General features: G+C 39.5%; 1 protein-coding gene across 5 annotated transcripts; it reads right to left on the bottom strand.

Annotated features, from left to right (window-relative positions):
* Positions 1 to 42,526: 42,526 nt before the first annotated feature.
* EDN3 (endothelin 3) lies at positions 42,527 to 58,222 on the bottom strand. Of its 5 annotated transcripts, none has more exons than XM_065691314.1 (5): positions 58,208 to 58,222; positions 57,774 to 58,015; positions 57,147 to 57,387; positions 45,713 to 45,877; positions 42,527 to 44,239 (listed from the first exon to the last, which is right to left on the bottom strand). In XM_065691314.1, exons 2-5 carry the CDS (start codon positions 57,823 to 57,825, stop codon positions 44,077 to 44,079), a joined length of 621 nt encoding a protein of 206 aa, XP_065547386.1. In that variant the 5' UTR covers positions 57,826 to 58,015; positions 58,208 to 58,222; the 3' UTR covers positions 42,527 to 44,076. The 5 variants fall into 5 exon arrangements, with proteins under 5 accessions (XP_065547386.1, XP_065547385.1, XP_065547387.1 ...); XM_065691313.1 differs by lacking the exon at positions 58,208 to 58,222 and adding an exon at positions 58,102 to 58,141; XM_065691317.1 differs by lacking the exon at positions 58,208 to 58,222 and adding an exon at positions 45,109 to 45,210 and having other exon boundaries at positions 44,152 to 44,239; positions 57,774 to 58,074.
* Between the last annotated feature and the right edge of the window lie 13,867 nt (positions 58,223 to 72,089).

The following is a 72,089-nucleotide window of genomic DNA, read 5'->3' as shown; positions in this document are numbered from 1 at the left end:
TAGTGGGGGTTTATTTGAAAGATACTTAGTGAAGCAAAAATGTATCTATTTTAACACACTTCCACTAATGATCTGTCATGTATCTGTCAGAAGCTTGCCTGCTTGACTTGCAGGGTGCTAAAAATCATAGATTTTCAGTATTTGTAGATTCTTCACCAGAATACTGTAAGTCTTCCATAATCCTGTTTCAAGAACTGGAATGGAAGTGCAAATATCCCCATCTTAAATGAAGGCTCGTGGCACCTGCTGGTTCCCTGCCGTGCATTTTAAGGACTGAAAAGGTTGATAGGCCTGACACCTTTGGGTTGAAGTGGGGATGTTTGGGATTTTATGTTCCCTGATAGCACTTGCCCTAACTTCAAGAGGTCTTTGTAGAATGTCCTTATCTTTCCTGGAGCAGCTGAGGCTTCTCTTAGAATGAGACCAGTATATACCTGCTTGGGCTGCCTAGTTTTATTTTGACAAAAAACTATTTAAAATATTTGGATTTTTGGAAGCTGTATTTGTCATACTGGAATTTTTTTTTTTTACTTGAAAATATGAGTGTACAGCCAATTCTTTTACAGAGAAAAATTGTTCTGCTGATTCTGTTTTCCTTTGTAATGGAAGTTACAAATGTAACCAGCATTCCTGGCTGCTTAAATGGTACTGCTTAAATGGTACTTAGAGGCTACATTTAAAGCTAGTAGGATTTCTGCAAGACGCCGAGCAACAAATGCTGCCTTCTAGTGCTACTTATTCTCAAGACAAGATAAAGAGACAAAACATTGATATTCTGTAGTAATGCAAGGACAATGCAAACATATTGCTAAATATATCCCAGCAGAACTTGGGGGGCTGTTATTGTAGTAACTTAACATGCTATTTGTTGTGATTACTAATGCTTCACAAGACCAGTGTGTGCTCTTACCTATTTTTAAGTGTGGGTTTTTTCCAGCTGCCGCTTTTGACTTGTTTAAAATACCTGTTCTGTCACCTGAATGCTGCTTCTTTCTGTAAATTCACAAAACACTATGAGCTATTCTTTTGATTAAATTTAGTCATGTTGTATGCAATAGCTGACAGGCTAATATCTTATGATACTTAAATAAACAACTTTTCCTCCCATTAGTTTCTCATAAATCCTGTACTTATTATGTGTATCCACAAGAGTCCTTTCGAACTTTCCAGTTGTTATCTTAAAATGTAAGTGCATGTTTTATTAGGGACAATGGTATCTAGGTAAATAATGTTGGGTTAATTGGTTTCATGAAACAGATCTAAATACGCAGACAAGTTTGCTGGTTCCAGGTCCCATAGAACTGAAATACAGGAGGGCAAACTTTTAGATCACAAAATTGAGTGACTGTTTTTCATTCATGGTGGTGTATACAAGTGAAACATAGGTTGATGATTCAATGACCTCTAGAAAAATCACAGTACAAAAGGCTTGTGAATTGCTATGCAAATATAATTATGTAGGTGTAAGGTGTTGTGGGGTGTTTTTTCCCCTAGTTCTTTAAATGAACATTAGTATGTGTTATATTTTAGGCATAGTCCATGCTTCTTTTCTGGTGGTTGTTAAGGATAAAATATAAATGTATAATAAACTGCTTGTACTTTGATACAGAAATGCTGCTAGGGAAAAAAAAAATAAATGCAAACCTCTACTGACCCCTTCAATCTCTTGTCTTCTAAGACTAAGACAGGAGGAAATCAAAAAGCCAAACTGTTCTCATGCCAGTTGCAGTATAAGTTGACAAAATATTTAGACAGCTTTTTCCTAAGCAAAGACATATGCTAGAAAATGAGATGGACATTCTGATGGCTCTGATAATGAATACAAATTATGACCACAAATTGCTGAAAGTGGCCAAATAACTGAAGCACAATTGGAGACGGTGGCTTGAAATTGCCTGGCATCTCCCCACACACTTTTGAGCAAGTTGGGCTGGCTGAGGCCGCTTGTCCATTCCCTGTAAATCCAAGTTTTCTGTGTGTATTTCCTGCTGTTATCACTCATGGCCTTACCTTTTAGAGCTTTTACAGTTTTCTTAGAAGCTGTAAGTAAAGGATGGCAAATGCACTCATTGTCTAATACTACCTAGTCTGAAAGCAAGCTGCTCTGTGGAGCATCTCCAGACCTGATTTGTACAGTTTGTGTTTTGGTTTTGCAATGCACTTAAGTGCATTGATGGCAGAGCTACTTCTAATTTGTCTCAGTCCAGTGAATCCAGAGAAACTATTCTATGGCTGCTTTGCTGCAGCAGAATTGCACAGTCCCTTCTGGAATGCCAATGGTATGCAGGGCTATGGATGCAAAGGGAAGCAGCCTTCTGGCTTTGGCTCATTGTATTTTTTTTCAATGCAACCACTGTTTTATTACCCTGTCAGTAAAGTTTTAAATTATATGACTCTTTCATGAAAACATTTCTTGTTTTAGTTCAAAACCTGTAATGCTTCAGTAATAAAAACTTGGGAAACTAGAAATTGCTAATGTTTAGTAACTTCTGCGTTAATAGGCACAACATAATATATAATAGGCACAATACAGCTTGTGACTTTTGCTGCGAAAATCTTCTTGTCTGTTCTCTTGTCTGATGTAGAGGGCAACTTGCTTGCTTCACTGCTAAGTCTCTCCTAGATGTTCCTTTTTCTGTGTCTGTTCATTAGTAGGACACTCCAGACAAGTTCAGTGGAGCTCAGCTGTTCTTTGTCACTTTAACATTAAATTAAATGGTTGAACTCCATGTGTGTTTGAGAAGAGGAGAAGTTTTAATATCCTGCTTAACCTTTCACTGGTTTTAATATTTCCATGAATGGAAGTCAAGTGAAGGCATCTGGCATATTCAGTCTCAGTAAATAATGAAACGTTGACTTATTATACTGAAATCATGACTACTATAAAACTTCAGAGATGATCTTGGAAACTCGGGTATGCACAAGTAACATTGCACCCCTTTAGAAATAAACTAAAATTCACAAGTGAAGTTTCATCTATTGAGCAAAAAAAAAAAAAAAAAAAGGAGAAATATAAGCAGCAGGAGGGTTCTTTCCTTCTACAAATACCAGTTAGCATCCAAGCTACACTCAGCATATAAATCCAGTAAGGTTAGTATATCAAAGAGTTAACAGTCATTCTTCCAAGGTCCTGAAATCAAAACCTAGTGGCTCTCTTTGTGACTGATGTACTGCAGAAACAGAGCATGCATTGCCCTGGGCAGTGCAGTGCTGCACTTAGCACTGTGGTAGCTCCTCTAGGCAAGTTGCTCAGTGTGCATACTGTGTTGTTAATATGTCTGCACTAGCTATTGAGCCAGTTTTCCTCACCTAGCTCAAGCATCTCTGAATGTATTGCTGTTGAGTGCTCTCAGGGCATAGTTGTCCTTGTAATCTGTATTTCCCTTTTCAATCCAGCAGTCTTCCAGAAGTCTATGTTCACTGTCTTAACAGAAGTTTTGACCACATATCGGGAATGGGCTGAAGCAGGACTATAGAGTGGGCATGAAAAACAATTGGTCTCCAAGCAAATATCCTGAGCTCAGGTTTTGCTATGACTGACATAAGCCAAGCTTACAAACAGTAATGTATTCTAAAAGCACGTAAGATCAATGAGATTGGGTTGCATAAATCTGCTTCTGAGTTTGCAGTTTCTATTACAGTAAAGACTGTCTGTGTCTCTAGTCCATTATCTGCAGAGTTGATGCAGTAATAAATCTATCCCAAGCTGATCGGAGGCTAAATATCTTAACAGCTACAAGAGAGGAATACTCAGGGAATATAGTTATGAAGATCACATGAGCAAAAGGATCCTGGGAAGCTAAGAGGGATTGCATCTACTTGTTAGCACCAAGAACTCTGGGATGTACTTGCCATAAATCCATTGGCGGAAAAAAGAATTACATCTTTTACCTATCTAAAGCTGCTGCTTTCCAGCAATCCTTATTTTTGCTGCTTCTGCTTCAGCATTGGAAGATTTCTTGGAGAGTCACCTTAATTTGCTAAACGTTCCAAACGTGGTAGCAACAGCAGTATCCTTCTGGGACTTGCTATATTCTAGACACTTCATAGAATCATAGAATAGTTCCAACCTCCCTGCCATGGGCAAGGACACTGCACACTAAACCATGTCACCTGAGACTCTGTCCAACCTGGCCTTGAACACTGCCAGGGATGGAGCATTCACAGTTTCCTTGGGCAACCCATTCCAGTGCTTCACCGCCCTCACAGTAAGGACCTTCCAATCTGAACTGCCCCTGGTTAAGTTTGAAGCCATTACCCCTTGTCCTCTCATTCCAGTCCCTAATGAAGAGTCCCTCTCCAGCATCCTTATAGGCCCCCTTCAGCTTGAGATAGTTTTGATTTTTATTCTTATGTTTTAGATTGATTTTATATAATACATTTTTATTGGAGAAGTGGTATATTTCATTTGTAACTTAAAAGTTTATGTACCTGAGCTATTAATGGGACAGTTAATGACAGCTGATGAGGCTTAAGTTTATCATGTACTTACTAGCCACTAGACATTAACTGCACTGTAAAAGAGAATGATTATGTGTGACAGCTTCTACCTTCATTATCTAACTTCAGGGTGTTGTCAAATTTAAAATGATGGTAAAATCAACAGAAAGTTTCTAAATAAAAGGTTTCAGTGAACAAATCAACAAATACAATGACAAATATAGAGCAGTCCTTCTAGGCTCAGTGTACTGATTGTTTATTTGCACATTTGTAATGATGCTGAATCAGTTGGCATGATGGTTAGCCCCAATTTGTCCTTGTCACATCACTTGAGTTCTCTTGAGAATATCTAATTCAAACAATCCTGTCACTAACATGTCCCGAAGTAGAGTGGAAAACTAACTACATCAAGCCAGATATGTTTTTTAGTTCAGAGGGTACAGTCCTGTGAACACTAATGTTCATTCCTCCTTCTGAGAGCTGATGCTTGCATGTGCAAGTGTATGTAGGTTATGGCCCCAAAGGGAGTGAGGATATTAGAAGCAAAATTTAAGAGAGTTAGTGTGAACACTGTCATAACCTCCATCTTTTCTTCAGTTTAAATCTTGCTGTTCAAAGTTTTCCAGAATGCTTCTGAGCTGAGAGACAAATCTTGATTTGCTAGGTACTTTTTCCTGCACTTGTAGGTACATTACAATATTAAGGATTTATAAATATTTACAGTCTTGCAGCATTGACCAAGGACAAATATCTCTTCTGTCTGTAATAAACAGAAACAGAAAATAGCTGAAGGGGCTTTTGCTGCTGTAAATCGATATGAAATCAGAAGGAGGTCCAGTGTTAGCAGCTGTAATCTCTTTATGTGTGTTGCAGATTTAATCCAACAGAATTCTCTGGAATTCTGTAATTTAGATTAAACAGTATTTTGCTGAAGAAATACAGTGCTTGCTGGGACATACCTGTCAAATAGAAGTGAACTGTGCATGTACAGTTGGAATATCTATTATGTATCTAAAAGGTATGGTCATTCTTCCCTGATATCTGGTTCGAGACCATCTTAAAAATCTGAACGTGCACAAGTCAATGGGACCTGATGAAATCCATCTGCAGGTCTTGAAGGAGCTGGCAAATGAATTTGCTAAGCCACTGGCCATCATATTTGGGAAATCATGGCAGTCAGGTGAAGTTCCCAACAACTGGAAAAAGGGAAATAGAACCCCCATTTTCAAGAAGGGGAAAATGGATGACCCAGGGAACTACAGACCAGTCAGTCTCACCTCTGTGCCTGTAAAATCTTGGAGCAGATTCTCCTGGAAGGCATGCTAAGGAACATGAATAACAACAAGGTGCTTAATGACAGACAGCACGTCTTCACTAAGGGGAAATCCTGCCTGACCGATTTGGTGGCCTTCTATGATGGGGCTACAGAACTGATGGACAGGGGTAGAGCAGTGGATGTCATCTACATGGACTTGTGCAAAGCGTTTGACACTGTCCCACACAACATCCTTGTCTCTAAATTGGAGAGACATCAATTTGATGGATGGACCACTCGGTGGATAAAGAACTGGCTGGATGGCCGCACACAAAGAGTCATGGTCAATGGCTCAGTGTCCAGCTGGAGACCAGTAACGAGTGGTGTCCCTCAGGGATCGGTGTTGGGACCGGGCTTGTTCAACATCTTTGTCAGCGACATGGACAGTGGGATTGAGTGCGCCCTCAGCAAGTTTGCCGATGACACCAAGCTGTGTGGTTCGGTTGATATGCTGGAGAGAAGGGATGCCATCCAGAGGGACCTCAACACGCTTGTGAGGTGGGCTGATGCCAACCTCATGAAGTTTAACCATGACAAGTGCAAGGTCCTACAGCTGGGTCGGAGCAATCCCAGGCACAGCTACAGGTTGGGCAAGGAAGAGATTCAGAGCAGCCCTGTGGAGAAGGACTTGGGGGTGTTGGTCGATGAGAAACTGAACATGACCCGGCTTCAGTGTGCACTTGCAGCCCAGAAAGCCAACCATATCCTGGGCTGCATCAAAAGGAGTGTGACCAGCAGGTCGAAGGAGGTGATCCTGCCCCTCTACTCTGCTCTTGTGAGACCTCACCTGGAGCATTGTGTGCAGTTCTGGTGTCCTCAGCAGAAAAAGGACATGGAACTGTTGGAACAAGTCCAGAGGAGGCCACGAGGATGATCAGGGGACTGGAGCACCTCCAAAACGAAGAGAGGCTGAGGAAGTTGGGGCTGTTCAGCCTGGAGAAGAGAAGGCTGCGTGGAGACCTCAAAGCAGCCTTCCAGTATCTGAAGGGGGCCTGTAAGGATGTTGGGGAGGGACTATTTGTTAGGGACTGTAGTGACAGGACAAGGGGTAACGGGTTAAAACTTAAACAGGGGAAGTTTAGATTGGATACAAGGAGGAAATTCTTTCCTGTTAGGGTGGTGAGGCACTGGAATGGGTTGCCCAGGGAGGTTGTGAGTGCTCCATCCCTGGCAGTGTTCAAGGAAAGGTTGGACGAAGCCTTGGGTGAGATGGTTTAGTGTGATGTGTCCCTGCCCATGGCAGGGGGGTTGGAACTAGATGACCTTAAGTTCCTTTCCAACCCTAACTATTCTATGGTTCTGTATTGGCTTATAAAATGGAAGATAAGGAAGCTAAGGAAGATGTTGGCGTAAGCAGTTCTGGGGCCACTCGATAAGAACTTGGAAAAAGAATATCAGTGATTTAGATGTGCATAAATAGCATCTGGGTTGGTCCCTAAGCTGCCAGTGCTGGAGAGCTGAACTTAGGAGGGGAGGTAGCAGTGTTCTTATTCTTCCAGGTATGTCCATATCTGGTCACTGCTGGAAATTTCCAGTTTACAAAAGGCAGATGTGAGTGAGTTGTAGGAAGCCTGAAATTCCTTAAGGAAAAGATTTTGAAAATAATAAACTTGGTGTGATACCTGAAATTGCTGAACTATTTGAACGAGGTGCACATAGTAAATATTTGAAGAACATGCATAGTAATTGTCAAGGCAGACATTTGAGTGAACTGTCAAAGATATTTGTCTGAGATCATGCTCCGCATAGAATCCTAGAATAGTTTGGGTTGGAAGGGACCTTCAAAGGTCATCTAGTCCAACCCCTGCAATAAGCAGGGACATCTTCTACTAGATCACATGCTTTATTTCCCAAATTTGAGGTAGACAGTTGATTCATTGTCTTAGGGGTTGCATTACAATTTCCATAAGTTTGGCTTTAATTACACAGAAAAAATGTTGGAATGTCAAAGAAATGGTTACAACATACTGTATATGGCCAAAAGGCAGTAAATAATGTTTCTTACCTGGAAACTGCCAATTCAGGTTTTGCTGACAGCTGCAAATGAGAAAGTGAGGAAGCTCTCTCATGCCAGCTCTGTTCTCCCATCTCCTTTGTGAGGTAGTTTTCTTTTCCACATATGCGCTGAGAAATGAAGCAGTCTGTAGAAGGGAAATTTGTCTATGTTGAATCTTACTCCCGTGTTCTCATTACCATCAACGTAAGTCTATTTTTTTCAGTGGTAAAATGCAATTCACTTTCCTTTGAGGAGACAAAGATGAATGATAGAAGTGAATCAGAGGAGGCAGAGATGAGAAATAGGATTAAAAACAATAATGGAAGGAGAAATATGTGTTAGAGCATTAAGCCCAAAATAAATCTAAGTCATAAAATATGAATTGGCTATTGACCACCCTCTAGAGCAGAGACACAGATCAAAGGAAGACGCCCTACATCTGCACAGAAAAACCCAGAGGGGTTGCAGAATAGTACCAAGGTGAATCCTCTGGGGGGTAATGAAATTGGAATTGCTTTAGCCACAGTTTAAAGGTTAATGTTCTTGTGAAGAATGATATGACAGCATATAAATTACACCCTGGTCAATTCTCAGTTTTATTGTCGGAATTGGCCAACTGGTACTTTTAATTTGTTTACAGCCATGGTGAAATGCAGAACTGTCTGGGTTTAACATACATTGTGTTCTCAATGTGTATTAAAAAATAATCATAAAATCTAACCAACCAGAACAAACCCCAGACCCATTACAAAACACAGCTTACAAAACACAACTTACAAAACAGTAATGAAAATCTGGGAAATACTGATGTCTTGTGTAAGTTTGCAAGGGTAAGTCTAGTTTACTGGGCAGTACACAGTAAACTGTGTATTAAAGGGAGAACAGTTAAAGGTAATAAGCTTGCTTTGTAAAGCTCAGAAGTTTTTTGCATTCTAAGGAGATCTGGAAGGCCTTCTTATCAGTGACCTTAATTTCTCTAGCAGATCCCAATTCTGCATAGTAGACCTCCTGTCTGTAGAATTAGTTTTCCTTGTTCTGCTGATACTTCCCCTGTTTGCAGTCCACAACAGGGTGAACACAAGCAGCAAATTGCTCTGAAAACAGCAGAATTGCTACAGTCTATTTTCTTCTAAGTTTGACTCCATTCTTTTCCATATTGACTGTATTAATAGCGTTCCCCAGCTCTCTGGCCTCTCATTATCAAATGCTTTTCACTGCACTGACTAAAACCCCTCCTGGTTTCTTTGCTTACCCACAAAATATCCTCACTCTATCCAGAGCTCCGTCCTGAGTTCCTAAACTAGCAGATGGGCAATAAACACTTACTGCTCTGGTTCACTCCACACTGCCCATCTTCTGACCTACCTACAGATACTGAAGTGTTCCCCTTCACACACAGCACTGATTCTGGCACTTATGACCAGAAACCAGTTTCCACAAATCTTTAGAAATAATTAAATTTAAAAATAAATTTGTACAGCTTTTAGTTAATTGCCCAGAAGAATCCAAGGTTGATTGGGTTTTGGGTGATATATAAGGACAACTCGATTAAGCACAATTTCCCCACCCTTTTAAATTGGAAATATATTGATGTAAAGATACCTTGCAAAACACAATCGCACAATCTCCTCTTTAAAACTTACAAAAAAAGTATTCTGTCAATACTGCGCTGTTAAAACACCCAATTTTTTATTTTTACTTTTTTTCATCTTAATCAACTGAGCCTCTTGAGGGCTAGCCTCAAGTTTGTTTTGTCCTTTTTATATTTACACTTCACAATAGTGGCTGGCAATGAGTTCCTTTTTAATAAAGAATCTTAATCAGTCTGGAGGTTGATTTAGCAATATGTTTAATCTTCTCGCTCTGATATTCCCTGCTATGTTCTCTTCTATTATGTGTTTATCCCCTTCTTGACTCACATAATGCAATATCCCAAATTTATTGTGCCTGCCAGGAGGCTTATGCAAACTGATGAGACATCTGAGATGACAGTGGCTTGGTGAATGCATTTCACTGTTACTTTACATTCTTCGTTGTTTCTATCTGTGAAGAAGAGTCCCAGGAATAAACTGATACAAATACTAGCCTGTAGTAAAAATTACGCTCTCATAGCATAGGACATTTAGCCATAAGTGTTTATAGATCCTGTAGAACAGTAATCTGGAATAGCTTCTCTACAAAGCTAAGATAAAAGATATTTTTATAGGAGGGGTTGTTTTGGTTTAGTCTTTTGGTTATCACAAATGATTCACATAGTTCCCAATAATATATATGTACTGCAGTGCATTGTTACATTGCTGTGTTACTTTCATGTCCTGGAATGAAGAAACGTTATTATTAGCAGTGGCTTTGGGCACAGTAACCATACAAATCTTACTAATTTCCTGTGTTACATACCAGCAATAACCCTTTTGGTTCTGATTACTTAACTGCAGCTACTTACTTCATGCTGAGAAAACACTCTTAGTTTAGGAATCAAAGTGTAATAAAAATAAACCTGTTAAACTAATGACATTTCTGCAGATCACTCTCAGCAAGTCATTGGTCTGATGAATGTAAAGGTTTTGAATGAACTGATGATAAAGAGGTTGGCTTTTAGTCAAAGTAAGAAAACAGGAGCACATTGTCATGTTAATTAAAAAAATATTTCCTCTAAATCTGCTATCAGAAAGTGAACTTGGGTAGTTTTTAATTATGAAGAAACCGAATACACTGATGGTTTCTGCTTTCATATAGCACTTTTCTCAAACATTGTGCCCTTTTGCCCTAAAAACTCATATGGAAGGATAAGGAACAGACATAAATGCTCTGCAGGTTTTCTATATATAACGTAAATCAATTTTTTTTTTCTTCATTAGTGCAAAAGAGAAGTGGGAAAGTGGACCCACAATACAATTTGCAGCCCTGGTATGTGCAAGAGCCCTACTATCCTGGTTATATGAAACGGGGTCTGTGCCCAGATTATAAAATAACTTGTATATGACCAAGAACCTGTGTTTGTCCATCCTGGCAGAATCTGTTGTGCTGAAACAATGTTCTTGCCTGGATCTGGAACATCTGCCTCCTCTAAAAAGATATTAAGCTAATCTTTTAAAAAATAGTTAAGATTGCATAAGTAAACGAAGAGTGAAGAGAGCAGTAGTTCCCATCCCTTGGAATTGTAAGTGGAGTGCATTCACTCCCTTTTAGCAGCAGGGGAGTTCTCAGTCAGCATTCCACCCAGGTGACATTTACTTTTTGTCCTGGTGTAATGCTACTGAGGACCCACTGAACTCCCATCTATTCTAGGGAGCTAGGCAGCCAGGTTGCCAAGCAAATTCTTAATGAAATGTCATGGTAGTTCCATACATTGAGTGTGTTCTGTTCCAGTTTTATCTTGTTTAGTTCTCAGAAGTTGTCTTCCTTTGTAAATTTTAGTCTATGAACAGGGTCTACTGGGATGTTCCATCAGGAGATGAAAAGAAGGCTTAAAAGAAAGGCGCTCTAGTGTTTCTGATTCTTAGAATAGCTGGATACACTGTATTCTGAAAGAATTCCAGTGATTATTTGCCTATAAAGAAGTATGCTTGGTCATTCTAAGTTCACATACAGTGAAGGGCTGTATGTTTTAATTGGCTCTTATTATTTCTCAGAAAGCTAAAGCAGCAATGTTATGACTGCATTTCAAGGATCTCTTGTATATGTATTTTTTTTTAAATCTAATCCCTCTTTAGAAATCACAGAACCCTAAAAACATTTAGGCTGGAAGTGATTTGTGGAGGTTTTCCAGACCTTGAGCTCCCTGCTCAAAGCAGGGCCATTTTTTAAGTTAAAGCAGGTTTCTCAGGACCATGTCCTGTTTTGAACGTCTCTGAGGATGGAGATTCCAGTTTCTCTGTGCAACATGTTCCAGCACTTAATCAGTTTCATTCCGAATTAGTTTTTTTCATATATCCACTAACAATTTCCCTTACTGCCACCCGTGATCATTGTGTCTTGTCCTTTCACTATGCCCCTCTAAAAGGCTTTTCTGTAGCCCACCCACTTGAGGCAGTGACAACTGCAGATGGCTCCGTAGCCCTTGGTTTACCAAGCTGCAAGCAGCCACTTCATCAGCCTTTGCACGTCAGGTGCTCCAATCCCCAAACATCTCAGCCTCTGCCAGGTTGTCTGATTTGTTCCTCTCTGTCTTGTAACAGGGTGTGCCAGGACTGGACACAGTATTCCAGGACCAGATGCAGCTTCATATGTGCCAGGCAGAATTATCATCATTATGTAGGGGAGAACAGTCATTTCCTGCTGCTTGCTGGCTATGGCTTTATTTACATGGTTAGACTTTGCCATGGTGAAGGCTCACTGCTAACTCCCCTTCAGTTTGTCTTAATCCAGGACCCCAAAATTCTTCTCTGCAGAGCTGCTACTTACCCAGGCAGTTCCTAAACTGTTCTTAACACTTTATTTTTTTTGTAGTTGAGGGCTTGTTCCAAAATCTCCTCTCAGTTCCTTCTCAACACTGTTGCCTCTTAGATCAGTTTTATGGTAGTGCTGGTCAACTCTGCAAAAAAGGCTCCTCAAAAAATTGAGCCTGTATGTTCATTGTGGTCAAATATTTAGTAAGTGTATGTTGTCATTGGTGACAAAGTAGCTAAATTAAATCAGCACAGATCATGTGCAGATTTAGTCTGGTTTGTTCCCTGTACAGCTACTGGATTTGGGCTTATGGTCTGTCTCAGCACTTGCATGTTTTCTTGGCATAGATGTTTTTAATTGCAAGTCTGATTAATCAAAAGTCATCCTTAAAGAGTTTTGGCTTTTCTAAAACATGGGCAAAGAGTCTGTTTCGGATTTGATGTGGGGTTTATGGGGGTTTTTCAATAAGGTCACATGGATTAGTATGAGTTTAGTTCTCTTATTTTTATGTGCTATACTATAAATATAAGAGCACAGGTAATAATAGTAAAATAAAAGCAAATGTTAGTAATATCCTATTAGCTTTAGCAAATGAAAACATGGTATTTTTACGAACAGATGGAGTCAGACTCTATGCATTAAGTATTTTAGAAATGGTTTGACATTTGAACAGCAAATGGATCAGTTAGGATGCTTAAAAAACCTCAAAACCACAAAAGAAATGAGCCCACTAAGAATAATAATCTTTTCTGTGATAAATGTCTTTCAGTCTGACACACAACTAGTGTATCTTCATCCTTAGTGAATACCCACCAATCAGGAGATACCTGTCCTGTGTACGTCTCAAAGCATTTCATCATGTTCTCATATCAGCATCCCTGTTTTTGCTGGAATAGCTGTGGTCCAGCGATGTGCAGTAACCTTCCCAAGGCTGCCCAGCAGGCTGGGGCAGAACAGTTTATTGCTATGGAGCTGGGCAATGTAGAGTTTGGGCTTCTTAAGTACAATTAAGTAATCATGCTGAAATGTATAGTATCAAGTAGTATTGTAACATAGCTGATGCTAACTAGGTAGAACTGCTAATTGCATTCATGCACCATCTATTTAGAAATGAACATAAGTGAATGCATCTGAAGCAGTTAGTATCGTAATGTATGAACTCTCAAAATACCATGAAAAAGTACTGACTTTTAAATATAAGGTAGCAGAATATTTATAGGAGTTGAAAAACAGGATTAAACCCTCTTTCCATGTTTTTAATTATTTAAACAAAAAACCTAGAAACCAAACCAACAACCACAAAAGCCCTCATGTTTTACTCCCGAAATGTAAAACTAGTTCTCTCTCTGGTAAGAAGGTCTGTCTTCAGTAAAAATCCTTTGCTGATTTTGGACTGAGTTTGTTTATGTTTATTTTATACATGTTTATCCTTGGGGTGAGCCTGTTAGTGATGAGAATTCCAGACTCTGGGACAAAATGCAAAGGAAGCACTTCATAACTGGAGGAAGCAAAGCCAGGAAGAGAAGGCGTTACTCGCTTGCAATTTTAAGCGCCTCAGGCTTGCAAAGCCCTCCTGATCTTTAATGTATCCATCATCTCCAATGTTAAGCCCTCCATTCTGAGTCCATAAAGATGTGTATAACTGAAATGAATATGTTGAGCTATTTGGGAGACTTTATCAATACGGGCTTACAGACTAAAAGGAGAAATTAGTTTGTGTATTTGTTAGTCAGAGTGAAATCCTGTCACCAGCATTACGGGTGCAAAGAATGTTGTATTGCACAATTCCTACACTCAGTATTGCTATTGAGCCCATAAGCCATTCAGTTACTATGTTTAGCAAAGTAGCAATCTGTTTGAACAAAAGGGGATAGTATTAAGTTTTGGCTTAGCTTTTAAGGAGATTAAACATTTGAAATCATGCAGATGAATATGTAATTACTCCATATGCATCCTGCATAGTATATTTGCGTTTTGAAGTATTCTGAAAAGTCAGTAGCCAATTTTTTTGTTTAAATTGTGGGCAGCAGCTCTTCTTTTGCAGCTTGTAGGCATGTGCAGTGTTAACAGTTCAGTTCTGTTTTGTCTTCATTGTAGACAAACTGTCCAGTGACCATTGCACACAGAATGATCGAGAGTCAGGATGTTGTTTTTTCAGTGCCACTTGTGTAATTAGGACTTAAAAAAAAAATCAATCCTAGGATTGAATGGGGTTAGCAACACTGTCAGAACAAAGAGAACACCTGATTTGTGAATTACTGCTGAGAGTAAGTTGCTGGAGGTTGAAGAGGCTAGCTGAGTTTCTGGGTTTTCTTCCCAGTCATTTCCAGTCCTTATAGCAGAGTTAAGGTGAGTCTAGAGCCATATGGCAAAGCTCAAACATTTGTAGGTTTTATGTATTTAATTTTCTTTGTGTTTTCTGTTTGCTAATGAAATGGCTGAATTATTATTGTTCCTACTGACCAAGTCTTGGTGTCTGAAGGTTTTTGCTGCTGCTGCTGTTCATGTTAGCGGTGGTGGGGCTAAGAGTGGAAGGGGCAGCAGTTCTCAGTAGTGGCAGAAGCAGTTCATTTTACAGGAGGGGTGGGGGATGCCCACACGCATCTGCTCCTGGGGTTTCTAACAAAGCACTGTGCCAGCAGTGGGCAACTTAAGAATTGGTGTCTACAACCTTTGTGCATTAATGAGTCATGGAATGGTAAATAATCAGGTAGGAAAATCAGGATAGTTATCCCAGTCTACTAGGTTCACTAATAATCATGTATCTAAACATGTTGTAATGCCTTCTACAACTAGAGGAAGAAGGATTGTATTCAGAGAAGCACTGTGGAGAAAAAAAGACTGAAAAAGTCTTGATTAAATGTTTTAGGTACCTTTTGGAATTAAAGACTGTGAGTAAATGGAAATTCATTGGCAGACTTGCCTGGAACACAGCTTTGCCTCAAGCTTTTAGAAGTCTTTAGTGTGTTAATGCACATTTCCAGGAATGATGAAAAATAAGGATCAGTGGTGGCCTTGTGGTGAAAAAGTCAGCAATTACAGTTTGTAAAGCAGACAGAGTAGACAGACTGTCTAAGCCAAAGAAGGTCTATCATTACCTGTTATTATTGGCTTTCAGTTGTTGCCGGCTTAACTGAGAATGCTCAAAGTACTTCTTGGTCCAACATATTTCCAAATTAATCGAAACCTTAGTAATTGAGGTAATGACTGGGGAATTATTTATTATGGGGATTTTTACTTCTTTCTTCCCCTCCTCCCCTCTTCTTTTTTTCAATCTGAAGACTTTCATATTAAAATTTACATAAACAGCTAAAAATCTTTCAATATCAAGCAACATTTTCTGCTGCTTTTTAAAGTTTAGAATTGAAAATGAGTGTTGTGGGAGAGCTGAGAATTCGAAAGGGGCTTAGATCTCCAAAGCATAAATGTATATACATGACACTGTTGTCCGATTTCATAATTTTCTGTTTCCCATTCATTTAATATTGATTAATTCCAGGAGGCTGAGAAAGCTCCCTCCTCTCCATTCTGCCTGGCTGCAGTAACAAAAAACTAAGGCCAAATGATACAACTGAAAATCTGCTGCATTCATTAGGAGAACCCAACAAGAACAGGCATGCCCTTAGTGATAAAGGAATGAGCTTTGTGTCTCAAGAGGCCTTAGTTTTATTTCCAGTTTAGGCTCCCAGAGGGTAGATGGCTGTGCTGCAGTTTTATCTATGTAGCAATGAATACATACTATTATTTCCTGTCTCTAGACTGTAAAAGGCAGAGCAGCTCTTTTATATATTTCTAGTACTTCCTGAAAGGCAGCTTCAATCTCTGTAATAGTTGAGCAATGATGGCTTAAGATGATGATCATGTGAATGGTTAATTATGCTGGCCCACATACCATAGATTTGGAGGGGGGTACGAGGTGTGCTAAGGCTGCCATTGCCTGACCTTTGTGCGACTGAACACAAACCCTGTGAGAAGCAGCCTTCCTTTCACTTTACTGTTAGCTTGGCTGGCTGCTAACACAGCCTAACTCAGACTGCTTACCAGATTTAATTATCCCAGAAAAGCAAAGGCCAGCAGGCCAGTGACAGTTCAAGCTGGAGAATGGATATATTTTTCACTCAGATCTGGATCATCCAGAGCTGGTTATGGCTGTATCCTTCTGAAATGGAGATTAGAATACCGAAGATACATAGTACATGTTTGTACCATCACACCTGCATAACATTAGTGTAGCACAGTGGCTTCAGAAAATAAAAGGATGTGTGAATAGGGTGCAGGAAGCAAATCTTTACAAACAAGTTCTGGAGTATAACGGTCTTTATTTTATAATTTCCCAACCACAAACGGTATCATAAAAATGGAACTTCAAGTAGCTTATTTCTTGGGGAAGAGTAAGTGACCTTGTGCTACTGCAGAGCTGCTGAAAGACAGTGGTATGCTTTTTGTCTTCGACTGCATGGTAAATTTGTCATTTTGTATTGGAATTTTATTATGAAAAAAATACAGCCTTATGCAAAAAAACATGCTTGTTTTAAATCTGCCATTCTAAACTTATTTACATTAACTTGTGCTCATGAGTTTTCTCCCTGAAGTCAGTGATATGAATCCAGTCTTAATGAAATTATTTGTTGTTTGTTTTTACTCAGTCTGTAATTATACTTTGCTATGTGATTTTTGCTTGAAGGGTCACAAGAGAGACTGAAGAACAGAAATAAAACCTTAGCTTCTGCACTGGAGACATTTCTAAGGAAATGCAAAGTTCTTGTATTCTATTTTTAAAAGCATCATACAATCTGGCAAGGAATATTCTTACGCTATTATGAAGGTTCCTTATATATTTCAGATTTCTAGATATAGATGGGCATGTGCATTAAAGCTGGTTTTGGTGAAAAGCAATGATCTAATATTGTAACTAGTTGCATCTGCCAGTAAGCCTGAAAGTATGTTCAGATAGATGTATAATTAAAGAGTTAATGCAGATATTTTATCAACCCATTTAAGATCTTTTATGTAATCGACTGTGAATTTATTTTCTCAGAGGCACTTGTTTGACAGTGACCATGTGCAAAATAGTTTCTGTGAGGAATTTAGTACAACCTATTGCCATAAGTAGAATCGTAGAATCATAGAATAGTTAGGCTTGGAAAGGACCTTAAGATCATATTGTTGGCTCAAGAAAACCTGTGGAGGAGGATAAAGGAAATATACTTCTGGGAGAAAGTTCTGGTTTCTGTTCCCATTCCAGATCATTTCACCCTTCAATGTATGCAGGGTCCCCTGTGGTGTAATTGTTTCTCCCTCTAGAAGCATCCAGACAGGATCTTTTCCTGTTAGATTACTTCCATTCTGACAGGATTCAGTATTTTTTCTCTCATTTTCATTTCTGAATCTGAAACAAAGTTATGGTGTCAGTTACGGGAACAGATTGAGTAAAACAGGTGTATGTACACACTGAAGAGGCTCTAATGGAAATCAGTAAAAATATAGATGTATCAGTAGTTTTGGTAACCAAAGCCATCTCTAAGTACAGCCTGCTTTTAAGGACTTTCCTGACCTTTAAAATTTTTCATTTCTTGTGCAACACAGATAACATGCAATTTATTCCCACTTTTACACAACAAAATGGGAACAATTACTGATATCCTCCTGTCCTACCAATAGTTTTTTGTCCCAAGGCCTATACTCCTGATCGTGTACGCTGCTGGTTGTGATTCATTTTTCTTGCACAGAAGGCTTAAATTCTTTTCTTTCCCTGGCTGTTAGATTTGTAGGACTTCTTTTAGGTAAAGCGTGCAGTGAATATCAAAGTAATTAATCTTTACCTTATACTGGGATAACCTCCTTACACCAGCTATATTTGAGAGATCTTGGCTTTTTTTACAGAAAACTAACTTTGTTTTCATTTAGCCTTTATTTTTCCTGTCCTTCACCTAATAGGATTGGCTTGTGTTAAGCAAAGGATGGTGCAGTCGTAATGTGCTTCTGAAGATGCGTGCATATGTTCAAGAGGAGGTCAAGTGTTTAATGGAAAGTTCCATATAAGAAAGAAGTAGAGCTCAAATAAAACCTCAGTCTAAATGTACTAGTAGTGATCTATCTTCAGTGTTACTAGTTCCTTATCTCCCTGTAACTGTATTAGAAATTCTCTGGGTTGGTAACCATATGTTTCCAAAACTGCAAGGTTAATAACACCTTTCATTTTAATTGTTTCTATTAATAATGTATTATTAGACTGAGAAATTTAGGTAGTTTTAATCCATAGTGACTTCTCAGACTGCTTTACAAATACAACTGGTTTGTATTGTAGAAAGTGAATTAATTTTGGAAGGTTAAGATCTTCTATCCTATTAGTTCTCAGTAAGTCCTGTTTCAAGGACAGCACGTGTAACTTGAGGTTTTTATCCTAACCTATGCTGTAGTCACTATCATCCCAATTGTACACATAGGAGGTAAGAATTCACCAATGGCGATGTGCAAAGCCTTCCGCTCTGGTGTAATGTGGTTCTCAGACTTGGTCATAGAGCTCCAAACGGCTTCTGTGGCAAGAGCATGCTCGTGTACTGCTGAACCCAGGGGTTCTTTATTCAGTGCAAGGACTTCACGAGCATCTCCAGTGGCCGTTTCCTGACGTTGTAAGCGCTGAAACTGACCTGGCCGTTCCGCTGCTGCTGGGCGATGGGCGCGCCCGCGGCCGGTAGGTGGCGGTGTTGGGCAGGCTGTGACCGCAGTCCAGCTGAGCAGAATTAAGCTGTACCGAATTAAGATGTAAATCCTGGTCTAAACTGAAAAATTTCGATTGTGATGTCATCCATTGATTTTAATTGGGTTTGGGCCAGTTCTTAATCTTCTGGCAGCTACTAAGGTGCATGTTTAAAAACAAACAACCCTCCCAAAACAAGCAAATACAGCCCCCAAAATCTCTTGCAAACTTGGCTTTCTGTCACTTCACCAGTGTTGGACATTCCCAGGGCTTGCCTTCCATAAATTTTTGCAACAACTCTGTATTTTAGCATGCAATGTGATCTCCCAGAAAGCTCAATTTCCATTTTTCACATCTTAAGAGTTTTCCCTTTCTCAATATTTGACAAACATTTTTTACAAACTTTGGCAATATTGATGATGATGATAAAACTGAGAGAACCATTGTTGCATTTATATTTTCAATCACACTTTTGCCTCTGTGCACCTACTTGGCAAGCAGTAGCACATTTTCAAGAGACACTGGTGGCCTACTACAGAGTTCTTCCTATGGCCACAGAGCACTGGATATAATTACTTGGTGACAGGCAGAGCTTAATATGTTTGAACTGTTTAATAGGATGATCTAACTCAAAAGAACTGCAAAAATTACAGAACTTGGTAAGCCAACAGGGCCCTAAGCCTACATTTCAAAGAGGTAGTATGACCTGACAGCTAGAGCTAGGATGCAGCATGGGAATTCCTATATTATACAAAGGGGCAAAATTAGTAAGGCACTTTCACATCCAGTGTGACTATCCAGAGGGCACATATATATTGCAGAAAGTATATGTAACATGCCATGAATATATGAGGAAGAGTCAACTGGCTGTTTTCCTGGATGCCGGACAGCCAGGTATCCAGAAAGGTAGGCATTTCTCTAATGAGTAATGTATTTTGCACATGTTAGACGTACTACATACACATGATGCATTTGGCCAATGCCTCTGTGCATCGCTTCAATGCAGTATCTGTCCAGACCAACACTGTGCATGTGAGGGTGATGCAAAGTCACTCGTCACTTGCAGGTTTTATTTGCTGGGTGCCCCAAAGGCTGCTACTTGTGACTCTGAACAGGGCATCCAGGCTTGGTGGAATGGCCACAATCATTCACTGTAGAAATCCATCAGAGTGAGAAAGATAGGTTTTGGGAAAGAACTGGGACTGAAGAAAGTAAGCAGGGGGGGTTGCCATGAAAATTAATGGAAGAGGATTTAAAAATAAATATGGGAATGCTCTGGAGATACATTTTGCAGAGCTACAGGTTTTGTAGCTCTTGCCCCCAGCTACTGTTTCTGTGGTGCATGCGCAGTCTTCTCTAGGTGGATTTCTTACGGCCATGGATCTCCAAAGGTATAATAGCAAGAATACTGCAAGCACTGGCAGAATTTGGAGTATTCACTTCCAAGGAAAGTATTTTATTCAGGTGTCAGAAATCTGATCTTAGGAGAAGAAAAGAAAAAACAATAAAAAAAGGCCGGGGGAGGGCTCAGGCTCAGAAGCTGTGTGTATTCCATTAGGGATGAAGCATTTTTCTTGAGAGGACATTTAAAAAAAAAAGGTGAGGAAAAATCAAATCTAAATTAAAAAAAAAAAAAAAAAGGTAATGCAATTCCCAGGCTTGGCCAAAAGAAGCTGAATTCAAGGTCTGGGGCATGTAGAAAATCCCTTCTGCAGACCTGCCCCACCACAAAAAAAAAAAAAAAAAAAAAGAGAATTTGTCTCTAAAAGGCAGGTATGAGACCCAAGAACAGAAAAGCAGCTGCCAGGACTTGGTTGGAATGCTGGCTCATGAGTTGCATTTTTATAATTGCTATCCTTACAAAAGATTGCAAGAAGGATTAAAAGAAATAAAACTGATTTAAGCTAAACACAATTAAAGCCAACTTATTTTTCCCCTCCTGTCTAACAAAGAATTTTGTGGATTCTCTAATTTTTGGATTGTGTTCCAGATGCTGGAGAAAAATCTGAATATTGTGTAGCTATTCCTACCTTTCTAGAGTAGAGTAGGTGAAGCGAGTCTGTGTCAAGGCTTCTCAGAGATGTTAACAAACTAACTGAATTATCTAGCACTGATTCTGACTCTTTGCAGTTTGATTCAAATTTCTCTGGTCAGTTCTTTCTCCTTGAATCAGAATGCCAAGTATTGTCCTGCATTGTGTTCGTCATTCATAAGTATTCCCACAGCATAAACCAAACCTGTTTTGTTTAAATGCAAAGAAGTCATGGGACTTCATTACATAACGAATATTGCCTTAGGTTATGTGTGAAAGTGACTGTAATGTATTCCAAACTTTTAATATTCCTGTCTGGTGTTTCTTATTATACTCTTTTTTGTTTGTTTGAAGTGAAAGAGATTATCTGTACTCAAAAGTAAGATGTCAGAATATCCCGCTATACAAAGGTTATGGGACTGAGCCATACTTTTTCCACAGAATAAATAACTTTTGAACAAAAGCCTTCACTGTGTTGTTAGGTCAGATTCTCTTACTTGCCTTGCCCTGCTGTTAAGCTGAAATGGATAGTATTACCTTCAGTAGTCAGAGGGAAGGTGGCAGATTGAGATTTAGCCAGAAAATACCAGAATTTAGAAAATATGATGTCTGCAGTTAGCCAAGGAAATTATTTTCTTGTGGCAGTGAGAACAGCAGCTCTCACAGAGAAACTAGTCCCAAACCTTTGGCAAAATTAGGATCCTGAAAGAAGTTGCAGAGTAGTTTCCAATAGCAATGTGACTCGGGATTCATGTAAGGTCGGAAGTTCTGTTTAAGTGTGGCAGCCGGACAAAAGGTCTTTTTGGTTTTGATCTCCCGGTAAATTTAGTGATGAAGTCCTTGAATGTTTATTTAGGTCCATGTAAAAATAACTCAGTTGGGTTGGGGTCTACATTACAGCATATTCTGCCTTGTTCTGTTCTAGATTTCTGACCCTAATTTCCTACTTCCTCATTTGGTTTTAATTGGACCTGTTCATGAGAAAAGCCTTCCCCATAAGGCATAAATGTTGTGTGTGGGAGAATTACTTGTAGATGTTTGTTCTGTGAATTGGAATAACAAACTATTCTAATACTGTTTGGGATTTGAAAGCTCCTTTGGCCAATGGCAGCAAGTCTGAACCTTTTATTTCATTATTATTCATTTTCAGTTAATCCCACTGTGCAATTTGAGATAATCTGTTTGCTGTGGGGTTTTGTTGGGGTTTTTTTCCCTTTGGCAAAAATGCAAGAACCTTCTTGTCCACCAAATGCGTGTGCATGCTATGGACTTGTATTCCTGGCATGTTTGTACGTTAATTGAAGCTCTGAATGAATGCTTTTGAGTAACACGCTCTGTTATTAAAGCATCTATGGTATTTCATAAATGTGTTTAGAAATTATAATGCAGATTATCCCTGGTCTTGAATCAGGGATGTGAAGTGTGTTGTGTTCTTCATGTGAGAGACTCGGTGGTACTCAATTCTATATGTCTGTTCTTTTGTTGCGTCTGTGCAGGCTGTTGCTGATACTTTTGGCCTTAGATGCTAATACTCAGTAGCATTTATTCCAGGGGGTTGTATTTACTTTTAATTCTTATTAGGAGTTTGTCATTTCTAGCACAAGAGCATGTTCTTTCCAAATCCAACAGTTTACTTTTGTTCAGTTGATGATTAAACTTTCAGGAATCCTTCACAGGATTTAAAAACTGTTCTTAAGTTTGCTTTGTCAGCAAACTAAGTTTTGGCTTTGCTAAGGTTGTGACTAAATAACGGAATTGAATCACCTTATATTGTCTTTTAATTCTGATTTGAATCTCTTGTACGCAAACCAGTAGTAATTGTGTTGGGTAATGTATGTCTATGTTATTGACATTCCCAGATACATAAGCTGTGTTCATTCAGTGAACAGATTGTATGTTCTAAAAAATACCTGATTGAGCTGCTTTTGTGATACAGCAAGTTTTTAAGGCTGCTGTCAAAGGTGATGATGTGGAACTTCTAGCCATTGCCTTATTTATGATGTTAATGTTGTGCTAATGTTGGCTTCAGGGGAGGAACTTTTCAAATCCTCTGGCTGCTGAACAGCACAAGGAATCGGTGCTCTTAGCTCGGTCCCTTAGCTACTTCTGAAAATCAAGTTTCATGCATGAACTGAACTGTAAGGATAGATAGTTGCTTGGACCATCATTTCAATTAAATGGATACCTTTAGTACACAAGAGCACAAAAAATAACACAGGAAACTTCTGGAATTGTATTAAGAGACAGATATCTGCAAAATACATGGGTACCTCCACAGGAAAATGTTTGTGGATCTGGGTGAAGATCACATATCAAAATAACTAAAAATAGTTTACAAAACTATGAATTTTCTAGAAGCAAATAGTTTGGTTTTCAGATTCTGATCTGAAGCCCATTGCAATAAAAGAAACTTTGACTCCATAGAGTATCATGCTTGGGATAATTTTTGGGAGCTTTCTTTTCATTGAATGGTCCAAGGAGTCTTAATAAAATCTGCAGAGTTAGTCACTTAGTGCCTTCAGGGATTAAGTAGTGAAAAACATCCTGAAAAAGTAAACTAAATGGAATAATAATTGTATTTTGAGTGAGTAACAGAGTTTAGATATAATCTTCTGCATGGAATTTCTTAAGAGTGCCTGTTCCTGCAAAATTAGTCATACCTAGTGAAAACATTTCAGTGCCAAGGACTGGAGAATGTAGTTTCTTTTGCCTTCATCCTCACAAAGCATCCTCTTATCATGTGATCGTGCTTGCTAGTGATTCTTGGTGAAATCAGATGATGAGTATGAAAGAGCAAGACTTTGCATTTTATGTATTCTACAACATCAGGCATTGGAAAGCTAACAAAGCTCTTTTCAATAGAGTTGTTAGATTATTACATAAATTGTTGCTTTTCCATCTTCACACTATATTACATCTAGTCTTCTGTAAATCTTCTTGCTTATTGCGTTTTTAATCACTGCATTTCTCAGCTCTGTGTTACAGCTAGCCTGATGGTTTTAGGAGGGGCATGCATTATTACAAACACAGGTGGTTTGGGTTCATTTCCAAAGTAAAAATTAGTAACTAAGTGTTGGCAGATGCATCTACCACTTTATATGTATTTAAATCTATTTTATGGTAAGAGTTTCTTGTTCCAGATATAATGGTGGGAAGTGCATCTATACCATGTAATCTAACCAACCTTTCAGAGTTCACAGTAGCAATCAAGTCCTGGAAAGAATGTTTTGATGAGAACAAAGCTGCCAAGGCGTTCTCCTGAGTTTTGTTAGAATGGTGGCTTGGAATTGATATGCCAAAATCTGTGACAAGTCTGTAAAACTCAAAAGAAGACTTATTGATATGGTTATAGTGCTTTGTGGATTTTCTGTAGCGCTGCTTTTCATGGACCATACAGGCAGATCATGCAGAGCAGCCTCCTGTTGTGTTTTTGCACTGACAGCATGCTGACCACAAGGCAGTGGAGTGTTTACAAGTGTTGCTATCCTTCAGAGAGTTTGAATAGCCAAACTAGTGGCAAGTCTACTCTACCCTCTAATGAATGTTGGTCTATAGTGTGATAATTCCCAAATAAATTGCTTCACTGACCCTGCTCATGGTCTTCTTCAGGGCTCCCCATTTAACCCTCCAGCTATCCCCTTTCTCGGTATAGAGTTCCACAGCACACTCATTCCAATCTGAGGCCTTAGGCTTTAAACTTCTGTTGTTCATTGCAGTATCATTCAACAGGTCAGGTCAACACCTGCAGTTCCACAGTTCCTGCAGCATTATAGTGCACAGTTTGTTCCTGAAAAACAATGCATTATTTAAACTGAAACACTTTAGAGAAAGCATTTTTCAAAAGAGCAATCAGTCTGGCATGTCTCTACACCCACCTTGCTCAAGTTAGTTGTCATCTACAGTCCTGTGCTATGTCAGGTGTTTTGAACAAAGTGGAATCACTCCTTCAACTCTCCTGATTAGGGATAAAAAATGGGAAGACTTACCTCCTCTTTTACTGTTATCACCATGTTTTAATATCTTAAATGTTCTCATTTCCTGAAGGATACAAATTCAATACGTGTTGCAGTAATGTTCTCAGAAACTTTTCATCCCTGAGGGGAGGGATGTGGCCGTAAGGTTGTCTTATGCCCTCAATTTTAATTTAATTTTATGTAGATATCAGGCAGATACTTCTTTATTCAAGATTCTAATACACTTGTATGTTTAAAAAAATTTTCAATACAGAAATGATTTAATAGCAAGAAATCAGTAGACTCCATATCACTGATTTCTTTTAAATTGTATGGGGTTTATCAGCCTTTATCACTGATTTTGAATCAGCAGACCCATTAGTGGGTTCTGAAATTGCCTTGAGAAATTGCAGTCTCAGAAATATTTTCTTTTGTTTGTTCTTGAAGCTTTTTCTGAATAAGCTATCCATTTTTAAAAGCTTGCACTTACTGTTTCATGGGATTCTTTGCTTTGTAATAGTCATGTTACAGAGCTGGTTGTAACTGGCCTTTGATATGCCCTTAAAAATTGACAGGAATGCTGTTGTGCAATGACATATTTGACAACTCCTCCTAATTAAAAAAAGGGAAACCAAGCCCCTATCTGACATGAAAGTGTGTAATGTCTGCAATGTTCTGTGTTGTCATGTAGAACGCCAGGGGAAAAAAAATAAAGAAAGTGCAATTGCAAGGCAGAATTGGAGACTGTTTCTTTGGGAGTCAGGGGAAGTTCCCCCCATGTGAAGAGATTCAGCTTTTGAACAGCTTAACCCCTCTTTTCTCCTGTCCAACTCTCAGCAGTTGGTTTTGCAGATGTAGTCTTAGATGAATGATCACGTAACCATAAAATATAGTGTAGAGATGAGGAAATTAGGTTTGGACACAGTAGGGTGTAACATCATGGAAGTTAATTCACTGTTCAAAAAAGTAGTTTTATCTGTCTCTGTATCTTCTGTGCAAGGGAGACTGGCTAACATGGCATTGCTGTGGCTAAATCACTTTCAGTACTTGAGCTAGTTGACTTTATTTTTTTAGGTTAATTCATCCATCCTTAGGCCAAAAAGCAGACAACATTGAAAGCAAACGTAAGAACAGAACTTAAGCAAAAGCAGTGACAAATACTGAGTAATTAAATGTACCTCCCAAGTAAAGAGAGTCTGCCCCACTGCTGGGTACTGAAAGTGATCATTCCCATGCTTCAACCATGGAGGCTGGGGATGTCTCTGGATTTTCTTTGTGTGCTTGCTTCTCTTGTTTTAGCTTCTGAAACACTTAATGTATTTTATTTCTGTAAAATTACTTGTGATCTATGGCCTTGCTGATAAATACGCTGTGGCAGCACCTAGACACACTTAAGCCCTCTGTGGGTGTTTGGTAGATGCTGTGATGTTCTCCTGGGCATGAGGCTTTTGTAAGTCCTTCCCTCAGTTCCAGCTGTTCCTACTGTGGCATGTTCTGCAGAGCCAGAGTTGAGTCCTTCCAGATGGATAACTGACTTGGGTTCCAGTGCAGGTAATATGTTTAAATTTCAACAAAACTTTGCGCCAGAAAAAAGAGAGCATGGTAAAAGGGCAAATTGCCATCCCTGTATCTGGAGTTTTTTTTCTTTAAACAACTTTGGAAGCGCCTGTCATGTTAAATTCTTCACGTGCAGTTTCTTTTTTCCTCAAAAGGTACATGACGATGCTTCTGAAAATAAGCAACCTTCCAGGGGCTTTAGAGCAAAGTAGGTTTCACAAATATCTCCTTCAGTGGGGTTACATTTATCAGCTTTCCAATCTCGTTTCAAGATGAAAGGTGAAACAGTCTAACTTGAAACAAGGAAATAAAGTCTATCTTGTCTTTGAACTGTCTGCCAGGGGAGTAATAGGCCCATGAGGTTTGTCTGTGCAACGCTGAGTTGTGCTGAGAACAGCAGCTTTTAATGAAACATACAAAAATATTTGAAATTTAGATGTATTTGGGGATGGAGAAAGGGAAAGGAACAAACTGTAATTCTGAAATGCTTCTAAGTATTCACCTAGTAATGCCATTAATATCCCAGAGCTATTTCTATATATCTGTGTTCCTTCTTATTCTAGAAGTTATTGCTTCTAATTTGAAAAATAATTTTAATAACCCTAAAATTTAGCTTTAACTTCTTCAAAGAGGCCATATGTGGTTTTTAACTGCTTGCTCCTGGGCAACTTCAGTCTTTCCACATTTATTTTCCAAATTCGTAGGCTGGTATGTAACTTCATATGTGAAGCCATTCCTATTGATTTCAAAAAGAATACTCATACAAAGAAAGTACGTATATGGATGTTTGTAGGATTGAAGCACCATGAAAAACAAAACAGGAAGGTAAATGTCGTTATAATCAAGGTCATCCAGTAGTTTTGCACTGATGTATTCTATGCATTAATATCATTAATGCATAGAAAGATTTACTAAAATTATGTATTTGGAAAGGATAAGCGCTGTCTCTGAATATTTGAAAGCATCATATAAGAAAGCATTATATAATGGGAACTCATAATAAGAAATCTAGGATATTTTTTGTAGAGCTTTCAGCTGTACAGTAGGGTAATTCCAACCTTTACTAAATACATATAATAAACAGCCATAGAGGAACAAAATATCCAATTTGATAGGTAAATCAGGAGCACAGGTAGATCACAAAGATTGAGAAGCACAGAAGTCAAAGTTCTTACCAAGGAAAATTCCTAAGCAGTGAAAAATTCCACTATGTCTTGTACTAAGGAAGCAGCACAGGGAAGTGTTTGAGGTAGATTACTAATATTGGGATTGGCATTCATATATCCAGGATCCATAAGGTGAAGTTACTTAAAAATTATGAAAAAGAGCTTCCTTTTCCCACTCCTTCCTTCTCTTTTCCTATCTCTGTTCCAAAAGTAGCAGTTAAAAACACAGTACTTTTAAGAAAACATCTATATGTATTATAGCAAACTGCATGTCCATCACACAGAAAGCCCTAAATAGTTACTACATGGGTTCTGCTGTGCTTAATCAGATGACCAAAGGGCATGCAGATTTAACATAATACCAGAAACCTATGTGTGCTCTACCAAACAGGGCTCTTTTACAGGGGAAAAATGAGCCTCCACACATGGCATTTATGGTACCTAAACCATACTGAAAGCTGATCTCTCCTTCTCTTCAATGAGGTACTGTTCTTTATTCTTGCATCACATCATTATAACACATAGCAGATACCAACCCGTTATTTCAGGTGTTCCATTAGACACCCTGTTTCTCCATTTCAGTCCCCTACAGTCACACTTGAGTCATCCTGCAGCTGATGTGAACCAGAAGTCTGACAAAGGCTTTTTTAATCATGGCAGTTCTAATTAGTTCTTCAGTTTACAATCCAATCTGCTTACAACAGGTAATTTTAGTACTGTATGACTTACTCCTTAGCCATCTCTTTATGGAAGACCACTGAGATTTCTCAAAAATTCTAATATTATAAATATTCCTAGACTAAGCTGCTTTGTGATTGACAAACCTACTCCAATTAGCCAAAGCCTGAAATCTTTTTTCCATTTCCATTTATGAACTCTAGAGGCTTCGCGCAAGAGGGACACACAACAATATGGATCTCTTGAGTTTCCCTAATACATTTCAGAAATCTTGTGAATGAAAAACTGTTTGTAATCTCACAAGGTGTGACAAGCATTGTAACATATGGTGGCCACATTACTTTGCCAGAACCAGAAGCAGCACAGTGCAGAGTGAAGCTGTACCAAAAAGAGTATTTCTTAAAGGATCATCATGATTCTGTTGTCTTAATCCTTCTAAGACTCATCTTTCTTCTTGCTTTGCTTACTGGCATCCAGATCCATGAGAAGAAAGAAGCCTTGAAATAATATTCAGCATGAACGACATCTGTTGTAATTTAAGACCATTCTAGTATACAATTTTGAAAACAATTACTGCCTATCTTTTTGCAGTAGCTTAAACATAGCTGAGGACTGTCTCCATACGTGTCCTCCTCCCTATCTACTCTTCACCCTAAACCAGTTTTTCTGTGCCTGTGGACAGTTGATGAAATAATTGTGTAGACAATATCTTTTTAAACCAGATATTCAGATATATGCCAACAAAGCAGAGAGCAACAAACAGGATTAATTAAACTTAAATTAATTAAAGGTTAGTCTAATTTTTCTTTAGTTGAAAGTGGAGACTCATATGGGGACATGCACAATAAATCCAAGAAATTCTGCATTAGGATTAGCTGATTCTTGGACTGGAACATGTGGAAAAGCCAGAATGCCTCGAACTTCTCACTCTGTCTCACAAGCAGTTGTTTTATTTTTTGATCAAAGCAGTTATAAAGTACTTTTTTGCTTTGCTGCATTTTGTTCTGACTTAAATGTATTCATGCAGAATAGCCCTAGGGCATGCAGGATTTGGACCTAATGAGGATTTGAATGATGGGGGAAGGCAGGAAACATTCTGTTATTTTTCAGTAAGTTTTGAATTAAGTCTCAATGGAAACTCCTATTCTGGGCATCCCTACACTTTTGAATTTTACAGCTCCTTCGTTTCTGTCAGTGCAGCTGAAGGCTATCTTCCTTCAAGGGTTGAGGAAGTGGTTATATCTGTATTCACCACCTCTGTGTTTGGAGGCTTGTGTGGGATCCAAGCTCAAGAAAGATACTGATGAACTTCTACAGAGACCCAGCTATTGCTTGGGGTCCTGAAGTATTTAACATACAGACAGGGCCTGAGATCTGTGTTTGTTCAGCCTGGAGCAGAGGCTGTCTTAGTGACCTCATGGGTGGTTATGCAGAAAACAGACTATGGTTCTTCTTGGAGGCACACAGATGGCCAGCAACAGACACAGGTTACAGCAGGGAAAACTGACTAGATAGAAGGAGAAAAATCTTCCAAATGAGTGTTCAGTCACTGGAATAGAGCCTGAGTAACGGAAAATTGGAGATTTTCGAAATTCAACTGGACAGGGTCCTGAACGACCTGATCTAAACTTGAAGCTTTCTCTAGTTTTGAAGTTAGCCATGAAATTGGACCAGATGGTCTTTGGATGTCCTCTAGAATATATACTGTTGTATAATTCTAACTTGAGCAATGCATGATAAAGCATCCTTATACCAGTCTGATTCTGCATGTAATCCTACAGATGGCTACATAAGCACAGCTGTAGGGACAGTAAACTGAGAGATGAAAAACAGGTCAGGATGGAAAGGGAGAAAAGTAGTTGTCTAAGGAAGCCTCTTACCTAGGCTTTGATGGTGGTCACATTCGAAGCAGGAGTGTATCATCAGGCTGTCCTCTCCTCGCATTTGTCTTGGACTTCTGCTTTATGCCAAGAGCACCACCACACCAAACAGTTTGTGGATCACTTTCGTATTAGACACCATATGGGAACAACAGATCAGACAAAGATCACCCTCTGCAGTACTAATTCCTTAAATCTGGCTAGCAGTAGAGGGACTGAAAGCTCTACATAGAAAATCAAGAATGGAGTGATTATCAGTGCCCAGAGGCCAGGTTGATCAGCATCAAAAGTCCATGTCCCAGCTTCAGTACAAAAACAAAATCAAAATTTTAATCTTTGCATCTGATAGATGTTTCCTTGTCATGATTCTATCTATCACATCAGGACTTATATCTTAATTAAAAGTGCAGCAATGTGTAATCCTATAGGTCTGTATTTGAAAGACAGAAAGAGAAGAAATACTGCAGTAATCACATTTCAGAAGGGAAGAAAGCACATATGGAATGCACATGTAGGTAAGTATGTGGGAGGCTGATTGATAGTCTTAAAGAAATAAAATAACTGAAGAAAACCCATTGTAACCTCTAAAACCTAAAACCAATTCCCAATATGAATCTTAATTTACCTTTTTTTTTTGAAAGGTAGTAAAGGAGTGTCGTTCAGCCTTTGAGTCAGTCTTGGTCTTTAAGCTAGGGTTCAATGCAGGACATGTGGAGTCTTCTTGTAAGTAGAATCATAGAATAGTTAGGGTTGGAAAAGACCTTAAGATCATCCAGTTCCAACCCCCCTGCCATGGGCAGGGACACCTCACACTAAACCACATCACCCAAGGCTCTGTCCAGCCTGGCCTTGAAAAAGTAGTACTCATTGCAAGTAGGACTCACTGCAAAGCCTACAGTGTGACTCAAAATTCCTGATTTCTAAGCTATTCTACTCCAAATGTCTTTAATGGAATGCCCTAGTCTACAATAAAATAGTGCTGGGATGCTGTCTGTCTGTGCCTTTGTCTGCTTTGGTAACAAATGTTTGTACATGGACAGGAGTCTGCTCTATCGCTGTAGCATACGGAGGAAAGCATCATTCTCCTGGTTTGTGTCTTTACTTGGGCAAATTTACTTGAGATGAACAAAATGTAGTTGCATTGATGTCAGATCCTCATGGAGGTGAAATGCTAGAAGGCATGAAAGTTGTTGTAACACAGTGCAATGGGGTGAAAGCCCACTTTTCCCTTAATTGAAACAGTTTATAATAAAGTGTATGATCAATGCTGTTTGTCTTCCTTTCCCCATTTTTTTTATCCCTCTCTCTTCTTCACAGTTAACAAAAAGCCAAAAAGAGAGAGCGTCTCAGAAGAGCAGATGAAATAGCTGTTTTCTGAGGCTTTTTTTTTAATATTTATTATTATTTTCCAGAAAGCCCTACAGAATGCCAGCAATGGCCGGCTTGGGAACATTTGACTTCAGGGTGGAATAGCTACTTTATTGTTCTAGAATAGTGAAAAACATTTGCAGACAGAATGTTCTGCTCTGGAAGCTAATGAAACTGCTTAAGACAGCTCCTTCCTTTTGTCTTTGTCCACTTCTTTTGCAGAGAACTAATTATGTGCTCATTTAGCTTCTTCTGAAAATGTCTTTTTGAGAACAGCAGTTTTACCATGCTTTGGTAGTATTTGTGGACTCTGCCCTCTTTAAACTGCATTCAAGAGAGGCTGTATAAATACAGAAGTATTTGCAAAGTGAACTTGAATTCTACAAGACACTACGTAATAAAACAATAGAAAGATGGATCTGATCCTCAGAACAAGATGGATCTGATCTTCAGAACGCTGGGATGGCCTCACAGAGTAAGAGGTGAATGGAGGTTTATGGGGAAAGGATTTTATTTCCAGTTGGTGAATTTAGGAAAAGCATTACCCATTTTACAGCCTCAGTTTATTGTTGGTGAAACAGAAATGCCACTGACTTCTGTGAGTAGCTTTGAGAGCTGTGGATAAATTACAGCATGTAAAACTCATAGAATCATAGAATAGTTAGGGTTAGAGGGGACCTTAAGATCATCCAGTTCCAACCCCTCTGCCATGGGCAGGGACACCTCACACTAAACCATCCCACCCGAGGCTCTGTCCAGCCTGGCCTTGAACACTGCCAGGGATGGAGCACTCACAACCTCCCTGGGCAACCCATTCCAGTGCCTCACCACCCTTACAGTAAAGAGCTTCTTCCTTATATCAAGCCTGAACTTCCCCTGTTTAAATTTGAACTCGTTACCCCTTGTCCTATCACTACAGTCCTTAATGAAGAGTCCCTCTCGAGCATCTTTACAGGCCCCCTTCAGATCCTGGAAGGCTGCTCTGAAGTCTCCACGCAGCCTTCTCTTCTCCAGGCTGAACAGCCCCAGTGTTCTCAGCCTGTCTTCATACAAAAGAGATAGTATTGTTCTAGCCTGTACTGTAGAATTTCTGCAGTCCTTGAGGAAGCTGAATAGGTTAACATCTGGCAGTGTTTCAAAAGTAAACAGCTATTTCTACTATCCTCTGAGTATCTTTGCTAGAAAAGATATTTAACACATTAGAGTAATGCCCTTGTTTCCAATGAATGTTACAATTAGCACTGAAGATTTTGAGGGCTAGGTATACTACAAAAGCTAATGAGCAAAGACTAACAAGTAGGATAGGCCTTGCAACTGTAACTGAAGGTAATTGCCCTGAATAGAAGAATGGAGCACAGTTGTCATCTCTGTCCTGTTCTAGAGACTAATGTCAAATGGACTGAAAGCTGAATATAGACGAAATTCCAATTAAATATTGATAAAATTCTGATTAAATATTGATCATTAAAGTAATTTGAGTATTTAAACTGAAATGATAACATCCCCTTCCCACTCTTCAAATCTGCATTGAAAACTTCATGGCTTTCCGCACAAGTTGTGACTTTTCTTTTCTTTTCTTTTTTTTTTTTAAATCCAATTTTTAAATTCATTTCCTGAGATACAGAACATGACTGTATCTGGTGTCTTTGGCGTACCAAAACTTTGTTATATAAAATCAAGGCTTAAAAGTACTGAGACACAATTATTACCAGACAGCTACAGAGTATGAGCTAACCACATCAGGTGTTAGTTTTTAATGTAACTGAATTTTTATTATATTACATGCTTTTTTTTCCATGCAAAATATGTGGCAGAAGTTGTGAAGTGCTATATAACAATGTGTAAAAGTAACTCACACAAACATTTGGATGGTTGTGCAGATGCTTTTAAACTAACCTGTCAGTTAATTAGGTCCAGATCATTCATGACTACACATCATTCCCATATGGGCACTTCTCTATGAGTATGACAAATACATCTCTATAATCAAACCCAGAAATTTTTGTTGTCAATGAGGCATTTCTCACAGGAACTTGATTTAACCATTGTGGGGGACTTCGCCTGTCTTGCAATAAGGAAAATGCCAGAGCGTAGTTGCTTTACCTGTTGGAAGATGTAGAGTGAGAATGCCAAGATGTAGATGGTCAAACAGATGCACTGAAAGCAGCACATCATGTTTATGGTAACTGCTGCTTCAGTAGCATTACAGAAAAAACACCTCTCTGGGACTTTTATTGAATAGTGTCTCTCAACCGTAAACTTCCTCCTTTATGTTGACTGAGCTGTCATTTTCCATGAAATTGTAACTGGAATACAAAATATTTCATTACAGCTTTGAGATGAACTTACTATTTGTAGGAGGGAGGGACTGTGTACAAAGCTATTTAGTTAGGTAACATGTTATAGTTTTATAATTTGGCACAATTCTGAAATTCCAAGCACTTTTGTTTACTTCCTACAGAAAGCAAACTCTTGCATTTTAGGTAAGTGCTGTGAGTGTTTGAACCCTTCAAACCTTCTGCTGCCTTACAACCACTTTTGATAGATGGCTGGATGAATTATAATCTTAGCTATATTTATAAGCCTAGGAGTTCAGTATAAGCAGGTCATCAGGCAGCTGCAACTTCATTCACAAGCTTGGCCTTGGCCTTAATGCCCCATCAGCCAGTATCTGTAATCATTCAAGGCAGCCTGCCTGTTTCTACCAAAATCCTCTGTTGAACCAGGGTTTTGTTGTTTTTTTTTTTGTTGTTTTTTTTTTTTTTGGGGGGGGGAAGACAGAATTTTATATATGTGTAAGGAATTAACAGAAAGAAAAATGTGTACAATTCAATTGAAAAGTTCATTTAAAAAAAAATGCAAATCCATAAGATGTCAGGTTTGTTTTAATCTGTTTTCATAGAATTAATGGTTTTGTGTTCGTATTGCTGATATAGATACTTTGAGAGATGTCGCTTAGGATTTCCTCCCACCTTAGTGTGTAAGGCTTTTTTTTTTGTGATATTTAGCCTTGAACAAGTTCTCTCTTTGCCTGATAGAAGTAGGCTTGATAAAGCAGTGGACAGCAGAATTGGTTTTGTCTGTATAGTTTAGAAAAGAATGTTTTGGTGGATGCACACGGGTTAGGAAATCTGGATGTTTGACAGAGAAATTAAAAATTTCCAGAGGAATTTTTCAAGCAAAGGGTGTTCTGATGTTTTGTACAACACAAGATGTTCCTACGGCTTTTAAGTGAAAACCGAGCTTGATAAACATCTCACGGCTGTTTTCCATAAATGAAATCTGCAAACAGTAGAATCTTCAGAAGGTGAAATGGATAAAGCATGAAACGTGGCATGAGAACAATTTTGTACTAACAGAAGAACACTTGAAAAATCCAAGTTGACTAACTTCCGAATGAATGTTCTGGGCAGCTGATGTCCCAGTCTGTACTTTTGGATAACCCTGTGGTAAAAGCATTATTGAAGAGACCGCTTAAGAAAAAAAAAGTCACACCTTATTTGGACCAGATAAGAAAAAACACACTTAGTGTTGGCAGTTGTGCAAAAAAAGTTGTTGAAAGATTGCAGTGAATTTATGCTGTAGCAAAGGCAACAGAGGCCTCTCTGATCCAGATGCTGTAGCTGTGCCATGTTCTTTCTTTACCAGCATTGTTTGAAGATAAGGAAAGGGCAGTTTGGAATTAGTGTTTCTTCTAATAGACAGTGTTTGGTTTGGAATTTATATTTTTTGCACAGTGAGACAGGCAAGGTAGAAGCAGTTTGGAAACAGGCACTGCCTTTTGGAAAAAAAATGACTTGATAATCTTGCTTATGTGTGGAAATAAAGGCTTTGAGAACTATTTATGAAGACAATGCATGTGGCTGGCAAAAAAAAAAGTTTACTCAGCTTGCTCTGTGATATTTAGGAGAACACATCTGTAACATCAATGGAACAATCATTACAGTAAAATGTCCTCCTTTGGAATCCTTTGCTTGGGTAGCATAGTCCCGTGTCTTAAGCCAGAAAGGCCCAGTGATCACATTGTCATCTTCTCTGCTAGACACATGGTGAAACCAGCTTGTCTGAATCGCACGCTGGCCTTAAGAATATGCAAGATCATACATCAACAAAGTTGTATTTCAGGGGTTGGATGTGGACAACTAGGATGTGCATTTTGATATTAATACCAAACGTTGCAGTATTGAGACATTTCTGAGTGTGTCAGCATAGTGAATGCTATGTACATTATTTTACTTTCTGGGACTGGCTTTTCCCAAGATTCTTGCATGGAATGTCCATTGACAGTGAGTTGCTAATCAAATACCTGATGCCCCTTGATTATTTTTCCTTAGGTTTCTACCTAATGCTTCAGTTCCGCAATTCAGATAATGGTAATAATATGGCAGCTTTTCTTTAAATCCGGTTGAAAGCTTGCAGAACCAACCATCCAAAGCAAGACCAACACTGTTTCAGGACAACCTGTCCTGAATGCATAGGTAGCCATAATCAAAGGAAACAGCTATATGCCTTAGTTCTGCTCTAAATCACCACCAGAACCAACTTAGTTTCATGGGGGCATGCTACTCTCCGTATAGTACGGTGGTGTTTTGTACACTCCTGTTTTGTTCTGGTAGGCCACAGGTGACCAATTCCTTTAAAATGTTCAAAGAGGTACAGTGACAGCTCCACTGAAAGACATTGATTTTCGTATGTTCTCTAGGGTAACCAGAGCACTTTTAATTTAAATTGTTCCTTGGAGAGAAATATGGCTAGTCCCATAGGGATCTTAGCATGGACCTTGCCTTTGGTTTGTTCTTGAGTTAGCATATGCAGTAAAAGCCTTAATAATTTGACCAAGAATCTATAATGAGAAAGGAGCAGAATCAGAACTATGATTTGGAGGTTACTGAACTCTGATGCAGGATTTCCTGTCCTTGAGCTTTCTTTTTTCTTCTGTGCTCCTCCAAATACAGATTTAAATTATCCAATCTGCTTAAACTCTGCTTAAATGTTAATTAAATTAATGTTAATTAAAGACAAACCTCAGGATCTGGCACAGGTGTTCTGAATGCTTTAATTCATCATCAGGTTTGTATAAAGAAAGTTTTTACGTTTAAAAATTCAAATGCTTAGGTTCAATCTGGTTCTTAATTGGAGTGTCTTAAAAACACTGAAAACATGACCCTTAGCTGACCCATGACTGTCCAAATTGGCACCAGAAGGAGCTGCAAGCTGGCTTCATTGTGAAATTCATTGTGGAATTTTCTTCTGTGATAGATATAAGGAAAGCAAGTAGAGGTTTAAAAACCATCTATTTTGGGAACTGCATCTCAATGATATCAGAATTTCATAAACACATGCATAGTTCCAGGAACCTTCTAAAAGAGCCTCTGAGCTTTGAATTTTACATCTACGTTACTCTAGTTCTGTTGTTCACCTAACCCACTAGTCGTTCAGTATGCTTTATATTGCTACAATAGTTTGTACATTTATTTTTTAATGCCAGAAGGCTCCTACTCTTTTTACATCTACATTGAAAGTATTTGCATAGCTAACGGTAAGTGGAGGCAGCTTTTGAGCAATATAAATAACCAGGCCTGGGAAGCCAGAGAGAAGCACAGTGAGATACTGAAGCTTTTCCAAATTGTTTAGTCAATTCTTTAAGGGGTTGAAGGGACTAATTGGAAAAATAAGATGGCTAAATCAAAATTAACAATGAAAATAAAAATGAAGATCATTTAACTGATCGCAATGAACAGTTCCTGGACAAGTACAGCAAAATTACCATTCATGAAGCACATAAGCACTAACTTAAAGGAGAGCTGGTTCACATTCTGAGAAACAGCTCTAACAAAAATGAGTATTAATAAGTGCAATTTGCTGTCTAATGGAATATCCATTATAACCACTAAAAAGAAAACTCATCTTCTATAAGATTATGACATTGTTTAACATACTGGCCCTTTAGTGTCTAAATGATCCTGTCTGTACAGGATATTAAAATATTCATAAGAAAAATGGAGTTTGAATGTGAAAGACTTTGAATCAACTTACTGTTAAGGGGCTAAAACTTCAGCACTTGCAAGTTGATACAATCCTGTTTATGTTGATAGAGACATCTGCAGGAAGTTTCGATTGAGATATCCGTTTACTGGTGACATGAATGATAGCACATGGTAAAGATGCTTAGATGCTTGAAGAAACTCAGAGGGGCAGGAGTTTTTAGATGGGCTTATGTACCTACCTAATTTCTAAAAGTGGTGTATATAGGAAATGGCAGCAACCTACTCTGTTATAAAATGGATAAGGATCATATTGACATAAATGGGAACACTTGAAGCTCATCCCAGATCTCTGTTGAAGCTCGACTGTGCTACTGACTGTCAGCATGGGTCACTCAACTACAGAGATACCTTTGGGTTTTACATCAATGCCTGCCTGTCTGGTAAAGCACTCTGAAAATCTTGGAAGTCAAAATACTTTATAAAGTATGCTTTTAAACTAAATTTGCCAAGATACTAGTGCAAGGTAAACAGAAAATTCAGTATGTTTTGTTTAACTTGCTTAATGTATTTCAAGTCTCTCAATTCTGACATTTCTTTGTAGCATAAAGCTCTCCAGATCAGGTTATATGTTCCTCATTTTAAATCCCGACAATAGTGAAAACAGACGTTTCCAAACTCATCTGTTTACACTATTGCTTGATTACTATTCCAGTAGATTGCAAGCTGAGGGGTTAAAGATTTAATGTTCATACGGCTAAATTTGTTCCTTTTCCAGCAATAACTTTCAGCTATTTTATTCAGTCATATTCCCCTTAGCCTGCATTTACTCTTACAAAGACACACAATTTCGTCATCTTAAATCACCTTGAAACAAATTGTCATGGTTGTCCTCAGTAATCTTTAACAGCCAAGTTATTTTTGCATAGCTATTCTAAAAATCAGCTCCTAAAAGCAACACCTGAAGTATGCGTGAAAGATGGTACCACTGGGAACATCTTTCAGGCTGGAGAGATGGGTATACAAAAGTATTCAGGATGGATCTAGTAAGAACATATCCCAGAACTGTGGCCACGGCTGATTTTATTTTGGTCCTAAAAAGAGTATTATAATGTAACACTCATTCTTTTCTTGTAGCAAGAGAAATTCTTACAACCATTTTCTTTTGAGTTGTGGTTTGTGAGAGGCTTAGATGTCAAACATGGGGATTTTAAAGCCACCAAAAGCATTTCATTCAGTCGCTGCTGGCATAATATGCTGGCACATTATCCCAGCAGCTTTACAGAATCATAGAATAGTGGGGGTTGGAAAGGACCTTAAAATCATTCAGTTCCACCCCCCTGCCATGAGCAGGAATGCCTCACACTAGACCATGTTGCCCAAGGCTCTGTCCAGCCTGGCCTTGAGCAATGCCAGGGACGAGGCATTCACAACTTCTTTGGCCAAGCCATTCCAGTGCCTCACCACCCTCACAGTAAAGAACTTTGTGTTAAGTTTCTCACCGACCAACATCCTCAAGTCCTTCTCCACAGGGTTGCTCTGAATCTCTTCTCTGACCAATCTGTAGCTGTGCCTGGGATTGCCCTGACTCAGGTGCAGGACCTTCCACTTGCATGGTTAAACTTCATGAGGTTGGCACTGGCCCAGCTCACAAGCGTGTCAAGGTCCCCCTGGATGGCATCTCTTCCAGATGCTCTATGCTTCTTAGGCAGGAAAAAACAATTCAGTTCAGTATTTAATAAATAGTTGGAAGATATAATAAATACCATTTAGCACATTTTAAAGCCCATGAGGAATGATGTAAGTCATCACAGTTTAGCCAAGAGAAACTTCTTCTGCCTGTATGATAAAATAACCTCCCACTCCTATATCTGGTAGACACTAGTGTTTTACAAAAAAAAAAAACACCCAACTTTAGTAAGGGTAAAGATAACTGAATGAATAAATCAAGGGTCTATTTTAATTGTGTAGAATTCTTTACAAAAGTGAAACATCTTTCCTGGTGAAGTCAATTAAAAATCAGTTTCCTTTCCTCCTACATGTCTTATTTTGCTATCCCTTTACTGACATAACAGGAGAAGGATCTACAGAACATCAGGCAAGGAGCCATTTGTTCTCATGTACAGGAAATGAGACAGGAGCTCTGATCAGGAAATAGCCACCCAAGTCTGCAGGAAGATGTAGCCCCTTCTCGCTCTCATCTTTGACAGCCCTCTGGATCTCTGACATGAAAGCCTTTTACCAGGCCCAGCCAAGTAGTCAGTGGTGTAACTAGTGATGGAGACCGGTGTCTTCACAGCACTTAACAATGCACACGGGTACCTTTGCTGCAATCTAAGGCTCTTTGTGTTGTACTTCCTCTTGGGAACACAGGGAACAAAGAATGGCTTTCTGTCCAAGCCCTTTGCATTTGACAACTGCAGTCAGGTCTCCTTCCTCTCCTTCACAGACTAAGACCCTGAAATTCTTCCAGACCTCCCTTCTACATTGCTTTCTAGACTTCTGATCATTTATTGTTCTTATTGCTAACAATTTCAGTTAACAACTGAAAAATGAACATTTATTAATGAGAACTAGAATGAGAGCTATGCAACTCTGACAGAGTTAGAGCAGAGTTATATATAAATGGTTTTACATGAAATAGTGTGAGAATGGGAACGTATTTGTTGGTCCAAAAGTAAATACAAGTGTCCTCAAAATAATATCCCAGATGAGTAGTGCTGAGTACGGCGAACTATGCTAGTGTTACATGTTGAAAGAACATTATTTCTAACTTCTGCAAGAAATCCTTTTTTTTTTTTTTTTTTTTTTTTTTTTTGCTATGGTTTATCACAATTTAAGAGTAGTTTCCTAAAAGAAAGCAGGCTACGAAAAAGAAATGGGGCTACGGAACTGATGGACAGGGGTAGAGCAGTTGATGTCATCTACCTGGACTTGTGCAAAGCGTTCCACACTGTCCCACACAACATCCTTGTCTCTAAATTGGAGAGACATCAGTTTGATAGGTGGACCACTCAGTGGATAAAGAACCAGCTGGATGGCCACACACAAGAAGTTGTGTTCAATGGCTCAGTGTCCAGCTGGAGACAAGTAACGAGTGCTGTCCCTCAGGGATCGGTGTTGGGACCAGTCTTGTTCAACATCTTTGTCAGCGAAATGGACAGTGGGATTGAGTGTGCCCTCAGCAAGTTTGCCGATGACACCAAGCTGTGTGGTCCGGTTGATACGCTGGAGGGAAGGGATGCCATCCAGAGGGACCTTGACACGCTTGTGAGGTGGGCTGATGCCAACCTTATGAAGTTCAACCATGACAAGTGCAAGGTCCTACACCTGGGTCAGAGCAATCCAAGGCACAGCTACAGGTTGGGCAAGGAAGAGATTCAGAGCAGCCCTGTGGAGAAGGACTTGGGAGTGTTGGTTGATGAGAAACTGAACATGAGCCGGCCCCAGTGTGCGCTCGCAGCCCAGAAACCAACCATATCCTGGGCTGCATCAAAAGGAGCGTGACCAGCAGGTCGAAGGAGGTGATCCTGCCCCTCTACTCTGCTCTCGTGAGACCTCACCTGGAGCATTGTGTGCAGTTCTGGTGTCCTCAACATAAAAAGGACATGGAACTGTTGGAACAAGTCCAGAGGAGGCCACGAGGATGATCAGGGGACTGGAGCACCTCCCGTATGAAGACAGGCTGAGAAAGTTGGGGCTGTTCAGCCTGGAGAAGAGAAGGCTGCGTGGGGATCTTATAGCAGCCTTCCAGTATCTGAAGGGGGCCTATAGGGATGCTGGGGAGGGACTCTTCATTAGGGACTGTAGTGACAGGACAAGGGGTAACAGGTTAAAACTTAAACAGGGGAAGTTTAGATTGGATATAAAGAAGAAGTCCTTCACTGTGAGGGTGCTGAGGCACTGGAATGGGTTGCCCAGGGAGGTTGTGAATGCTCCATCCCTGGCAGTGTTCAAGGCCAGGCTGGACAGAGCCTTGGGTGACACGGTTTAGTGTGAGGTGTCTCTGGCCATGGCAGAGGGTTGGAACTGGATGTTCGTAAGGTCCTTTCCAACCCAAACCATTCTATGATTCTATGAGAAGTGTTCATTAGTTGTATATGAAGTTAATTTTGTATATGAGTTTTGGAAAATTGGATTTCAAATTAGTCTAACATTTTCTAGTTACAAGTTAAAAATAGGCAAAGTGAGTCCGTAAAGGTGAAGGAATATTAATAGTGAGATAAACAAATGAAATTAGGTAAAGTTAATCTTGTGGCCACTAATTATTCCCAGACAGAACAATGGTAGTTTGACTCCAGAACCCATTGCATGCAACTTTCAGGTATATGGTTTATAGATTTATTTGGAGATATCTATAGTGAACTTTAGATTTTTTTATTTTTTTTTCCCTCTTCTGGGCTTAATCTAACAATTATTTCTCATTTTCTTTCTACTGCTGTATTCCTGATGGGCTGATTTTTTGCATAAACTGCTTGTGGTACATTGGCACAATGTCTTCAGCTGCTGTGCAGAGTCCCTAACCCAAACTATTTGAAAGTGGAATTCGCACAGAAAAATGTTGCGGGTTTTTTTTTCTGGAGGAAAGAGCACAACAATAACACCCATAGCCCACCTCTCAAGGGATAAATCTACCTGCATGCCAAAGAAGGAACCCAATTTGAGGGGTTTTGTTGGGGTGTTTTTCTGTGAACATTTAAAATAGAGTGAAAACAGCACATGAGACTGAGGAAGGTGTGAATCCATCTTCAAATTAAACATTTAAATTGAATTCATGCGGGAGAAGACAGTAGAAATAGAACCACAGACTTGAGCAGCTCATCTAAAAGCTGAATTGTGTCAGGTGAGAAAGCACTGACAGTCTGTCAGCACTGGAATGTGGCTGCAGTTCCAGGGAGAACAAATAATACAATGACTGAAGCTGAAGTCAGTGAACACTGATCACAAACAGAACTCGCAGTGCAAATGACCATTACCTCCTCCTTTGTCAGGATACAAATCAGGCCAGATGAGGTTGATATTTATGGCAAACGGGACGCAAAAGTGTGATGGAGCTTCTTAGGCATAATTATTATCAAAGTTTTTTTATTGTGTTTTCATACTCAGTTCTCAAACTCTCAGGAGAACTCTCAATCTCCTGAAGAAAACAAGTTTTTGTATGACCTTGGCATATGCATTGGAGGGGGGGGATCCAGTTGATGGTTATAAAGGAACATTATAAGCATTCTTCATAACAAAGCTTCATTATTTTTTAAAACCCCAAAACTATACAGTGTCTTTTAAAAATTATGGGAAAATAGTATGTGAAGTGTTTTTATACAATAAATAATCTATTTTCCATTAATGTACAAAATCAGCTGTATACCAAGAAACTAATACAAATGCAATAACTGAAAGATATATTTAATTTTATAACTATAATAATTTATGAAATATATCCACATATATATATAATATATATATATTTTGGCAAAGACCTCCCTTTCTTGTTTCAAACAAAGAGTGTTACCACTGTTTTAAGCTTACATACAACCACTTCTGCTGTTAATGTATTTTCATTTTATTGTTGGTCTCCATCATTTTTATGTTAAAATATAATGTCATCGGGTTATTTAACCTTTGTGCTCTGGGGAAAGTCTGTGTGAAGGTCAGTCAAACAAAAGCATCTGTAATGTCACAAGAGATTTCCTCTCTTTTTTTTTTTTTTTCCTTTTTTTTTAAATAATACAGAACAGGATTTGCAAAAGTTACATTTTTTTTTCCAGCTTACTCTTGCATCCTCCTATCAAAGTCCATAACTTCTACGTTCACAAACGTTAAGGGCTGGATATAATCCTTATTGCCAAGTTTCTGAGTTAATCAGTGATGATATTTCAATGAAGAGATAAAAATGTGGTTTTTATAGTACTAGCAAAGAGGAACGTGGATGATAACATATGCAGGGGCTTAGAACAGCACATGGTCTAGCACAGTGAGTTAGTCTGATTGTATGATGTTTCATTTGAAGTTCCGCAGTCCTACCCCTTCATCTTCAGGAAATTCTTTGGGATGAGTAATTGGGAGTTCTGTTCGTCAACTATAGTGCATCTAGTGTAGAAGTTTTTGAATGGAACTTTGAAGTGCAGGAATAATTTGTGCCTAAATTAGGTAATCTATTGAATACTCAATGTATACTTTTAACTTGCTATAGTTTATAATATTTATAATGGCCATCCATCTTTATTCTGCATAGATGCTGTCATTTAAACATCTGCCACAAAGTTAAAATATGATGATTCAGGCTTGCATACATTAACAAGAGCAAGATTTTGTATCAGTTTATTCTTAATGAGAACTCGTGTATAGGCAATCTCTCCCTAACTCATCACATTCTTCAGTTACAGTTGCCTGCATGAAGCTGGGGATGGATTCTTCAGACACAGAGTGAGCAGTAAGTGGAACAGTAAGTTTCTGTTGTTCTTTTTTAAGTTGCATAGAAAAATGTTTCTGAAGCTTTGTACTGATGAAGTTCGGATCTGCCTTTGAATTCTTCAATAGCGATACATTCCCTGCCAGGTTATGTGATAAATATTACCCTTTACTGAGACTCTTGCGAGGGGAGCATGGGAGAAAGCTTCTTCATATATGTTCACATGCCCTCAAAGTGGCATTGTTGAAATGAAAGTGTTGCACTCTGCTGAATTCTCCACTGGCATCAGACTGAAGCATCAAGTTTGTCCATCTCAAGGGAGAGCTGTAGTTTAAGTTCTTGCTTCTGAGCTTCAGCAAATAAACATTAAGGCTATAAAAACAAAACAAAAAACTGCCTAGTTATTCAGACTAACTGCCTATTATCTGATAGAACCATGGTTCATCTCCTTGACTGTGCACTGTAAATACTACCCAGTTGTCTAATTGCCTCTGATCACATAATCGTAGTGATAAATTCAGCCTGGTGACTTCTAATCCAAGTGCTTCCCTTCATAGAAAAAATTTTTGAATAATGGTGTGATTAATTACTTTAAAAAAAACCCAAACAATTTTTCTAGTTCAAATGGCTGCTTCATTTTACCTACAAGTAGTTGCTTATCCTGACATCATATTGCATTTCGTATGTAGCAATGGCATTAAGGGTAGATTTGGAACTTGGAACTTTTTGAAACTAGCTATTAGGTCACAGTAGCTTCTTTATATCTAATATCTAAACTAGGTTTATTTTTCCTTCCAAATACTTTATCCACAAAGTTTGTTCTGTTTCTTTACCTTGACAGTTCAAGTTTTGCTGAAGCACTGCATGGGGACATGTAGCTGAAGCTGCTGCAGTGCTAAATGAGTGAGACAGGAACAGTCCTTGCCCTAAAAAATAATAGAAAACGGGGGACTGTTGCCAAAATATGTATCGGCTTATAGCCAAAGAATCCAGCTTTTAAAGGAGCTACATCAGCCTGAGGAAAGCTAGAGTAGTTCCGTGTATACTAAAGGTTATTTAGGAAAAACAGTATTTGAAAAAAAACACTAAAAAAATAAAACCCCAAACAAGTCCTGAGCCAGATTCTGCCCTTATGTAGCAAGCACTGATAGTACTCAGTTAAAAAAATTCAGTTTTCCAAATATAAGGAAAGTTTATGTAATGTTTAATGTTGAAAAGAAATACTAATATCTGTAGCATACCTGACTGTTCAGAATACTCCGAACTCTCTGTGCTACTGAATCAAAGTGTGTTCTTCCCTGCACAGGTCTTTCTCCTCTGTCTCTTTCATTGATCCATGATTTCTGGAAAAGAGATTGCCACTGTGTTCTCATCAATTATCCTCACAGAGCCATTCACAAAATGACAATGTCATTTCACTCGTTATTTGATTAGATAAAACTTAAACCACTCTAAAACAGTGCATGACCCTAACCGGACAGGAGATCTGCTGTTTCAAAAATACCACATCATAAAAAGAAACAGCAAATAGCAGTACTGCAGCGGGCTTGGCCTCTCTCCTTCACCTATTAAACTCTCCTGGTTGTGACACATGAGTTTTCTCGCTGTTCTTCCTGTTCACTCCCCCATCCCTCTTCAGCGGGAAGTGAGCAAGCAGCTGTGTAAGTGCTTGGCTGCTGGCCAGGGTTAACTCACCACAACTGGAGAGGAGAATGTTTATTTAAAAATCAATCTATTTGTTAATCGGTTTCATATGATACATGCAACTTGACTAATTCACGTCCATGAAACAGGCAAATCATGTTTGACTATTTGAAGTTTGCTATATTAAGAAAAGCTACTCACCTTCTTCTGTCTTGCACTCTTCTGCAAAACTGCATACACTGTTCATCATGAGCATTCACACAGGAACACCTATTTGAAGACTGGAAGGTATTTTGAATCTGCCCTGTAGATCTTTTGCCTCTAAAATTGCCTTTGTAGTTAGACAGCCCATACGGCACAGTCCTCCTGTTGTGAGAATCATAAATAATGGTACATTTTAGGAGCCAATTAAAATTATATTCCATATATTTTCTGGTTTGAAAATAGATCTTGTGATGCAAAGCAATAAATAGCAGCACAAAAATCAAACCATATGCTTATGTAAGAAGTTCCCCCAGTAACAGATCACAACTTCTGCTCTTCAACTCAGGCTTTCACACAGTTATAAAGTAGCAGACAACCAGCTCAACTGGTAGAATTAATTGCAAATACACTGGCTACCTAAAACAGTTATTACCCAACAGCTGATACAAATACATCCCCAGGTTATTGCTTCTTCTACTGCTTATTCTTTACCTTGTTGGCTCCCTAGCCCCTCCCCCCCTCCCCCCCCCCCCCCAAAAAAAACATGCACAAAACGTATTCTGTTCAGTGCTGCAGCTGGTATGACGTGAAAAAGGAGCTGTGCTGATTTCCCCCAGATAAATAACATCATATCATTGTTAACCTCATGATTCAGAGCCTGATCTGCGGTTAATTTTATCACTGAGAAAAGCAGAAAACTGTAAGCATGGTTTATTGCACCATGGCTGGATCATGACCTGTGGAGTTACAAATGTGAAAAACGGCTAGATTATCTTCCTTGTACATATCTACTAGTGCTTTTCCATGAGGAATCATATTCTGTGCTGCAGCACACCAAGAAATAGTAAGAGGTAGTTCTCTTTATTTCCCTGCAATCTGGCATGCTCTGTTCTTTAACGGGTTAGAGTCAATGTTATTATCGGAAAAGGACACGGTTCCAACATCTGCCTGCTAACATCCCCAAAAAGCATGGGATAGTTTAGACTGATGTCATAAATTATTCTCCTACAAGTTGTTAAAGAATCTCAACTGATAGCAGGCGTACACCACGTGGAACTTCTGGAGACCCATAAACATTCCTGTGTACTTGAGGGATGGGCTAAGCAAGCCACAAAGCCACAAACACTAAAAATCTGACAAGGATTTCATAATTCAAAGGTGAGAAGGGCGGGGGGGAGGGAGGGGGATAAATAAAAAAAAAAAACAAAAAAACAAACCAAGAGGCAGGGAAGAGGAACTCAGGATAAGTAAGAACAGATCTGGGAAGGTTACAGAACAAAGCCTGAATAATCGGTCTGGAACCACCAATCACATAGTTGTAATTCTTTCATTTGCTTTCACAAAAACATCATTAAGCTGTTAATGGGAAAGCTGCAAATCTGCTATTTTCCTACACTCGTGGTGGGCTGAAAGGTTCAGAAACACTGTTTTCTTCATTTCTGCTATAATTTTTGATGTAACATCAGTGCAGTTGATGTAGAGAATTTCTTCAAATCTCTGCACTTATAGTCTGTGTGAGCTTGTACTAGTGCAGTGCATCTTTCACAGCCTGCACCAAAGCATACCTACAGTACAGAAATTTATCATAAAATCATACTGGAGCACAGAAAATCCTGTGTGTCAGAGACCACGTGATGGTGCTTCTCCAGCAGGTGCTGGTCTGCTGCCCTGATATGCACACACTGTTGTGTATTTACACTACTTTACTCTGTGGCTGTGCCTAGATACTGGGAGAGACCTTAAAAGACTTTAGAACTCTTGGCTGCCCCTTCTCAAGCAGTCATTTAAAACGCTCGTCATTGACTTCAGGATTAGGGATGAGTCCCATGTTGTAAGCGAAGAGTATTAGCAATTCTGTACTTCCATCTGCTTTAGAATAATGAACGCCAAATGGCTAATGTAGGTAACTTCTGACAGAAATAACTGCTTTATGGTCATATTTTTTTATACATTCCTTGTTTTTATGAAGTGATGACCGTAATTCTCCCAATATGCCTGGTTTTGATTTCTAATCAAAAATTCAAGCCCAAAACAAATAAACTTCAATAGCAACCCACAGGCTTTCAACAATATTCATAATAAAGAGCTAAAATATCATAGATGTTTTCTTGCCTGTCAGCTACTCTGATGCAACTGATAAATCACAACATTTAAGCAAATGTTAGTGTGTGTATGACTATCATTCCAGAAGCTGAAAACACTAGTATTTCAAGTTAGTTCATGCCTCTTTCTCAGAAGTTCAGAAGTGAGACACCAAAGAGATTGAGCTGAACAAGTATCAGAAGCATTTGCCCAGCAGCATGCTTAATCTTAGGTTGCTACATGTGTTACCTGTTGCTTTTTATATTCTTTTTTTATGAGGCTGCAATGCTCAGGTTCAAACTGAAGCAATTCAACATGCTGAATGGGAATTACTGTCAAAATTTAGTTGTCACCAGGCATCTGTGACAGTACTCTGTTTTCCATTCCAGCTGAGGCATCTCTTTTCTTTAGCCAAAGCTTGCTGACTTCAGTATGCACAGGACAGTTTGTGTCTCTGCAGTGAAGATGAGAAACAGCTGAACTAGGCAGAGTTAGCCATCTGCAAAGCTTTTGGGGATCCTGAACAACCAGTTCCCTTACTCTCTGTTCCTTGTGGTTGCAACCAGATCCCTGGACAAAGTACCAGCTAAGAGCCATTTACAAACTTCTTGATATATCTACCCCAAATCCACAGTTGAAAAAAAAAGAAACAACAAACAAACAAAAAAAAACGAAAAACGTTTCACAAGAAATTTTGAATTTCTGACCTTTAACTCTGTAAGCATCACTTTTTCCTTTAGGAGAACAAAATTTTCCTGTAGCCATGAAATGGGTTTTACATATTTAAAAGCTAAGGTGCACTGTGTATCCTTTATGCCTTTGTTCTCTACAAAGTGGAGAACAAGCAAATCTGTGCAACTCTGAATCAGCCTTCCCATGGTGCTACTTTGAACTGGTATCTGTGTGGCACCTCTATGGAAGCAACCCTGTATTGTAGAGTTCAGTTACCACTACGATTATTGCAGCCAGTGAGTAGGTGCACGGAAGTCTGCATCTTCAGTTTTAAAGCACTTTTTAAATTACAGAAGGTCTGATTTTAAAGAAATAGCTGCTTCTTCAGTATAAGATACTTTTTTCTTTATTCCAAATGCACAGAAAGAAGATGCTAATGCAACTCTCCACTACCTGCAATTATTCCAAATGATAAAATTAGTGCAACAGATCTGTTAATTGAAGATAATTCCATGTATAATATAGACAGCACAAAGCTAATCAAAGCACCGTGTGCTCTTGTCCCTTGCAAAATACTTTGGATTTCCGCAGTAGAAGGAACACACAGCAATCTTTAGGTCAGGCAATGGTTCTCCTAGAATCTTAAAAGAAAAAAGTATAGATCCAGATTGGATACTCAGATGCTGAAATAACCTACATTATTTCTGTACTTTGTGTCCACAAAATACAGTCATCAAAGCTCTCCCCCTAAAAGTCAGATAGCTTTTGAAGCAAGTTTTTGCCCTTAAATTATTAGAATTAGGCATCTGTTTGTTGAAAAAGGCAAGAAATACCAAGGAATAGTGAAACAGCCATCCTGAACCAGTGATCTGGGTGGAAATTTCCCACAGAAAACAAATTGCCCCTTGAATAAGTACTGCCTTCAGGTTTGATTGGGAAACGTGATTTGCCTAAGTCCAGCTATCCCTCATTTATAGTCAGTGTTCAGGTCCAATTCAGTGTTCACACATTTTCGGTGAATTTTCAGACAAAACCAATTATTTTAATTTTTATTACGTGTGGCTGAGTTTCTCATGCTGTGTTATAACTGACCTATGAGCTCCTATTATTTTCTACTTTCCCAGCCACTTAAACACAGTAGATACCTCCAGGGCACTTGAGAGTTTCAGCCAAAACAAAGGGATGAGGGGGTTGCAGCAATCATCTTAGATGCTGTGATTTCAGTATTCAGCAATATATTTTCTGGCATGCATCCAGGCCAGCAAGGCTCCCAACAGTCTCCAATGTTTCCAGACAATCTTAAAATGTATGAGATCCCTGTAAGGACCACTGAGAACAAAGAACATGGAAAGGAGGCAAAATTTATCATCCTCCAAGTGAAACAAAATGTCTCCAGAATGAAAAAGGCTTGGGGAAATAAGATATTTCTGTATATACTTTCACATATAGCTACTGCAGTAATATTGTATAGCTCTGTAGATGCAGAGATCACTGGCTACTCTGAAAGTTTTGGCTCCAACTCTCTGTAATAGGCATACTTTTTAAGAGTAGCTCACAGTAGGTGTACCTCCCATATTATCCCTTCCTTCTCACCGTCATCATTTACGAAAAACATCTTCAAAGAAGTGCCTGCCTTCTGTCATCCTAACCACGTGCTCCATTCACAGTAGCTTTTTGCCACAAAACTATTTTCAGAAGAAACAAACTTTTATCCGTTATAGCCACGCCTGTATTTTCCACATCCTCAATTTAGCAGTAGTCAGCGTTTCTGAGAACCTAGGTTAGATATAGTTCATTATTTATAACTAACTTAGGTAACTAGCCAAGGATTGCACATATCTACTTCATCCAGTCTCACTGATTACAGGAGTTCTTTGATTTCCCTCCCACTGGGACTTCATGGTACTCAAGTTATGTACTGTGAGAGACTCTGAAAGCTTTTTATCACTAGTCATCCTCCTCCTGTAGGTGTCAAAATGATGTTACATGTTTTCTTTTTCAAATGTGATCAGAAAAATATCTGAGTTGTTGAGTGAAAAGCTGGGCTATATTTCTTGAGGTAAGCAGTATGAAGCAGGCATGGGAGGGAGGGGTTATTCCATGAACACCCCAAATACCCAGAGAGGCTGGGTAGAGCTCATCTGATCTAATAAACTGAGCCACTGTTTCACAGAAATACTTCTCTCAAAACAACACTGCCTATATTCTCATTCCAGTCCTAATTTGTTCCCAGTTTTGTGGCAAGATACATGATTGTTTAAATAAGTAAGGGAAATCCGGTGCAGAATTTTCTGTCTGTGAGGCCCAAGTTCCCATTATTCCTCTTCCTCTGGCTGTCAGGGAGTATTATTAGTAAGTGGGATGGTTATAATGCAAATACGCTGAGGTAAATCCCAAAAGGCAGAGCAGCTGGAAAATATGGATTAAGGAATGAAATGAAGTGTCAAATGGTAGCTTTTTCAAACTAAACTTCAGAGTGCTTACTGCCAGCTTCTGAAGCCACCACGCTAGCGCACACACAGAATACATGCTCCAATGCATGTTTCCACCACTCTCTGCATTGTGTATAGCTCACTGCTGGTTTAAAAACAAATAAACCAAAAATCTGGGGGGATATAAACATGTTAAAATTTCAGACGGATGAAAGTGACTGTGGTTTGGCAGCCCTTGAGACTGTTTACTCTTAGAATTAGACCAGCATGAACACCAGTGGTGAATTTTCAAGGCTCTGGCTATTCGTCTGTCTCGCCCCTGACCCCATCCTCTGCAGGGCCAGCTCCTACAGTGCTATGGGGTTTTAATCTGCAGAGCCAAATCATTTCAAGTCTTTCTGAGGGTGCTGCTGTTAAAACATCAATACTGTGAGTACTGTAAGAAAGCTTTGCAGAAAGACTAAGAGGATATATTCTACTTGCAGACTCTGGAGGGCATGCAAGTTGTGCGCATTTCAGTAAGACACTGAATGTGTGAAGTCAGTACATGATTTAAACATGATTAGGACATACAGTCCCTATACACAGTCTAATCTTGGTAGCATTCATATATGTAAGACAAATAGATTTCAGTGAACACATGGACAGTAAAGTCTGCAAAATGCAGGGCAAACTTAATTCAGAAAGGTAAAATAAACTCAACAGAAGATTCAGCACTTCTCTTTTGGCACTCAGTTCTGATAGTTAACCGTGCGCACTGTTTAAACAACAGACCAGCTTCCTTATTTGAATGGCCTGGCGTGCAGCCACTGTTTTATCATCATGCCTTTGGCTAGCAGGTTTTTTCATTCTGATCTATTAAGATTATACGCACATGCTTAATTGTTTTGCTGAACAACAGATCTTTAGCTGTGTACTTTTATGTCTATAATATACAGGATATCATCCAGCCTTACCCAATGATGAATTCTCAAAAAATGGGGTAACTATGATACTTTATACTACTACTTAATATCCATAAGGATGAAAAGCATTTTCAATTACATTATGGTGACCTCATAGCAGCCTTCCAGTATTCGACGGGGGCCTTCACGGATGCTAAAGAGAGACTTCATCGGGGCTGTAGCGATAGGATAAGGGGAAATGGATTTAAACTTGAACAGGGGAAGTTTAGGTTAGATATAAGGAAGAAGTTCTTTACTGTGGGGGTGGTGAGGCACTGGAACAGGCTGCCCAAAGAAGTGGTAAATGCTTCATCCCCAGCAGTGTTCAGGGCTGGGCTGGACAGAGCCTTGGTCTTGTGTGGGGCATCCCTGCCCATGGCAGGAGATTGGAACTAGATGATCTTAAGGTCCTTTCCAACCCAAACCGTTCCATGATTCTGTGCGGGCTTCCATTCAACAAAATGCAATCCCCAGTGAGATGCAGGTATCAAAAAGATGTTATGAAGGAGAAGTTAGCCAGCAGACCATACAGTCAGAACAAGCATCCAACTGGTTGTCTTAAGTCATCTCTTTTGTAACAACATCCCAAGACATCACTTCCTCTCTATAAAAAACTATGAGTGAAGCGATCATACTGCACAAATTGTTTTCATTCTAAGATGACTTTCTGATGGTGACTTAAGCCAGTAAAGAGCAAAGATAACTGTTAGAGAACTGACTGTATGTGGAATCAGCTGCTGTTGTCTGTTCAGCTTCTGACAAGTCCTGAACCCCTAAAAAACCCATCTGTCATCGCTTTCAGGAAAGACCAAAAGAATGAAAGTGTATGAAAAGCCTTTCTCACCCCAACATATGGTCATATGAGGTCAGGAAAACAGATTTCTGCAGAGGAAACTATCTGGAGCCAACCTAGTGCTAAGGAATATCTGACTTGCATCAGCTACAGAAACAAATTTCTTCTTTATTGAAGTGACAAACACCACATCCTTGTAGTGTCACCAGGTGACCGTAAACTCACCATATCCTCTACCAATATATTCCCACAGAGCAAAGCAACAGATTGCAAGTGGGTGCATGCCCTTGTCCTTCCACAGAGGAAACAGAAAGTGTAATAACTACAGGGGATCAGAACTGCAGACACAGTGTTAGATCAAATTCTTCCTTTCACTTTATCCATCCAATTCTCCTGATTCAGACTCTCTAGATCATCATGCAAGCTGGTCTTTATAATGTAATTTCATTCATTCATTATTCCTTTTTTGAGCATAGAGGCAAATACTGAAAGAAGAAGTCATATAGGAAATAAACTTTGATTTAACACTTCAAGAAATTATTCTTTTTGGCGCCTAGTTTGAGCCAGGAAGTAACTTTACCATTGTGGATCTATGCTAATATTCCTTTGAAACTGTCCAGATTATTGCCATAAATTCTCACTGTACTTCTATTTCAGAATTGAAGACTGCTTGAGTATCCAATATTGTATTCTCATGACAGTATCATTTTCTAATAGTTGTCACTTTTTAATCTCTTATTAATCATTCTGTGCATCTCTGAAGCTTCTAGTGTTGCTTTGGCAACACTAATGTTATTGATTGAACCACATTTTGTTGTCAGACACACGTGTTCAGTTCACACTGAAATACAGAACCCTTCTGGAGAACTGCAGATCTAAAAGAAATCTTGCCTGTATCTTCTTCTTTAACTTAGAGAAGTAAGCATCAGGTTTTGGCAGTATTACATCAATAGGTACTTGTTTAAGGTACTGTTTAAAAGACTAAGGTACTGTTTAAAAGACTATTCATTCCTTCTTTAAAACGTGTCTAGCTGTAGATCAAGATAAGCATGTTTAATCACTTGACAAAAAAATACATTGCAAACTAATTCCTGAATAATCCATCTTATCAGTGAGAACAACTTACCAGCTTTTAATTAGCTTTGTTACACAACCTTTGCCTACACCGCATAATTGCATTATTCTACTTTGATTTACCTGACTTTCTTAAGGTCATTGTCTTTCCCACTTAGGGCTCTCACTGTTCCCGGCAAAAAATACTCGCTATGTCAGAATAACACTGGTGCACTTACTGGTCTGAACTAACAGCAGTGGTTCATGGACAAGTATAAAGCAGTACTCACACTTGTGTAGAGATGATTTCTCATGTAACTGGCAATAACTACAGAGAGTCAAAAACTGCATATTCTGCAATTTCGTGCTTTCCTACAACTGTCACCCTGCCGATCTAAGTGGTTTCTCCACAAGGATAGGAACAGATCCTATGCAGAGTGTCATCACTCTGCCTCCAACAGGTTCAATAAAAACATTAACCACTTTTCTAGAACAGGAGGAGAGAGAGGCCATGACCAAGACTTGTTATGAATGTATCACAACAATGCTTAACAGTATCTTCTGTTGGGAAAAGCAGGGGGAAGAATGCAAGAAAGTAAAGTTTGACGTTGAAGTATGGAGGAGAGAGTAACCTGGAAATGGAAAATAACAGGGAATTTGTAACAGGAATAAGAAATGATAAAGTTAATGATATTAGTCAGGGGAAATAAGAAATAAAAAGTAATAAAAGGCAATTGTAGATTTTAATGTAGAAAATAAACCCGAAATAGATGTGGTAGTTAAATAAGCAGGGAGAAGACCAGAATTAACAGATGTCTGGAAAACTTCCCCAGTCTTTAACACCCTGTGCCTGGCCTCCCATTATGGGTATGGTTCTCAAAATCGCATTTGAGCCAATTTTTAGTAAATATAAAAACCTTCAATAGCCATGTAAAAACCCCATTTACAAACTGACAGTCTGTACAGATCCAGTGGTTACTTCCATTTAAAAGAAGTAGCATAACTTGCTTGGGATGTTAAATTGCACAAGCAGGCCTGATTTCTCTCATCCACATCCAGAAGTACCTTCTTGCTTACAGAAACATTGTTCGAAGTAGGACACCAGGCCAGAATTAGTGCCTGATCATTCAGACGTGTGACATGAAGTCTTAATCCTGCCTCTGTTGCACTGAACACGGTCCAAAATATCTAATATCCGTACTTATTTCAGTGACTGCCTCTGCTCTCATATATAGAAGCATTCCTAGGAAGAAAATCCTAAATTCCCTGAAAATCCAGACAGCGCTCTTTCAGCTTAGAGAGAGACCTGTATACCTCCCTCAGCCATGCACAGAGCCTTTCCTTTCATTGCTCACCTTGCTGGCTCAGAGCAGCCAAGTCTCATGATCAGTGAGAGGAGCAGGACAGCAAAGCAGCCCAGTTCTAATGAGCACTGACACATCCAAGAGAATTCAGTTCCTACTAGACTAATTCATTCCCTTTCTTTCCACCACCATCCACCCACTACTTATCAACTCCGCTGGGTCCCCAGCATCCTGATCAATCTAGTTCCAACAGTGTTGCTAAGTTATACAGGTTCACATCTTTGGAGCACAGTAGCCAAAACCTGTTGTTCTATGTGAATACTTAATATTCAAATTGAATATTGAAATTGAATGTATTCTATACCTTACATAAAAATGTCCAGTAACATGGCACAAAATGTAACTGGGATAATCAGAATTTCCTAGACCTCATGTCGAGTCATTACAGCCTAACCTATACACTGGACAGCAGGGGTAGACTTTACATATCTGAGAGATCTGCTGTTATTTTATGTACAACTGAGCAGTTAAGAAGGCAGAGACTTACAGCCCCAACTGTTTAATATTTGGATTATTGTATGTACTTCATTGCTAATGCTGTAGATATCATGAAAATGTTATATATTTTTACTCTTTAATTTTGTTCTTTGGTGAAGTTTGCACCAAACTCTCAGGTAGGAAAAAATCCTCCACTTTTAATACACACTAAATACTTTTCCCACTGGAATGAACATTATAATTTCTGTAGACTTAAAACAGGACATCCTAAAAAGGAGTGTGTGTGTGTGTATGTGTTTAAAATTAGCAGAATTCTATTTATTCAGTGTGTAGGGGGAAAAGGAATGTCATTCCCCTGTTTTCACTGGTGAGCTCGGACTTAAATATACTGAGTCATAAATATTTGGCTAAAATAATTCCAAGTAATCCTGGGTGGATTAGTGCAGGTATGGAACGCCAAGAATTGAATGACTTATGTGAACACATGATACTTACAGGTTGGTAGTTCAAAAGACTTGTCATCAGACATGGCCTCTAGCTAGGACACACAGGTGAAGTTACAAATTAAGTGCCCTAAACCCCATCTGACTGAACCTATTTCATTGCTACTTTCTATTTTTAATATTCCTTTTGTTATTTTAATTAAAAGCTTTGCAGTTGATTCAAAGGCAGATCTGAGTTAGCACAACTGTTCCCAAGCTGTAGTCATTGGTGTACTTGATGACATGTGCAGAAGTTTACAGTCATACAGCCCAAGGATCTTTAATTCTTGAAGATTCATCTGCTCCACTGATTATTTTTTTGATGCACAGACTGCTGTGGTTGCTGCAGGACTGTGACCTATCAGCCTATGAGAACCTTTACAGATCCTTAGGACTGTTTTAGTTACTCAGAGAGACAGGATATATATATACTCAGGGGTGCAGGAAAAAGAGGCCTCTATCCTTCAGACTGTAGGCACAGTGTGGGCATAGAAATCATTTCTTTTCATGATGCTAGTGCCAGGGCCCGCGTCTCTGCGCCCACCAACCCGTGGGAAACTCACAATTTCCATCTCCTGGGAAGTGTTATGTTTTCAACACTGTTCTTATTATGAGTTGAAACAAAAACTTGCTTGCCATTGCCATAAAACATTATTGTAAAAGAGGGCCTTTTGCGACATCTTAAATCTGGTAGATTGAGGTTTTCGACAATTGTTTTAATCATAAAGTGTACTTCCAGATTATTTGCTTTATTTCCACCGGCACAAACTGTTCTTCTCTCCCAGTGAATGGTTTATTGGAAGCAGATCTCTTCTGCACAGTAAGCCCTTTTCTCACGCGGCTGCACACGCAGCGCACGCTGAGGCAGCCTCGCACCGCCGCGTACCCTGCAGGTACCGCGAACGGGACCGACGGCAGCCGCTTACCCGCGGCCCGTTCCGCTCGCCGGCCCCCACCCGCACCGCGGGGGGCCCGGCAGGTGTCCGGGCGGGGAGGCGCGGGAGGCCCCGCGGGCAGAGCCGCCCCAAGCCCTCTCCGCTCCGGCGGCTCGGCCCGGGCTACCTGCGGTGCGGGGTCTCCGCCTCCCACGGCGGTCCCCGGGGCGGGCGGGGGGTCGCGCCCTCGGCAGCCCGGCCCGCCATTTCGCGTCCCGCCGCGCTCACTCACTCACTCGGGGGTGTTGATCCAGATGATGTCGAGGTGGCAGTAGTAGACGCACTCCTTGTCCTTGTAGGTGTAGCAAGTGCAGCGCCGGGCTCGGCTCCGCAGCCCCCCGCCGTCCACCCGGGCCCTGCCGCCGGCCGGCAGCGCCGCCGATTCGCTCTGCTCCCGCTCCTTCTGCCCCAGCGCCGCGGGGCGCCCCTCCGCGCCCACCGGTACAGGCAGCGAGAGGGGCCGGGGCAGCACGGACCCTGCACCGCGGGACAGAATAGCTCAGCTCGGCTCAGCTCTTGCGCCCCCGTCAAGAGCTACCCCCCTACCCCAGGCGCCCTGTAGCCCCCTCCGTAGCGGGACCCGAACCGCCAGCTACACCCGGAGGGGGTTCAGGGCTGTGAAAAGCACCGTTATGTCTGTATTCACCCCCGCCCCGCGGGCTCAGGGTGCATCGCTAGCCAGTGGTTCGGTTTTAAACCTACATACGGCCAAGCGATGTCTCTGCCGTCTGGTTACTACTTACCCCGCATGGGAGTGAGCTCTTGCTCACAGCCTTTTGGAAGAAGTAAAAAAAAAAAAACAAACCAGCCTTTGTGTGCATGCGTGGAAGGGGCAAAGAAAGAAAGAAAGAAATTCACGTTACCTGCAGTCGACGTAATTGTAAGGCCAAAGAGGAGCAATAAACTGAGCTCCATTAAACCCAAATTGCACGCGTGTGAAGTGCAGGCAAAGGTGAACTGCAGGGGCGAGCGAGCCCGTCCCGGAGCAACCGCTGCAGGTTGGAGGCAGGGCTGGCGGCACACGCTGCTACCGGAGGTAGTTCCCACACGGAGGTGTGATTAGTGGTTCTCCTCGCAGTTATTTCCCTCCAGTGCAGGACCAGGCCTGAAGGGGAGAGCGTTGTCAAAAGCAGGGAAGATCCATCCCTGGGCTTTTCCCACACACACCTCCCACCCCACCCCCAAACCGACAAGAAACCGGAGCTGCTGTTTTCCAGCTGCAGACGCCTCCCACCCGCCGAGAGCCGCCTGCCCCCTCCCGCGGGCAGCACGCCCCCCCCCGGCTCCCTCTCCCTACCCGGCAGGTAAAAGGCCGGGGAGCAGCACATTCTCCCTCTCCCCCCCCCCCCCCCCCCCCCCCCGAGCTGTTACTGCTGATGCTGATCTTGGCTCGTCACGTTTAAATAAGCTGGTTCTGTTGTTCCCCAGGACAGAGGATTGCTTGTGCCGTAAAACCGCGAAGTTTTGAGTCAAATGTGGGCTATGGGTTTAGGAATTGTTTGAGGCTTTTTTCTTCGGAGTCTGCCAGTGATTTACGAGGTGAAATGAAGCCACCAATTTATTAATACTTTGTTTTCCCCCAGTTTAACTCGGACCACCTCTTTGCGGGGAAATCTGACTAGAGCACAAAATTTAAGGTAAAAAGAGATTTCGTATTGTGTGAAATATCTGACACTTGTGCTAGGAAAACACTCCTGCACGTGGCCCCTTTTGGTATTATCATATCAGCAACTGAGTGATAATAGGTAAGGGTTCAAGGGTTAAGGGAATTGGCTATACCTTTTCTTACAGTAGTATGTATAATACATCCTGTTCTAGGAAACGAATGCCATAGATAGCATGTGGAGAAAGATTAGCAAAGTTAATTGAGGATATTTTAAATCAAAGCACAATGTTTTATTCAAGAATGTTTCAGTATTAGCAGAAAGAGCTGCAGCCAAAATTGCTTTTATCTATCATGTGCCAACTTGACATGTTCGCTGAAATCTGTTTTGTGAGTAGAAAACCAGTTGCAGGATCATTTGGGTTATGTTATCTGAAGGAGGAACGCCGTTCTCTACTCCACCACATTCTTCTCCAGCCCTGCCCCCAATTCCAGCTTCTGGTGTAGACTATTCAGTAACAACACTGACAAAAAAAAAAAACCTCATTAAGATGTCATGTTTTGTCAGGTTGTCAAACCTTGCCCTTTGTCTGCTTCTAAAGATGGAGAGTTTTGTGGGAGAACTTTAGGTGACCATACTCCCAGCGAATAAGAAACGCATAATGGATACTAAAGGCAGGGTACGAACTTAAAGGTTCCTTTTCCCCAAGTTTTACAGAGATCACAGCTCTCTGTGGAGGCTTAAATTGCTTTTGTTTTGCACAGTTTGTGCAAATGACAAGTTTTTGTAATATGAAGTTGAAACATCAGAAACGTTAATCATGCTTATCTCCAAAACCCAGTTAGAAGAGCCAAGATTTCAGTAGATTTCTTAGGTTTGTACCCAGTGCTGTTCATCTGGATGTAGCTGCAAGTAGTTTGCTCAGGTGTTGTCAATATTCGAGTACTGAAACAGGACTGCAAAAGTACCTTGTGGATTTTAGTTCTGCAAATTTTAGTTTCACTGCAGTCGCCAATGTTCTCAGAACTAATACCCTGGGTTGGAAATAGATCGTATGGGAATTCCTGAGCTTAACATCAGGATGATTAGCTGCACTGACCTGAGTATTTCTATCATTTGCTTTGCTGGACTGGGGGGTTGTTACCCAAGCCTCAGCAGAGTCACAGGCTTCATGGGTCTATAGCTGCTGCTGTCTTGAGAAAGAATAGGATCATAGAATCAGCTAGGTTTGAAAAGACTTTTAAGATCATCATGACAAAACATCTCTGAAAAAAAGAATGGCTTTGAAGTTATTTCCATATCTTACATAAGTAGATTTTTTTTTTTTTCAAATCAGGGCGTTCTATATACTGCACTCTGATTTGATTGCATACAGGATTAATTTTGATAAAGGCTTATGATTGCATTTTAACTTACCTAAAAAGAAAAAAAAATATAACTTTTTTGTGTAGTTACTGTTGAACAGAACCCTTCACAGCAGTGAGTAGGAAGTACTGGTTACATGTTGTTGGTGTGATAAGTAACAAATGCCATAAGTCTGAATTCTGATTATGAATTTCATTTTCTTCATTACACTTTTTTCTTTTTTTAGTAACAGTGATGTAAAACAATCATAGTAACATAGAGTTTAAAATGAGAAATATGTAACTATCGTATATTTTGTACCATACATTTGTTATGGTACAAAAGGTCATGTGTTGTGATTGAACCACATGTCCCTGTAAAATTCTGGTTTACTTTTTAAAATGCTATTTTGGAGGCCTCTTCTCCATTGCACTAGCTTTTCTTCCATGTGCTGTTTAATCTCTGGAAAGTCAGGGAGACCGTATCAGCACTGCTACTGAGTGCTGTGCAAACAAAAGGAGTAGTGAAATATATTCTGAAATTAGCTATCAGGGTTCAGAAATTAAGAAGGGTTTGGTCAAATGATATCATGTAAGCTTCAAAAGAAGGTAAGACATAGGCTCTACAGGAAGAAAGAGACTCTCATTAAAAGGAATTAATACTTCTGGGCCTGATTCTTATTTACATTGATTATCAAGTTGTTTGTGTCACATACTCCCTAATGTGATAGCTATTTATTTAATAAACAGAGCACTCAGAAGAATGCTGGTTAAGCAAACAGCAACAAATAGATCTTAAAACTTCAGGGCCTATAATGTCTGGGTATTAATCAGTGTTGGTGATACCAACGTGATGCAAAATGGTTGTGTAAATCTACTTAAAGATTATACTTTAATTTGGTTGAAACATGAAATAAAAATAGCAGCTATTAAAGTAGCTGGTGTAGATTGGAATCCAAGAGATCCGATTCCTATTATTTTACAGCTTTTCTTTTAAAATTGTTTCAGTTTTGTAGGTTCCTTTTTCTGTTTCAGTATCTCCAGGGTAGATGGGTACTTTGCAAAAATCTTGAGAGTCCTGGACAAGATGTGTGGAGCGAATCCTTCTCTTTATACCTTCTAATCGTCCCACCTCCAGCACACTCCTTCCTGCCCTCGTGTAGGAGCAGCCCCAGAGTGCTGCAGGAGCCAGCTACACTCTCCACGCCGTCAGAATTCCCCTGTGCCAGGACACTTCCTGGTTCTTAGGGCCACCCAAGCAGCTGAAGGAAGACAATCAGCAGATCTACCCTGTTGCTGGGTGTAAATATTGTATATTTGAGACCTTGTAATTGACTGAAGGGAGAATATATCTTAGAGATGAGGTCAAGGCTGAGGGAGTCCTGGAATGTGGAGCAGCTGAAACAGATGATGTTAAGAAAAGTAAGCTCAGATTCCGTATTTTATATTTGAAACCCCTGGACTGCCATTTCAATTAGGAACATAATCTTGGTTTTGTTTAGTGCTTCTCTGCCCCTTGTATCCCTACTTTATAAATACACTCATGATTGTGTAGCAATCAGGCTCTAGCAGTATTTCCACAGCATTAAACCTTCATCATATAGGTGACTACACAAAATAGTTATGAGTTACAAAGAAGTTCCAGATGTGTTTAAATAAGGCTGGTTACTGAGAGAAACCACTTTAAAAGCTAAACCTTCTAGGCTATATTTACTCTAGTAATAAGGCCTGTATTTAAAAGGTACGGTAGGATTTCAGCAGCCATGGAGAATGTTTTGGCATTGATACCTTCACAGCAGGCCAAGAGGAAAGCCTGATCAATACACATATGATAATAAGTAAAAGCAACCAATCTATTTATTACATTTATAAACCATTCCTATCTCTTTTCCCACTCTCTTGGCTTCCTTCTTAATCACAATGTTCTTTAGTGTTACTGAAAACACCTCTCGTATTAAGCTGCAAACACTAATAGCGCACTGCATCATTCTCACAAAGCAAGCAGCTTAATAGATGGTAGTTGATGTTTGAAAAAACGTGCTGAAAGCAAGAAGACCCTATCTTCTGATTATTATTTGTTACTTTTTGCTTGGGATCTATAGCCAGAAAGCTGAAGTTAATCTGGTCTCCCTTCCTGTCACAGACAGCCCTATTTGAAGCCCTTTGATGTCAGGGCAAAGAATCCCATTTTTAATGGCCTTTGAACCAGACGTAGTAAAAACGGCAACTGAGCATTTTGTAGGGGTTGCAGTTGGGTAATTTGCTTAAAGGAGGAGAGTTCTGTTACCTGTTTCCGTTTTCCCATTCTTTTTATGATTTTTAATATTTGTACACCGTTAAAAGTAATGTAGGTACTTGGCAAACAGTGAAGAGGTTCGGTGCCTCTGCCCTGACCACATTATAGTTTTAGGTAAAAACGAAGTAAAGAAGGAACTGTATGGCTGTTTTTCAGCCTTCATAGTAGTAGAGCACACAAATTTAATGATTCCTGCTTGGTTCAACTATTGTGAAATTTAGGAAGGAGTTTGCATAAGATAACATACCCTGCTGTTGTAATATACTGGAGACAGGGCTCAGATCTGTGGATAAGGAATGCTGCAAAAATCCTAAGTGTTATTATCACTATACACCACTCTCCCCAGGGTCTGAATCTGACCTCGCTTCCTGGATCCAAACAATCTCTGTGACAGGATTTTACAGGAAGAGAATTTTCTATAATTATTACGTGAAACAGTTCTTTTCCTCGACATTTATTCAGGTTTGGGCATGTTACTGAGCAAAGAGAATTTTATATCAAAATATGATCAGTCTCAGCTCTTCTTGTGTTTGTAAAGAATGGACAGAGCTGCCAGCAAATGAGAAGCTGGAGGTGAAAAACTGGGGTGGCTGCCTTGCCAGAAGAACAGCATGTTTAAAAATGAGTAAGACAGAGATACAGACCACTTGGGACGGACAGGTTGTTTCTGGAGGTGCACTTGTAGGAGGAAGAAAACATGAGCACCGGAGCAAAGCAGTTTGGGCAAAAGCCAGCGTGGAGGGTGATGAGAAGAGGGAGAGAGTGGTGTGCACATAAGAGGGTTTGGGTTCTGGCTTCGTTTTCCTTCCTCAGTGGCCTAGTAGAGAGCTTGTGGTCAGTTGTTTCTAGCATGAGTGGTTGGGGAAGTCTGTAGTCCTGGGTGGAAAGGAAGGTGTAAAGATAAGATGAGGGGGGTGGGTAAAGACCAGGTTGTGTTCTGAAGACTATGGCTGGCCCTCAGGCTATTATACGAAAAGTTAAATTCATGTGCTTCTCTGACAGCACGTCCTTGAGACCTGCCCTTCTTGGAATGTGCCGAGCTGAAGCCTGCCTGGATGCCTTTGAAGAGCACATTGTTTGCATTTGTTGGAAAGCCAAAGGGCCAGAAGACTTGAATTAGCTGTCCTGTCTGGAGCAGGATCTGCAGGGAGGGATCCACTGGACTACTGGAGAGGTGAGTGTCTGCCATTGCCACTGCTGTGGTCTGTGGAGCTGGATGGAGCAACACAAAGTGTATTGAGGCACTGCAGTGATGCTGCTTTTTACAGCTCATGTTGGTCAGAGGTGTAACAGCTTGGGTGAAATAGAAGCCTAAATCTTGTGTTGCAAATCATATGTTGTTTCATAGCCCTTCTGGCTCTGGAGGGAGCTTTAAAACATCTGGATTTTAATTAAGAGCGTAGATTTTGCAGAAATGGCTGGCCTCTTTTTGTGCTGACAATTCCTGTTTGCCTAGTTAAGCAATCTGGGGGCTTTTTTCTTAGTGTGGCTTTGTGATGTGACACACAGGTGATTGCAGGAGTTTAAAACCCCTCTGTTGGACCACTGATATGCAGGAACATTTTTACACATCTGTAGATAAGTGTCTTCTACCAGCCCCTTGTGTTACATGAGAAGGTTGGTCTGGAACAAAGCTTAATAAAATGTGCAGTAACAAAAAATGTGCACATTGAGTAACAAAAATCTAATTTATTTTGTATGATGTGCCCAGATTGACAAGACTATTAATGTTCATGCAGCAGTCAGTATACGATGTGCTAATAATTTATTCAGCTAAATGAAAACCAAACAGGCTGGTCATAATTGCATTTATTCTGTGGCAAATGTCCTCTTAAAATTTGTACTTAACATCAGTAAGAACTTAACGTTTCTGGTGCTGCCTTGTAGCATACTATAAATGAAAGTTCTGCTGCAGTTACTAGCTACTAATAAATTTAGTGCCTTCTCATTGCAACTTCTTGGTAAATCCAAACAGGTCTGACCATTTCTTTTTCTGGAGGATCCACAGCTGAGACTCATCAGTCTAGCAACAAGTGTGACACCATGTTTGAATATATAACCTTTCCTCTCCCCAAGTAACTTATCTCTCACTAAGAAAAGACTTTCAGAGAGAAATAAACAAGTGTCTGCCCTTGTGAACTAGTAAAGGGAAAATAAAATGAAAAATGAACCCTTATTATTTAAACAGTGCGACATGACAAACTGCAAGTGCTGCTCACACCTAGCCCTCTGAGAGCAGCTTGCTTTGTTGATAAGCTTTGACTGAACCTGAACCTTTACTTACTGAACCTAGCTTTGTGAATACATTACATATTGCAGTGGCGTGATATTGTAGTCCTCCAGATTTTCTTCAGACCATTTGTTGGAATGAAATCATCAAACACAAGGCCAAGTTAGGCGTCAGTTTTGTGAGTGATCTGACTCTTCGGTCCTCTGGGAGTATTTAAGTTTGGTGTAGAAGTTGAGTAAATCATTCTAATACCTAGAAAGACTGTGTGTATGGGCATCAGGAGGCTGTGTCATGAAATCTGGGGTAATAACTGTGGACCATCTGTGAGGGTTGTGTGGTCAAGAGCTGGTGCAGTTTTAACTAAGTGAGGCTAAGGAAGCTCTTGCATTGCCCAAGTGTATGTGCTGTGCTCTAACCTTTTCTACGGTGCATATAGGGCGCACTGCTAATTTTGTGCATTCTAAAAATCCATGTAGGTATGAGTTATGGGCCTAGCACATCTTATGGCAAAGGGATAATTGCCATTCAGGTCCAGATAACCAGGTTGTTTTCATCTTGAGATGCTGTTGGTAAATAACAGATAGCACAGATACCCCATGTAGTCATCATTATGAAATCCATGTCTGTGGCTATGTCATGTCTATCTGATTTGTTGGAAGAACAAGAGTTGGCAATATCCCTCTTGATGGTTCAAAAGGAACAGCTCTTTTCAGAAGAGGCTTAAGTCTGCAAAGCAAACATACTGAGTTACAAGATGAGCATAAGGCTAATGTAACCTGGGAATTCTTAATCTATTTAGCCATTCTCATTAATATGATTGTACTTATTATGGAGAGTCTTGACCTCACATTCAGTTTAATAACTCAAGTTTGGGAATTGCAGTACTTCAGACATGGCAGGAGTTCTATATATTTTACACACTTAAGCATATGTATTACTTTCTCTGTGGTTGAAACATCAGGATAGGAAGAGAGGGAGAAGAAGAGGAAGTGCACCATAAAACCTGCATCTAAGTTTTGAATACAGCTGATGTACCTTCTCCCTTTCTCACATTTTCCACAATGCATTTCACCCTACCTTATTAGGGCTGTGAAGCAAGTGCTTGTAAATAAGATTATAAGAAAAGAGTGGGTACCAAAAGAATGTTATCCACTAGTTTTGAGGGAAGAATACTGTGGCATTAACGAAAATAGAACAGGGAAGGTAACAGTGTTTTGTGGAAAAATAGGAAAGATAATGGGGAAAAAGAATATGCAAAAGAAAGGGAAAAGAGAAAGTAAATTAGTTTGGTTTTCACAGAGGTGTCTTTTCTATAGAAAGACAACAATGGAAAAAGCAGGAGAAATAAAAAAATTAAAAATACAGTAGGAGGCTTAATGTGGGAGTAGAGAAAAGGTATAAAGAGACAGGGTAGAGGAAGAACACAAGATGCTAATCTTTTTCCAAGGGTCAAGTATATCCATCTAACAGCATGGCTAGGATTTTGCTTCTGCTTTTTGCCTCCAAGTGCTTCTTTAAAGCAAATAGCTCACCAGGCACCAGGCTGTTTAGATTACTTGATGTCATTTGAGCTTCCTAGCTATTACACTATTTCGCTGACGAAAATTATTTAGCTGCAAACATTTTCAGGCCCCAGTTGTGTTGTTAAGAGCATGGAAAAAAGAGATTATCTCAGATGATTTCTTAGTACAGTGTTACTTTTCATATATGTTGTGCTGAGCATTGAAAAGATTATTGAGGCAAACTAGAGCAGAAGACAAGTTCAAAAAGCTGTTTTATTGACTGAAGGACTTGATGAGGGAGGGAATGAAGAAGGACTGGATTTGTACAACTCTGTTAACAGTCTGGCTGCATTCCTTTGTCAGTATTTTTACTGAATTTCACTTCCAAAGAAACAATGATGCTTCAAGCTGTTCTGTGAAATCTTGATGTACCTTGCTGAGCTAATGAGCCAGAATGCATCACAGCTGCTAGCAAGGTTTGCGTGTGTGTACACACATTTGTACACACATTTGTGATTGAACTTCTGTCACTCTTGATGTGAAATTCTTTCCATGCCTTTTGAGTTCGGAATAAAAGCCCTCCACATATTAGAAGGGCCATAATGAAATCTGTTATCCCTGGCTCTGAAATAATTTATTGTTGTTTTAACATTACCCTTCCCTTCTCTTCCTTTTTTCCCCTCCCTGTTTCTCTCTTGCTCTCCACCTTTCTCTCTTCCTCCAGGATATTTTCTCTTTTCTCAGGCTAGGAATAGAGAGCTAGGAGTCAGACTTTTGCTTTTGATATCTGTAATTTTTCAAGCAGAGATTGTCTATACCAGTTAAACTGGTAGTGACTGTCTGTCCTAACAATGTACAGTGGAAGAGGACACAGGACTCTCATTCATTTTGTGATGAGTCAGAATCTAGGAGAAGGATTTTATATGTCCATCATTGTTATAATAGTGATGGGCAGAAATTCACTGTCTTACTATAAAGTAGATGCCAAAAGGATGATGTGGATTGTTGTAGGCTCCAGGTAAATAGCATAAAACACGAACTGAGTAGTCACTGTCAGGTTTTCACTTAATAGTTCTTCACTGGATCTAATAGGTATCTGATCAGATAGAGATTTGTTCAGATAGCTCCATTTGCTTTCAGTTATTCAGTGAAAAGATGCATGGGGTACTAACAGATTGTAACTATTGCTGTAATGTATTTCTTCAAATAGTTTATATTTGGAGTTATCAAAATGCACTGGGATCTTAAAATTTGCAGAATATAATAAAAATGCTAAAAAAGGGTTGTCATTGAGAGTAAGGAGATGTGAGCAAGTAAAGGTAGTTATACTGATGGAAAGTCGCCACCCAAGAAGATCTGGCAGAGAAAGTACTAATAGCATTATTAATGCACTGAGTTTTACTTGCAAGTAAAATAAGCAGGGAAACCAAGATGAAAGAGAAGTAATGAGGCAGCAAGACAATGTAGCAAATTTACAGTTATCAGAGGTATTATGTTTGTGGTTCCTGTTACCAACCTGTGAGTATATCCAGGGTCAGCCACTATGCCAGATGTCCAGATATTGCAGTTCACAGTGGGATAAAGAGCATAACACTGTTCCAGCTCAGTAGGCTTCTCATATGTAGCAAATCCCCCATGATTATTTGTTACAACAATCAGAAGCCATTTTTCATGGGTCTGGCAGCAAGGGGGTCGGCTGCTGAGGTAACTGAATGTGTTTCTTCTGCTCTGCAGAGTGCTGGTACTGTGACACTGTGCCCTTGTTACTTCTTGTGTAGTTTTCAAAAAATTAAGTAATTTTCCTGATAATGTGGATATAAAAGGATAGATTTTTTTTTTTATATATTTTTCCCCCAGACAGATGTTGCTGTAATTTCAGAGTGTCTCAACCCATTGAGGTTGTAATTCATGACAGTTTTGGGTCACACTTCAATTGTTATAAAACCCCACTTTTTTTCCACCACTCGAAGCAATACCACATCAGGCAGTGAAAATCTCCATTGTACTTGCTGCATGTGTTCACATCAATGCTTTGGCAGAACATGTTAAGCTTTAATTAAGGGGTATGCTTTCTGCATAAAGAAAAGTCTCCTCTAAGTCTGTGGTTCAGATTTAGTTGCCAGTTTTCGGTGAACACTTTTATTCACTGTTTTATTTCATTGCACTTGCCTTCCTGACACTTACCATGACTTCACAGCTAAATAGTGAGAAGTATAAATTTTTCAATATACGCTTTTCAGAGGTTTTTTTTATTTTATTTCAATGTTTGGTTTGTAGCAACAACTTAAAGGACTAAACCAGAAGAAGGACGTTATTGCTATGTACACTGCATGTGCATCAGAAGGACTTCCTATCTCCTCCATTGATTGTCCCTGATTATAACAGTAGGTTTGCACATTTGGAAAACTGAAGGCAGTGATAGGTCAGATGATTAGGAAAGATTGACTAGAAAAGGAAAATACTGTGAAACACCTTTGCCTGGCATAAGATAGAACAAATAACTGACAGTAACTTTTTTTGTACAGACCGTGTTCAATATGAGCCATCTCTAGCAGTCCCTCTTTATTGCACAAAGCATGATGAAGCCAAGTGCAATTAAATCCAGAAACTGATCTGTCCACTAGAAAATATAGTGCTTCCAAGGCACAGCCCAGGCTATTCTACATTACGTGATATGGGAGACTATGGAGAGCAAAACTACCACACTAGTGGCTTCAGATCCTACTATAGATATATTAGGGCTCCTATACATAGGTTAAGCAAGGATGCAGATTCCAGGCAAAAGGCCTGTATAAATACAGTATACCTTAAATACAGTATCTGGGGCAATACCTTCAACACAGAAGACTAATAAAAAATTGTATCTGTGGGGAAAAAAAACCCATATTTTTAAATAAACAGGTGAGACCTATCAACAGTCATACGTAGCTAAAATTTCCTAGAAACATGAAAAGTAGAATAGGAGAAATTTGTTGGGAAAAAGAATAAAAACAGATCAGCAGGAAAATTGAAATTAAAGTCCATTAGCTGTCAGAGAACAATCTTTCACTGATTGCTCAGAAGCAGAGGAGGACACTGCTTTCCTTTGGTGCTTCAACTTCTTTCCTCTTAGTAAAAATCTGTTGCTTAGTTTGAAAATTCACATCTGTTTTATACTGCATGAGTATTTTAAGCTTCAGCTCTAAGTGCTGTTAAGACATCATTTGCTGCTCAGAGTATGGTTTATAATGGGGATCATGTACTCCCTTCTTGAACTGGGCACTGAAGCCAGGATTCCCTATCTTGAGAAGTAGCTCAGAAGTTAGTGACAAACTGAGTCTCATCATCTGCAAGCTGTGCTGTCAAAGGTGACAGGCTGCGGGTCACTACTGGCCATTGCATTAGCTAAGAACGACGGGGAATGTGCTGGGAATCCAAAGGTACCAACCAGTAGAGGTTTGCTTTGGCGTAACAGATTTTTATATTTTAGTTTGTTTTTTTAACTTGTCTCTTCAGAATTTGTTTGTCTTCAAAATCTTCCTTCCCTTTCCCAAAAGGGAAGCATCCTGTTTAAAAGTAAATAAATAAACAAACCCCCCTAGCTATGTAATCAAATCTCAAGTGTGTTGCTTATGCAAGTGATCTGAACCGCACACAGAGAATCCCGAGTTCTGGGATTTTATCTCCTTAAGAACTAGGTTTTGTTTTTTAAAAGATCCTTTGTTTGCTGGTTTGTTCGAGACACCTCTGAAAAAAATTGCTTTACAGATACGGTGCCTTTTGAGGTTTATTTTCTAAACTTCCCCCAGCACTGCAGTCTCCTCCTGCCTCTGGGGTGTCGAACTCGCCACTGGTTTTTTCTCCTTTCTTTGTTTCTCAGGATTACTGAGAGCCTCATGGGTCTGTAAAGCATGTCCAGGTTGCTTTAGCATTCAGAAACTGAAGATAGAACAATACATGAAGCTGAACCACACTGTTTAGATTTAATTCTGATAGATGTCTTCCGTTATGATTTAGGAAGTCGCCATCTCTTTGTGGTGGTATTTTATAAGCTGGGCAAGCAGTGTTCTTCAGGCCTGTCTACTTAGGTTATACGCCGTCTGAGGCAAATTCGCTTCATCTTTTGTGAGAATACTGCCTCGGTGTTGCATTTTGACTCTAAGTACAACTGAAATGTAAAATAAGTCATGGTAAGTCCCTCTAGTAAGCTCCAGCTTTGATTCATAACTGCCACTGAAGACACACTGATAATTCCCCAGATTAAAGAACTGTATCTTAAGGAAGCTGAAAAGTTGAAATAAGCTGCAGCTTGGATAAGCTTTAGTATTTTGTTTCAGTGATATTTTGAAAGCTGAATGTTTTGTCTGAGATGGAGGTTTGGAGTTAAAATTCAGTGGTCTTACAGAATAAAGTCTCGGTATTTGGGGCATTTGTAATGTGCAGTTGTTTTATTTTCTTCTTATTTTTTGTGTGCTGGCTGTGTTTACATTTTATGCCCAGATGGTTTTCTTTAAGGTTTTAGTATAACTTAGCTGTAACATTTTGCACCACTGTTGTTTTCTTGATTTATGCCTCTATGTTTGAACAGTTTGAAAACTTCATGAGGGTACCAAATGGGGAAACTGCATTTTTTAGTACTGTGGATGGCTGTTCTCTGTCAACAGAAAACTGGAAACTTGTCGCTCATGTGGGGATTGTTGACAGTATCATAGTCGTGTCATGCAGGGGTTTTTTAATTTATCCCTTAAAGAAGCCTAAAATCTTCACTCCCAATTGAAAGAGCGTTCTTTCTTAGCACGTTGATAGCTCTGGAATTAAGGATTAAGTCAGTAATTTATATTTTTCATAAGGGATCATATTCTTCCCATGTAATAAAATGCCATAGAAGATGCTAAGGCCTGTGTGACTAAGATAAAGATTAAATTTATGAGCTGATACATGTGACATGAGCTACTCATGGAAGAAAAATTCATTGTTAGAACTAGGTAGAAGTAGAAATGCTCATTGAGTAGATAAAAAGCCTACAAATACTGCTGGCTATAACCATTCTGTATTATCAGAAAGAAAAGGTCGTATATTAAAGAAATATTCATAGACAATTTTGCAAGTACTTGGCAACCAGATGTGCAAGTCAGATGTCCTGCATTGTAGCAGATAATTTTATTCTATGACTAAAAGCACCTGCTTTGCAATGGCTACCTAACAAAATAGGATGTCTAGAAGTCCATAATAATGTTAGATTGAATGAACAATTGAGGGTGTTCTCAAAACAAAATAATACAGGCTTCCTTCTGTCTGCACCTAGGGAGGGCTGGAGGGCTTTTGAGATTACTTGAAAGTTGAAGTATGATTGTGTATGAAATTAGGCAGCTGGCACAAGGAATTGATTTCTTATCAGTTTTGACTAGGCCACTTGTAAAATGGCTTAGCTGCAATGACTAACGAGTATTTCTGTTCCACTGTTGAGCAAAATGGGTCAGTAATACTCAGAAATGAAGTTTACGTTTTCTCTTGAAATATGCTATTGCCAGAGTTACACTTCATCCCTGTTTAGGGGAAAGAAGAGTAGAAAAGCATCTCATATTTGTATAAGGGGAGTGTAATAGAAATTAGGCAGAATACATGACATTTGCTCTAAATGTGCCACCTAAACTGGTGAAGCCAAAGTTACATTGGTAAAGTGAACATACTTGCTAGTTACACCTCACCAACACACAGAGATCTTCCCAGGGAGGCAGGACTCTGCAATCCCAGAGATGAGAGCTATTAAAGTAATTCCTAGTTACAGAGAAAAACACCTACTTTCTGTGTGAAAATCTTTTCATATACATTTGTTTGCATCTCATACCCCCTCAGAGGGTACTTAGAGGAAAATATTCTGCTAAATTCATTATGTTGGCAAAACATAGTTAGAAAATTTGAAAACAGCCGTTTTCCCTACATTCGTAAGAAATGTTCAGTGTCGTAAGCCTGTACTCTACATTCAGACTCACCTTCATCTAAAACGTACCAGAACATACCAACTCTACAAACAACCTGAGGCATGATCAGATCTGCAGCTTTGAGTGGAAGAACAAGTCTTAGTTTCATTGACTACGACATTCGTATTTGCCAGGGTCATGCAGTCCTGTAGACTTGGTAAAGTATAATTTTTTTTCTGAATTAATATTATGCCTTGATTAATTTAGTGGAAGAATCTAAATCCTTCTAGTCTGATAAAGAACT

The sequence above is a fragment of the Lathamus discolor genome, chromosome 11 (assembly GCF_037157495.1).
Source record: "Lathamus discolor isolate bLatDis1 chromosome 11, bLatDis1.hap1, whole genome shotgun sequence".
Taxonomy (NCBI): domain Eukaryota; kingdom Metazoa; phylum Chordata; class Aves; order Psittaciformes; family Psittacidae; genus Lathamus; species Lathamus discolor.
The sequence above is the reverse complement of the archived record's forward strand: the minus strand, read 5'-3'. Positions and strand labels throughout refer to the sequence as shown.

What these genes read in the sequence shown, in the direction of transcription:
- EDN3 (XM_065691314.1), bottom strand. Translation starts at nt 57,825, where the DNA reads ATGGAGCTCAGTTTATTGCTCCTCTTTGGCCTTACAATTACGTCGACT. An exon ending in TACAATTACGTCGACTGCAG is followed by an intron (nt 57,388 to 57,773) that starts GTAACGTGAATT and finishes CCCGCGGTGCAG; the next exon opens with GGTCCGTGCTGCCCCGGCCC. An exon ending in AGAGTGCAAGACAGAAGAAG is followed by an intron (nt 44,240 to 45,712) that starts GTGAGTAGCTTT and finishes TTGTTTTTATAG; the next exon opens with CCTTAATGTTTATTTGCTGA.